Below are 60,948 nucleotides of genomic sequence, written 5' to 3'. Positions count from 1 at the left end.
CATCTTCTGTCTCATTCGTGATATTGGTAACTTGTGTTTGCTTTTTTTTTTTTTTCTTGATCAGTCTTGCTAGAGTGTACCTATTATTTTTAAGAACCAATTTTTGGCTTTGTTGATTCTGTTTTCCATTTCATTGATATTTGGTCTTTATTATTTCCTCCTTTTCTTGTTTTGGATTAAATGTTTTTATTTTTCTATATTCTTATAATGGAAATTCAGATTGTTGACTTTAAACCTTCTAGTAGAGGCATTTAAAGCTATAATTTTTCTTCTGAGCACTGCTTTAGCTGCATCCCATAAATTTTGAGATATTGTGTTTTCACTGTCATTCAGCTGAAAATATTTTATAATTTCCCTTGTGTTTTTTTTTTCTTAGATAGAACCATGCGTTATTTGCAAGTATGTTGTTTAACTTCCAAGATAATTTTAATATGGAGATTTTTGTATAATTGTTGCTGTTGATTTTTTAACAATTAGAGGTTTTTAAAAAATATAATTTACTTATTTACTTAGGCTGCGCCAGGTCTTAGTTGCAGCATGCAGGATCTTTACTTGCAGCATGCACACTCCTTAGATGCAGCATGCAGACTTCTTAGATGCGGCATGTGAACTCTTAGTTGTGGCACGCATGCGGGATCTAGTTCCCCGACCAGGGATCGAACCCGGGCCCCCTGCTTTGGGGGCGCAGTCTTACCCACTGGACCACCAGGGAAGTCCCTGAGTTCTAATTTAATTTTGGCATGGTCTGAGAACATTTTCTGTGATTTAAATCTTTTCCAACTTGTGGTCCAGCATACGGTCTAGCTTGATGAACACCCCACGTGCACTTGAAAAGAACGGATATTCTGCTATTGTTGGGCATAGTGTTCTGTAATGTCAGGTCACATTGGTTGATAGTGTCGAATCTTCTATAGCCTTGATAATTTTTTGTTTGCTTGTTCTATCAGTTCCTGAGAGCAGTGTGTTAAAATCTCCAACGAGAGTGGATTTGTCTGTTTTCTCCTCCAGTTGTACCATGTTTGCATCACATATCTTGAATCTCTATTACTAAATGCGTATACACATAGGATCATTATGTCATCTTGATGTACTGACCTTCTCATCCTCGTGCACATCCCTGTTTGTTTCTTGTAAATATACCTTCAGTTGAAGTCTGTCTTGCCTGATATTAACAGCTCTACCAGCCTTATGCTTATCATTTGCAGGGTATACGTTTTTCATCCATTTGCTCTTATTCCATTAGCATTTTTATATTTAAAGTGCAGCTCTTGCAGATGACATGTAGTTGGCCTGTCCCCTGTGTGTGTTGGTCTCTTCTCTTATTCTAAGGATGCTTGTCTTTGGGTTCAGGACCATCTCATCATGAGATCTTAGTTATATCTGCAAAGATCGTTTTGCCAAATAAGGTCACAATCAAAGGTTCCAGGGGCTAGGACATGGACATATCTTTCTTCTTCTTTTATTTTTTTTATTTTATAAATGTATTTATTTTTGGCTGCGTTGAGTCTTCATTGCTGCACGCAGGCTTTTCTCTAGTTGCGGTGAGCGGGGGGGGGGCTGCTCTTCTTTGCGGTACGTGGGCTTCTCATTGCAGTGGCTTCTCTTGTGGAGCACGGGCTCTAGGCGCACGGGCTTCAGTCGTTGTGGCACGCGGGCTTCAGTCATTGTGGCACGCGGGCTCAGTAGTTGTGGCTCGAGGGCTCTAGAGCGCAGGCTCGGTAGTTGTGGTGCACGGGCTTAGTTGCTCCGCGGCATGTGGGACCTTCCCGGACCAGGGCTCGAACCCGTGTCCCCTGCATTGGCAGGCGGATTCTTAACCACTGTGCCACCAGGGAAGTCCCTGCAAGAAATATGATACAAACATTTGCAGACAGCAGCACAGCAGGGCAACTCTGCCTGGTTTTCCAACTGTGCCCTCCCTAGTCACGTGGATAAAATACCTCTTCATCTTCCTAAGGAATCCCCTAGAAATGGACCAAAGTCATGCACTTGTAATTCAGGTGTTACAATCACATCCAATACCAAGGTTGTCTTTGAGAACAACCAGTGCATTCGCATCTTCTGAGAACAAATCATAAAAATATTCCCTGTGACCAGGGAGTGGGTTGAGCTTTTGATTGGCATCGTTGAGCCATGCCAGCCCCCAAACGAAGCCTTCTTGTCTATTGTCTGAAATACGGCTGGAGAGCTGAAGTTATATTAAAGTAAACGAGCTTCTAGTTCAAGATAAAAACTTTTTTTGGTACCAATTTAATTCCGGTTTCTAAAGCTGAGGTAGGGAAGGCATCATTGTCTGTTTAGTGAATTCTGGCTCATTTTGGGCCTTCCCACGACAAATCATTCATCGTGGAATCTCTCCAAAGCACAGAGGAAACACCGAAGGCATAAAAGTGCCCTTTCGTTTCCACAGACTCCACTGGCAAGATTCTTTTTACATAAATACAGAGCCATACACTTGCACCAGCCAATTTATTCCCCTTTTAACTTCATTGTTCACCTCTTTTTCCTCTTTTATATAAAGGATCATTTCCTAAAAGCCTCTGATTTTTCTGTACTTATTTCAGTTGCAATCACTGTCAAATAAGATCTTGGAAATTATCTCCAAGAATAAAGGAAATGAAAAGTCTGCATTAAAGTAACTTGACAGGTGCTTAGAATGAATAAGAACAAATCCAAAATGATCCTGTATTAATTTTTTTCAGTGTTAATATTTTTCTTATTGAAGTATAGTTGATTTACAATGTTGTGTTAGTTACTGCTGTATAGCAGCAAAGTGATTCAGTTATACATACATACACACTTTTTAAAAATAATTCTTTTCCATATGGTTTATCATAGGATACTGAATACAGTTCCCTGTGCTATACCGTAGGACCTTGTTGTACATCCATTCTATATGTAATAGTTTGTATCTGCTAATCCCAAACTCCCACTCCATCCCTCCCTCAACCGTCTGCCCCTTGGCAGCCACAAGTCTGTTCTCTGTGTCCGTGAGTCTGTTTCTGTTTCTGTTTCATAGATAGATTCATTTGTGTCACATTTTAGATTCCACATATAAGTGATATCCTATAGTATTTGTCTTTCTCTTTCTGACTTACTTCACTTAGTATAATAATCTCTAGTTGCATCCATGTGGCTGCAAATGGCATTATTTCATTCTTTTGTGGCTGAGTGATATTCCATTGTGTGTGTATGTATATATATATGTACCACATCTTCTTTATTCATTCATCTGTCGATGGACATTTAGGTTGTTTCCATGTCTTGGCTATTGTGAATAGTGCTGCTGTGAACATTGGGGTGCATGTATCTTTTTGAATTAGAGTTTTGTCTGGATATATGCCCAGGAGTGGGATTGCTGGGTCATACGGTGCTTCTATTTTTAGTTTTGTAAGGACCCTCCATACTGTTCTCCATAGTGGCTGCATCAATTGACATTCCCACCAACAGTGTGTGTGTGTGGGGGGGGGGGCTCCCTTTTCTCCACACCCTCTCCAGCATTTGTTATCTGTCGACTTTTGAATGTTGGCCATTCTGACCGGCATGAGGTGGTACCTCATTGTTGTTTGGATTTGCATTTCTCTAATAATTAGTGATGTTGAGCAGTCCTGTATTATTTTAAAGCGCCGCCACCAGTTAATGTTGGATAAAGTAAGGAAACTGGACAGCAGTGTTTTAGTAAAAAAGAGAATTTATTACTAACGAGGTGAAAATACCTGGTTACATGTGGGTTGGAATGCAATAATTTATGTGGATTTCTGACAGACTTTTACTCTAACTTTTCATGTGTTTACAGAAGCAGAATTCCACCTTCTGCCATTTGCTGCTGGCCTAGTCTTCCTTCTAGAAGTCAGACAGGGAACACCCCCCCCCCCAGAAGGACAGACTCGGGGTGGGGGGAGCGGATTAGGCCGCCTCGCTGCTCTCCGCAGCACAGTCTCAGAACGTTCCAAAATGCCAGTCAGTGATCAGACCCTCCAGAACGCTTGGGTTCTGCAGAGCCAGCCGGAGGCCCGGCCAAAGCTCTCACCTGGGAGGCACTGCAGATGCCTCTGAAGCCTGGCTGTGTGCTGGGGGCCTGACAGAGACCCTCCCAGACCTCTCAGGGTGAGCGAGGTCCGGCATGATGTCTGTCCAGGTCCCCAGAGCCCAGGGGGAGGGTCTGGCAGCCAGCCCCCTGTGGCAGAGCGCATCGTGGGCCCATAGGGGACAGGCCTCGGGCCTTCACGCAGTGCAGTCGTGCCAAAACCTCCCTCACCGACAATTAGGGGACGAGAGCTCAACGGTAATGGTAAAAATGTACAAAAGGTCCCTTTTGCAAATACTTATAGCTAGTAAGATAAGAGCATAGCTAGTATCCTCAGTTAAATAATAAGGCACCATCTACATATACATACACGCTGTGCACCTAGGATGCAGATGCAGCGGAAACGGACACGAGTATCTGGTAAGGGTTTGTCTGTGCTATTTTAGATGGAACGCCGACCTTTGGTCAAAAAAAGTCTCTAGGTTTTTCATTATAAAAAACGTTGCATTAGTTAAAAGGAAAAAACCCAGCGCTTGCGTCAGCTGGCCCAGCCCTGTCCAGACAGCCTCAACCCAGTGTCGTCCCCCTCCCTGGGCAGGCGCGGGTCACCTGCTCTGTCGGGGGACAGCAAGGGCAGGCGCAAACCTGTTCAACCACAACGTGGTCATTTAAAATACACCCCTTCTCGTGCGCTTTGCTGGGAACAAGAGGTCAGTGTCTGGCTGTCGGGCTCCTGTAAATCTGGTGCTTAGTATTTGGTGAGTGAGTGAAGTGGAGGAAAAGCAAGACCCGAGGTCTGCAGGTTACGGGTGCTCCGGCTAAACTGCTCCCGGATGGCCTGGTGCTGGCCCAGGTCGTGGTTCTGGAGCCGTCTAGACAGCACAGGGTGACTTCTCAGCAGAGGCTGCCTGACAGGCACCCCAGCCTGAAACGGTCCAGTTTAATCAGCTAAGTCCAGGAGAGAAAGTGCGACACTATCGGTCTCGTAACTGAGGCCAGAGAGCCAAACAGGCCCCCGCAGCGGGGGCCCCCCGGTGCCCCCCGCCCCAGGCTCAGGCCCGCCTTCTCTGGGGAAGCGCCAGGAGCCGGCAGAAGGCGCATCCCTCGCTCACAGGGCACATGCGCCCCTGGTTACTCGACCTTCCAGATGGCGATCTTCCCCTCCTCGCGGCCGGACCCGCTCAGCACGTATCTGTCCTCCGCGGAGCACAGGGTCTTCACCGTGTCCGTATGGGCCACCAGCTCCTTCTCCACCGTCTTCCTCTCGGCATCGATCACGTAGATTTTCCCCTTGGATCTCCCCTGCGACAGCCCTGTGCCGCCCACCCAGATCTGCTGAGGAGAAACGGGCACCACACAAGCCGCCCACTCAGAGGTGTGCGGTGCTCTCGCGGGCACCCCCAGACCCACGTCCTTCCCGGCCAGGCCTTGATCAGCAGCCCCGGGGCCGCCTTACCTGCTTCTTCACCCTGATCATGCAGTTGATCTTGGAGCAGTCCTGCAGGTGGATCCTCTGCGGCGGCTGGGCGAGGTCCTGCAGGCTCCAGACGTAGATGTCGTCGTACCCGGCACAGGCCGCCCAGAGCTGCTCCTGCTAAAGTGGAACGGGTCACGACGCGGGCGGTGGCAGCCCAGTGGCACGGGGGCGCCGGCCCAACCTGACGCACTGGGTTACCTCGGGCACGAGCTGGAAACCCAGGAAGGAGGTGCTTATCTCTTTAAAGTTCTCTCCGATCTTCAGTTCCTGATGAAGAAATCCAGCCGTGGTCACGACCACGATACTGTTACCGGTACCTGCAGGACGGAAGAGCCAGCATGAGGGGCAGGCAGAGCGAACTCGGAGCACAGGGGTGAAAGCACTGTGAGGGCTGCAGCGTGACCTGCAGTGTGACCTGCAGCGTGACCTGCAGTGTGACCGGCGGGGCCACGGCTCCTGTACCACGTCTGACCATGGTGTCGGCATCTGTAACTGTAGCTGCCCCGTGGCACCTTCGCCTTTTCTCGTGGGGACACTCAGACCATTAGCCCCATTTTTACCGACGAGGAAACGGCTGGAGTCCAGCGCCCTCTCCTGAGGCTTTCGGAACCCTTCCTGCCATGGTAATTTGGCATTTCCTATCACTTGAGGCCACGGCGTCTGCTACCCCCGGCGGTGAGGATTAGAACTCTAGGTGACGGTGCCCCGCCATGGGACACGTCTCTCTGTTTAAGCTCCTCTCTGTCTCTTTCTATTACTCACTCCAGCAAACCAAGAGTTTCCACATCATGAGAGCTACAGGTCATCAAGATTAGTACAGCAGGGAGGAAGTGAGATCAAGGCTACAGGGGAGACAGAGTCAGGTTCAAGGAAAGGTGAAGAGCTGCAGGGCTGTCCTCTCCTGGCTTTTATTGCCTGTGTCCTCCACCTCCCGCCCTGTGCTGAGGCCACCAGGATAGGAGGACGCAGCCCTGCCCTCAGGCAGTGCCATCTGCCTCCAGAGGGAGGGGGTACGAGTCCCCAAGGTGGGCTCCGGCTTCCTGTCATGGTGGGTGGACTCCAGGTCCACAGAGAAATGACCCCTCTGTCCTTGGCTGCCCTCAGGACTCGGAAGCTCAGCTGGGTTCTCAGTCACAGGTGGCGAGAGCCCGCCCATACCTCTCTTTCCTGCTTGAGACCTAATAAGCAAACCCCAGCATCCCTCCTTTTATCCCGAGATGCCGTTATCCACTTGGACTAATTAACAGGGCCCCTAGGATGCCGCTGCCTGTTAGCAAGACCTGGGTGGCAGGAAGTCCTGCCAAGAGGCGCTAATGCCCCCGAGGGTGTGCCGACCAGCACGCTCGCCGCCCCCAGGCAACACTGCACAGGGCGGAGTTCACAGCGACCCTGCTTGTGCGAGCACGTAGGGGCCCTGCTGCACACGGAGCGAGGGATGGGGGCGACAGATCACTGTCCTCGAGGTGGGCCAGGTACCCAAAGGGAAGGCGCCCCTGCCGTGGGCGGTGGAAGGGAGGAGAACCTGGGGAGAGCTTTGTCCACGAGATCTGGGGAAGCGGTCCTCTGGGGTAACTGTCACCAACCCTCAGACTCACGGATGCTCCAAGGCCCACTTTCTGCCTCTCGCATCTCCCAGCCGTCAGCGTGCTCTACTGTGGGAGGGATGGTATTTCCATCTCACTTTTCAGATGAAGAAACAGAGACTCCAAGAGTGCAGGGGACCAGCCCAAAGTGACCAGTCATCGGTGACAACGCCTGGATTTGAACCTGAATGCACACGGAGGCTGCAGCCTGAACCACAGGTGTGCCAGCAACATCACAGAGCAGACCTCCGACCACAGGGAGCAGGAACGGGGTCCGCTCCCTCCCAGAAATGTCAGGCCTGGGGCAGGGGCAGTGCTGCAGTAAAGGCAGCTTCCATCCAGACGTAGGGAAGGCACGCAGGGTCTGAAATACTGGGACGGAAGTAGAAAGGGAAGCCGGGGACCCTCAGGCTCAACTCGCCAAGGGCCTGGGGAGGAGTCAGAGGCATCGCCTGTCCCCCACCACACACACCCTCAGGCCACACCTCAGTGCCCACGGACCACAGCTGATGAGTGACCAAGGCTTTAGCTGTTATCCTTGTTTAGATAAAGACTTGGAACAACACTTCACAGCAAACACTCTCTTTTACCCAAAGAAGCCCTGCTTTCCTCTTGTCCTTTTCTCACTGTTGTTAAATAGGAAAACAACTTACTGTATTTGTTAAGTTGAAAAATAAGAGGGATTCCATCCTGAAAACAAGGTTATCCGTCCTCATTCTAATCTGTTATGTCTCTCACTATATTTAACAGGCAACTTTTGGTCCAAAATGCATCCATGGATGGACACACACACATCTGACAGTCACTGGAGATCAACCAAAGCTGAGGGATATGGTCTTTGAAAGAAAAGAAAGAAACTCAGTGAGCTGCACAGTTACCTGGGTTTCCTCTGAGGGGACTTCCCGGCTCTCTGTGGGGCACTGAGGGATAAAAATTCTAGCAGTACGTAGCAGGCCATCTTGGTTGAGGGTATAGTTTGGGGCTGCCGCTGCCAGTGTGGCTGGAAATAGAGGGGGGATATCCCCCAAATGAGGGATCCCCAAAATGCATGTATAAATTCTCCTCATATCCTTAAGGGGCTGACTCCTAAACTGTGTATAAACGGCAGAACTGCAACATTCAAGACCTGAAAAGAGATTTCACAGCTCCCTAGGGCTACAGAGATAAGAGTTCAAAGTTCTAGCTCATTCCTGTAGGAAAGGCTTGGTATATACCTTGGGCATTCCTCGAAACCCTAAAAGGGCCATGCTGTAAGAACAAAGACCACATACCAGGACTAAGGTCAAAACTGAAATATACTCACCCTAGAAAAGCCTAAAACCAAGCCTCTCCCCAGGATCAAGATGATCTGCCAGTAATTTAATGACCTTCTAGAACAAGACTTAAGGATATAGTCCAGAGTCTCCTCAGCATGTCATTAACAATATCCAGGATGTGGTGAAAATTACTACACATGTGAAGCTTGAAGATGTGACTAAAAAACAACAGGAAACATAGTAAACAGAAGCAGACCCACAGATGATCCAGTATCCAGCAGACAAGAACTTTAGACCAACAATTACAAATATGTTTTAAAACTTAGAGAAAGATATGGAGAGGATGAGTGAAGAATATAGGATTTAGGAGAGAAAATCAAAGTTCTTTATAAAATAAATGGAAGTTCTAGAACTAAAATGAAAATTTGCTGGATAGGTTTAACTGCAGACAGGACACAGAAGAAGAAAGGTTCAGGTCTTAGCCAGACTAAAGCACACAAGAAAAAGAAGGAAAAAATTATAGCAGTGCCTGAGACCTGTGGGACATTATCAGATGGTCTAACTAATATATAATTATATATAAATTATAATATATATATATTACTAATATATAATCAGAATCCCAGAAGACACAGAGAGAGAGAATGGGCAAGAGAAATATTGGAAGAGGTAATGGTTAAGTTTTCCCCAAGTTCAAGAGAGTAAACTGCAAGCAAGATAAACACAAAGCCCTTCACACCCAAGCACACTGTAGTCCAACTCATGCAAACCAGAGACAGAATCTTAAAAGCAGCTACAGAAACCACATTATATTCAGCAGAACAGTGGGAATGACGGCAGACCTCCCATCAGGAACAAGCTAAGCTGCAAGACAATGGAATGATATTTCTAATGTGCCAGGAAAAAAATAAAAACTATCAGCCTAGAATCTGTTTACAACAGACTCATAAGAAATACTACAGGAAATTCTTAAGGCTAAGGGGCAATGATGCAAGATGGAAACCTGGATTTTAAGAAGGAGTGAAACTCAACCAGAAATGGTAAATATATGGGCAAAAATAACCATTGAGCACTTAGGCAAAATTTTTTAAAATATGAGGTTTATCACAATCATAGAAATTAAATACTGCATTTAACAATAGGAAAGGGAGAAAAAGAGGTAAATGGAATTAATTTTACTGCTGTGCTCTGTGCCCATTATACATGAAGTGGTGTGTAACAGTTATTTAAAGTAGATTGTGAGAAGGTAAGGTTGCACACTGAAATCCTTAAAACAACCACTAAAAAGTGGAACAAAAAACACAGAGCTAGGGACTTGCCAGGCAGTCCAGTGGTTAAAACTCCACACTTCCACTGCAGGGGGCGTGGGTTCGATCCCCGGTTGGGGAACCAAGATCCCACATGCTGCGTGGCACGGCCCCCTCCCCCCCAAAAAACCAAACATAGAGCTAAAAAGACAATAAAGAAGATGAACTTGAATTTAAGAGCAGTCTAAAAGGAGGCAGGAAAGGAAGAACAAAAGAGAAAAGTACAGATGTGAAAAATGGGGGAAAAAAATAAGTAGGGTACACTCAACCATGTGATTAATCGCCTTGAAAGTGAGTAGACTGATTGGCACAGGATATGAATAGACATTTCTCTGAAGAAGACACAGAGATGGCAAGTAGTCCATGAAAAGATGCTCTACGTCATGAGCCATCGGGGAAATGCAACCAGAGCCACAATGAGATGCCACTTCACGCCCACTAGGATGATTACGATAAAAAAAATAGATAATAACAAGTTCTGCTAAGGATGGAGAGGAATTGGAAGCCTCATATACTGCTGGTGGGGATATAAAACGGTGTGGCAGCTTTGGAAAAGAATGACAGGAGAGCCGATAACCAAGCTGTAGCATTCATGCAATAAAAAGAATGAGCTATTGCTACTCAAACACTGTGGATGAATCCTAAAAACATCATGTTGCCTGAACTGAGCCAGATGAAAAGCACACATGTGGTACAGCCCATTTATAGAAAGCTCAGGAAGAAGCAAAACAAATCCATAACAGAATTCAGAAGTTGTTTCCCTCGAGTGGGGGCCACCTGGAAAGGGGCACAGAGGGACCAGTAGCAGTGATGGAAATGTTCTGTGTCTTGATTGTCGGGTGGTTATGTGGTGTATACTTTCGTCAAGACACAACAAACTGAACAGTACGGTACAGGCACAAAAAGAGAAATGTAGATCAATGGAACAGGATAGAGACGCCAGAGATAAACCCACGCACCTATGGTCACCTAATCTATGACAGGGGAGGCAAGAATATACAATGGAGGAAAGCCAGTCTCTTCAATAAGTGGTGCTGGGAAAACTGGACAGCTAAATGTAAATCAATGAAATTAGAACATTTTCTAACCCCATACACAAAAATAAACTCAAAATGGATTAAGGACCTAAATGTAAGGCCAGACACTTTTTATAAAACTTGCAGAGAAAAACACAGGCAGAACACTCTTTGACATAAACTGCAGCAAGATCTTTTTTGACCCACCTCCTAGAGTAATGGAAATAAAAACAAAAATAAACAAATGGGATCTAATGAAACTTAAAAGCTTTAGCACAGCAAAGGAAACCATAAACAAAAAAGACAACCCTCAGAATGGGAGAAAATATTTGCAAACGAAGCAACCGACAAGGGATTAATTTCCAAAATATACAAACAACTCATGCAGCTCAGTATCAAAAAAACAAATAACCCAATCAAAAAAATGGGCAGAAGATCTAAATAGACATTCCTCCAAAGAAGACATACAGATGGCCAAAAAACACATGAAAGACGCTCAGCATCACTCATTATTAGAGAAATGCAAATCAAAACTAAAATGAAGTATCACCTCACACCACTAAGAGTGACCATCATCAAAAAATCTACAGGGCTTCCCTGGTGGCACAGTGGTTAAGAATCTGCCTGCCAATGCAGGGGACACGGGTTCGAGCCCTGGCCTGGGAAGATCCCACATGCCGCGGAGCAACTAAGCCCATGCGCCACAACTACTGAGCCTGTGCTCTAGAGCCCATGAGCCACAACTACTGATCCCTCATGCCACAACTACTGAAGCCTGCGCACCTAGAGCCCGTGCTCCACAATGAGAAGCCACCACCATGAGAAGCAGCCTGTGCACCACGACAAAGAGTAGCCCCCGCTCACCGCAACTAGAGAAAAGCCCGCGTGCATCAACGAAGACCCAACGCAGCCAAAAATAAATAAGTAAATTAATTAATTAAAAAAAAATCTACAAACAATAAATGCTGGAGAGGGTGTGGAGAAAAGGGAACCCTCCTATACTGTTGGTGGGAATGTAAATTGATACAACCACTATGGAGAACAGTATGGAGGTTCCTTAAAAAACTAAAAATAGAACTGCCATATGACCCAGCAGTACCACTCCTGGGCATATACCCAGAGAAAACCGTAATTTGAGACAAGATACATGCACCCAGTGTTCATTGCAGCACTATTTACAATAGCCAGGACATGGAAGCAACCTAAATGTCCATCAACAGAGGAATGGATAAAGAAGATGTGGTACATATATACAATGGAGTATTACTCAGCCATAAAAAAGAACAAAATAATGCCATTTGCAGCAATATGGATAGACCTAGAGATTGTCATACTGAGTAAGTCCGAAAGAGAAAGACAAATACCATATGGTATCACTTACATGTGGAATCTACAAGAAAAGGTACAAATGAACTTATTTACAAAACAGAAGTAGAGTCACAGATGTAGAAAACAAACTTATGGTTACCAGGGGATAAGGGGGGGAGGGATAAATTGGGAGATGGGATTGACATATACACACTACTATTTATAAAATAGATAACTAATAAGAACCTACTGTATAGCACAGGGAACTCTACTCAATACTCTGTAATGGCCTATATGGGAAAAGAATCTAAAAAAAAAAAAAGTGGATATATATATATATATAACTGATTCACTTTGCTGTAACCTGAAATTAACACAACACTGTAAATCAACTATACTCCAATAAAAATTTTAAAAAAACACAACAAACTGTACATACATTTTGTGCATCTCATCATACGTAAAACATGCTTCAATTTAAAAAAAGTGTTCATGGCCATCACCCGTGTTACCTGGCATATACCAGGGAAGACTTCAAAGTGCAGGCAACCTCTGTGCGGTGATGCTCAGAAAATGCAGAACCCACGCCACCAGGCACAGTGTCTGTACCTCCTCGTCACACCCCGAAGTGCCCCCCCTCAGACCCATAGACGTCCCCGCCCGAGGTCTGTGCTGGGAGGGGCAGAGGGGAGCACACAGCATGGCTGGGGACACGTGACCCGCACGCAAACGACTGGGCCACAGAGGGCTGCCGGGAGGAGTGGCAACGGCCCCCTGGGGTACAGCGAGAGCAGAGACGAGGAGCAGGAGGGGAGGCCGCACAGGTAGTAGGGGCACCGGGGATGTAACAAACTCAGGAGGGATGTGGGGAGCCGGGTGCATCAAGAAGGAACCAGGGTTTCACAGTCAAAGTTGGAAACGCGTGTGGCAGAGGAAAGGGGCGTTGGCTCCCCTGCCATTGCCTTTTCCTAGCTTAGCCAGGAGCCAAGGGCAGGGACCAAGCACTTACAGCACCAGAGGCGGCCGCCGTGCAGTCTGATGGCCGAGAGCCCATCGCCCGGCAGCTGGAATCTGCTGGTCACCCGCAGGGAGCTCGCGTTCCAGGCCAGGACTGTCCCGTCCGTGCTGCACGAGTACACAGTGCTGCGGGGAGAACACGCGTGCAGGCGCTTAACTGTGGCCCTGAGAACACCGTGTGCCTTTTCAAGTTCCCACCAGGTAAAGCATCCACAACACGGCCAGTGAGAGACGCCAGCGCCGTCAGGGTGGCGGGTTTCTGAACGCCCCCCGCCCACCCTGGCACCTCCAACACGGCTACTGGCTCCGCCAGGAATTGTGAACAGAACCGTAAAGGACTGTTAACTAAAATCCACCCCTCCCGCCAGGGGCCGGGAATGGCACATGCCCTCCAAGCTCAAGTCCAAGGATCAGCACGGCGTCGGTGACTGGCGGCTGCGGGGAGGTGGGCTCAGCTAGCGCCGTGCACGCCCTTCCACCACCTGATGGCGTGTCATCTTCACGTGAGGGCCTAAGTCCACCCGACTGAGGACAGGCGGCACCCCTGAAACTCGGGGCACAAGGGGATGGGGGTGGCACAGAGGGAAGCGGCAGAAAAGCTTAGGAGCCGTGGCCACCTGCGCCCAGGGCTGGGGCTGCCCGTTCAGGGTGGGTGACCTCAGCATACCTCACACACCCACTGAGCCCCGCTTCCTCACAGAGGGAAACGGGGACCCCGCCTGGTTCTCACGTCTCCCCTGCGCACCTGCTGTGTCCAGGCCCTGTCCCAAGCACGGGACACGGCAGAGAGCAGGACAGACATGGGGCTGCCCTTGGGGGGCTGGCATTCTTAACGTGGTAAAGCCGGTGAAGGATGAGGTAAATACATCTTACAGGTTGAACTGTGTCCCCCAAAAAAGATATGTTGACATCCTAGCCCCCCAACACCTCAAAATGCCACCTTATTTGGCAGTAGGGCCTTTACAGAAGTAGTTAAATGCCATTAATAGTGTGGACCCCCATCCAACATTGACCGGTGTCCTCATAAGAAGGGCACATTTGGACACGGGCACACAGGGGACTCCATGAGAAGACACGGGGTTAGGGTGATGGGTCTACAGGCCCAGATGGCAGGCGAACACCAGAGCCAAAGAACAGGCAAGGAAGGCTGGGTGCCAGCTGCTACAAGCACCCCACGCATGCTGGACTCGGTCTCCAGCAGAGGCCGCTTCTCTGCACCCATGATGACCACACCACACAGGAATGTCCCCGACTCACCTTCCAGACCCGCTCTGCTCCCCCTGCCCAGCCCAGGCCCTGCAGGCCATGGCCCACGGCCATGGGAACCCTTCCCTATGGGACCCCTGACCCGCGCAAGAGCCAGATGGCCCCTCCTCCCAGGGGAGCCCGGCCAGACCTGGGTGCCTGCGTTCTGTCCTGCACGACCAGACCCGTGACGCTGGAGCGGTGGTCCGTGAGCTGCTTGTTGCAGGACATGCTGTGGACGTTGATGATGTAGATGACCGAGTCCTCCGAGCCGACCCACACCTGGCTTTGCTCTGCCATCACCATGCAGTTCTGAGGGGGCCGAGGAGAGAGCAGGGGAGCAGTCAGTTCCCCATGTTCCCGGCAGTCGGTTCTGTCCTGTACGCTCACAGCCAGCGCTGAGCCGCCGCTCAGGGACCGACAGGCTTAGGGTCCTGCCGGCCTCTGGTCACGCTCTTGTCATTCGATCAACACATCATCTTGCTGTGTGTTCCTGTTTAAGGATGCCTCTGACCCTTGAACGACACAGGTTTGAACTGCATGGGTCCACATTTTCTCTGTAAAGCACATTCCAGCCTCTGGCACCTCAGCTCTATACTAGGGCACCATGTTAAACAGCAAAATCACGATAAAAAGCACAAAAATGTGAAGAACATGGCATTAAATAGGCCGTGAAAAGGACACCTGTCTACAGTTTGAGCTGAACCAAGAAGGCAGAGTCGCCTTGCTTGACCTCGGCTGGGAACATGCACACAGCTCCCATTTCTCCCTCCTCTGTAGACGTGCATGTCTGTGGAGAACCATGAAAGCGCCGTTAAGTATCTGCTCTGGAGCTACAAATAAATTTTAGCGGGTAGGTAAGTTTGCAAATATGAAATCTGCAAATAATGAGGACAGACTGTATAGTAGCAACAAACAAAATGCCAGTGCTCTTGCAGCTAAGAGAGCGCTCTCGGGGATTCCGGCTTAGCAAGGTCAATGCCAGTGATTATCTTTAGACTTTCTGAAATTAGAAATTAAGGACTAAAACACTGAAGAGTTATAAAAGCCACATAAACGTGTGAAACACAAATGCGTCTGCCTGTACATCTCAACCAACCCGATCACATCCCTAAAAAAGTGTTCCCTAAACGTTTCCTGAGCGGTGTCCGACTTTATCCATGATACGGGCAACATTTTACTGGTAACCGAACAAGGGTCTCAGATTGTCAGATCCAAGCAGATTTCAAAGAGCACAGTTACATCACCGTGGAGGGGCTGAGGCTAGATCTAATCCTGTATAATCAGTACCGCTGGTGCTTACTGTTTGTTACTTATCTTCGTCAGAAGAAAGAGCTCATAAAAATTGATAGCTTTAATTTTACCAACAAACATTCTTATAAGTTAGAAAAAGGTGCTACCTTGCTAATTTCAGAATTAATCATTTAAAAAAGCCCTTTCTTTTGAGGCATCTACCTGAGAATTGTTGTAACATTTTAGTAAAATGTCTTTCTTTAGTGGCCCAAAGATATCTTAGATAAACCACTTGGAACTTCAAATTTCAGAGGAGGCAGCATTTTCTAGAGATAATTGCCCCAGTTTCTGTCTTGTTGAAACAGTACAAAATATCCCTGTGAAACCAGTGGGAAGATATTTTCACATAATTGGATAACTTTCTGCTTTAATTAAATGTTACCTGGCCTAACTGGGGAGCAGTAGAGATTGATACAAAATGCAGCCATATGATTTTATTTTCACAAGGATTTTAAAAGTTATTCTATTATTAAACAGTCTTTGAAATGCTTGTAACTAAGAATCAACAGGAGAAAAATTAAATTTTAGAATAAGAGTGAAGTCCTTAATTTCTCCTCCTTGCTTTTCATTTCATCTAAAGCGTTATTAGACTTTTGTAATATTTTACTTTAATCTGTCTTGGATCCCGTTCCTTTATCATCTGAGGCTCATTATTTGAATGGGGGGGAAAATGGTTTAGCAACTTCTTTAGAATGATCCCGCACCCTCTTGGCAACATACATTTGAATTCACAGTATTTCTGTTTCACCCCAGTTTTGAAAGCATAGATTGTCACATTATCTTTAGATGGTGGAATGTGGCCATCAAAGTTGATGATACTAAGTAATGAGGAACACTTAGGTACGTAAACTTCACTACACCGTGCCTTTTGCATTAAACGTGAAAAAAGAAGTTTTGTGTTAAAGGAGTTGGCCTGAGGATTTTCCTAGCAAGAACCCCTTGGGACAATGGCTTCTTTTGTGCCCTCAGAGGGTCTTGAACAGGATGAAGCCCACCAAGGAGTAGGTGTGACAGCATTTTGAACAGTAGGGTGGTATCGCCAAAGATACCTGGAGTGCCGAGTTAAAAGGCAGCCCCACCGGAAAGAAACCACTGATCACCCCTCATCTGGAAACACAAATTCACACGATCCGTTCCAGGCGTGGAGGCCCTGGGGCACATGGCTGACATCACGTAGTACGGAAATAAGAAATGATTTTCAAAGGGCCGTGCAAGGCCTCGAGAAGTCTCCAAAAACCAGGGGGCTGATCCTGGTGGCACTGAGGGCTACAGACCTAAAACTTGACCTCGGGTTTGTAGGGGTGGGGTGAGGTTGTGTTTGCATGAATATAACTTTTTTTTTTTTTTTTTTTAATTTATTTTTGGCTGTGTTGGGTCTTCGCTGTGGTGCACGGGCTTCTCATTGCAGTGGCTTCTCTTGTTGAGGAGCATGGGCTCTAAGCGTGCGTGGGCTTCAGTAGTTGTGGCACGCAGGCTCAGTAGTTGTGGCTTGCGGGCTCTAGAGCGCAGGCTCAGTAGTTGTGGCGCACGGGCTTAGTTGCTCCGTGGCATGTGGGATCTTCCAGGACCAGGGCTTGAACCCGTGTCCCCTGCATTGGCAGGCGGATTCTTAACCCCTGGGCCACCAGGGAAGTCCCTTAACTTTCTTTTAATTAAATAAAGTTGACTAGGCTATCAGTCTAAAAGCTCAAAGAATTGAGGTTTCCCAACCACGAGATAACTATAATATCATGCAGATTTGACTTAAACGGTTCTTAGTTTTCAAACCCAAATGTGTTAAAATGATTCTAGTGTCTGCTTTCAGTGACTGACAATGTAAATGTGAGACTACCACACTGCCCTTTCCATGACTGAAATCCTGTTTTAGATTTCAGAGCGGGGGGTGGTTAAAGCCGTTATCTGCTCACTTAAAGAAGAACATTTAAGTGAAGGATGGAACAAGCTTACATTTTAAAACTCGAGATAAAAATCAAAGCCCTCCAACTTGCAGGATTCAGTGACGCCGTGGGATTCGTGTATCCCGCTGCCTATACAGGTGGGCGTGTTCAGTTTCCAAAATCACAAGTTAACCTGGAAGCTGACTGAGTACTGTGCGCGTTCGTTTACTCACCAGTTTAGAAGTGCCCACTTTAAAGCAGTGCTGGTGAACTGTCCAAGAGGAAGCATCAAATACGACCACCTTGCCTTCGTTCAGAGCGCACCATAATTTGGGGTGAGCATCCTCAACTTTTTCTGCTGGGTCAAGATGCCCTGAAGAGGAAAGCAACCCGAAACGGTGAAACCCTCTGCGGCACCAGCACGCGGTTCGTACACAACTCAGGTCCTGCCCGGCCCCTGCTCAGCCCCAGGCGCCACCCCGGGTGCCCAGGATCCAAAGGTGAGCACGGCCCAAGCTTCCGTGCCCCTCGGAGCTTCGAGTCTCGGGGACAAGCTGGCTCCAGCTAGAGAAACACGCAGACAGACGGAGCCCGGGGGTGGCTTCCCTGAGCCAGGATCTGGAGGAGGCCTGAGAATTCACTCGGGGGCAGCGTTTCAGGCAGAGGGAAGTGGGCGCAGGGACAGAGGAAGGAGGGAGCCTGTGGACACGTCCCCGAGGGCAGCTGGGCTCCCGCTGCCTCACGTCACCGCCAGCACGAGGCCTGGTCAGCGCTTTCCGTCTTGGCCATCCTGACGGCGTGAAGACTTTGGTTTTTCAGTTGTGGTTTATTTGCGTTTCCCTGATGCCGATGAGGCTGCTGGCTTTAGCTGGCCATCTGGATCTCCTCCGTGGTGGAGTGTTTATGTCTCCTGCCCATTTCTGAATCGGGCTGTCTCATTCTCCTTGACTTGTAGCCGTTCTTTAAATATCCCCAACTCGAGCCCCTTGTCGGTTCTCTCATCTTGTGAATATCCCTTTCCCAGTCTGCAACCACCACTTTCACTCGTTTGGAAGTTTCTTTTAAAAATCCTTAACTCACCAGTCTGTTCCTTTATGGCTAGTATTTTTTATATGCTATTTGTGAATTTTTTCCTTACCGTAAGGTCATGAATATCTTCTTCTATGTTATCGTCTCCAAGTTTCATTTGTTTATGTTTCTGCCTTTCACGTTTAGACTGTGAAGTGATGGCCGCGTGTGATCTGAGGTGTGGTTGAGCTTCATCTTCTCCACACGGATGCACAACATCCCAACGCCTTCTGTGATGGAGACCGTCTTTCCCCTCCCCTGCTCTGTAGCACCACCTCCGTCATAAGTGCAAGAAGTGTGAATCTGCCAGTCTTTCTGGGGTGTTCATGCCATTGGTCTCCTGGCCCCCTTGGGGGAGATCTGCCCACTGAGACACAGTCTTCAGTCCCCCAGAGACTGGGATGATCTGAAGCGGGGCTTGGTGCCCGGGGCCTGGCTCCCTTGACTCCCGGAATTCTTGGAGGGGTTGCCGCTTCTTGACGGGTGCGTCCTGACCCCTGGCTCGTCCCCCTCATCCCACATGGCTGGCCAAAGCTCTCTCGGCCACTGTTTCCAGTACCGGCAGACACCGCATGGGAAAAGGGGCCCCCCTGTTCTCCTTTGTTTTTTTATACTCTGTCCGGCCCTTCTAGATGTTCTCAGAGGGACGGGAACTAGCCCATGATGACGGGAAACCCAGGGTCTAGTCAGGCTTAATTTAAGGGAAACTAGTGTAGATCTAAGGACAGCTCTCTATTCAGATGCCATGATGAAAAGCGTCTTGGTCTGTGCTGTCACAGCCGAGTGACATCAACAGAGAGCCTCGACTGGATAAATGAAGTCTCCAGAGGGATGGGCTCGGCCGCTCTCTACTCTCTTTCATCTGAGATCTGTTGCTTTACTGGGTCTTCTGGACGTTCAGGGAAGAGAGAAACTCTCCTGCCGGGAGGCTGCTTTGCCACAGAAACTCAATTTGCCCATCGGAAACCGTGTGGAATGTAAACTCCTGGCTGTGGATTGCTGGACTGCCCCGCGAGGTCACGAACCTCGGAGGGTGAAGGACGGGGGTGCACGGACGCCGCCGCCGCTGCTGCCAACTCCTGATACGGACGGGCCGAACACGGGGCGACCGGACTCGAAGGCTCTCTTCTGCCCGGAACTGAGCTCCTTTGTTCCCAACACTATAACCTTGGAGCAACGCTCTGCTGCAACTCTCTGCAAGTCAGAATTAAGTAAAAGCATTTGGACAGTTGTACGCCTGTGACACAGGGTGGTCTTTGTTTACCCCCAGGCCCGGGCAGCGACCCTGTCTTCTTGCTGTCATCAGTCTGACGCAGCTCGTAGGGGCCTTGAAAGTCTGTGGGACCGTCCGACCACTCCAAGCAGGAAGAGCCGTGTTGTCAGATGTGCACATCAGCATAGGAGGTGCAGCCATCCCATCCCGGTGACAACGGGCTTGATCCGACCAAAGACAGAAGCACAGGGCCTTTATCCACCGGACATGAGGATGGCGAGGCCGGACGGGGACTCAGCCCCTCACGGCCCCGCACCAGCCTCCGAGTCCACAGAGAGGCCGCACCTCATTGCTCAGGGTTCCGCCCTCCAACAGTAGAAAACCACCTGGTCCCCGTCCACCCTCATCCTGCCACTGCCCTTCCACTTCAGCGCTGACCCTGACCACAAGTCTTAAGCTCTCAGGTTGTTCCAAACACAGCAGCGACATAAACAACAAGGTCCTACTGTACAGCACAGGGAGCTATATTCAATGTCCCGTGATAAACCATCATGGAAAAGAATATGAAAAAGAACGTATATATGTGTATAACTGCATCACTTTGCTGTACAGCAGACATTAACACAACACTGTAAATCAACTATACGTCAATAAAATTAAAAAAAAACAAAAAACCAGCAGCGACAAAGCAGGGAATGGTCTTCACCGGGGGTGTAGAGCAGGACATCGATGGCGCGTGGGAAGGTCTCTCCTGCGGAAGGGTTGATCTTGTGCTTCAGGGTTTCTGAGGTCGTCTTCGGAACTGCCATGGGCACTGAAATGCAGACACAAGGGGGATTAGTTCCCAGACTCGAGGAGACCCACGTTATCCAACAGCCTTGCACATTCTGCTTTCCTTAGGATATTAGCTCTGGGGTAAAACTTCATAATTTGTGAAGATGACGCTCTCTTTAAACTGGACATTAAGGTAAAGCCAAGCGTATCCGACCAGAGGGCATTTGCCAATGTCTCACATTGCTTTTTGTTTAGACACAGCTCTCGAGCTAAATGATCTGAACTCTGTCCACACTCAACCGTTACGTATGGTCTAGCCAAGAGAAGACTTTATACGTTTCTCCATAAATCTAACCCACGAGTGGTTTCTCACCCTTGTCACATAATGTGGCTGCCGTGGGTGCGTCCTGTGTGCTGTAGGACATTTAGCAGTATCCCTGGCCTCACCCAGTCAATGCCAGTAGCAACCTCCCCACTGCCACACACACACACACACACACACACACACACACACACACAAACCACAAATATCTCCAGTCACTGCCAAATGCCCCACCCCAGGGATGGGGTGCAGATTTCAGAAAGTTTCATTTTTAGACCTTCCATCACGAATGGACCATAAGCTATTAAGCCCAGGATCATGTATGGTTGCCTCATTACGCTTTACACAAGGGAAAACAGTTCTTGATTGGGAACAAGGGATCAGGGACACTGAACTTGGACCATCCCCCCTTTGCTGTATGGAATTAAGAGTGTCATTTGTTGGGTGCTGCCATGGTAACTTGTGTATGTTATTTCCAGAGGAGTGAGAAGGCTTTTCTGTAAACTCTTGACAAAGATTAGGCATGAGCTTGGAGTGGTTTAAACAGCTGAAGTGTAGTGTGTATTTGATTTTGTTCCTAATTAAGGGGGGGAAAAAAACCCAGCAATCGATGTCTGGTTCCAGGACTGTTGACAAGAGCGCCTCCAAATCACTCCAGCAACTGGAGCATCCTGTCTGCTCCCAGAGAGGGGGTTCCTCGGACCAGGAAGCTCCAGGGATCACACAGTTAGTGACAGACACAGCAAAGAGGAAAATGCACCAAGGGGAATCAACACATAACTGAGGCTTGTTTTCCCTAATTCTGGGATGACAGTTTAAACAACAGTGTCTTCCTGGCTGTATATACCCAAGAGGAATAAAACACATGTCCAAACAAAAACTTGTATGTGAATGTTCACAGCAGCACTATTCACGACAGCTAGGAAGTAGAAAAACTCAAATGGTCAATGGAGGATTGGATAAACTGTGCTGTATCCACAGAACAGAATACATGCAGCCACAAAAGGAATGAAGTAGTGACACCTGCCACTCGGGTGAACCCTGGAGCGTGATGCTACATGAAGGAAGCTAGACACACAGGACACATACCATATGAGTTCACTTAGAGGAAGTGCACAGGCTAGGCCAAAATGTGGCAAATCCACAGAGACAGAAAGGAGGTTAGTGGTTGCTTAGCAGGTGAGGGGTGGCTGCTATATGTATGGGGCTTATTACTGGGGTGATGAAAATGTTCCAAAACCCACTATGCTGACGACTGTACAACTCTGAATACACTCATACCCGTAAGGTGTGCACTGTAAAAAGGAATGGTATGTGAACTATATCTCAATAAAACTGTTACTTTTTTAAAAGTGCATACAGATAGAACTAGATGTCATCTTAAAAACATCCTACAACTTGTTCATCTGTGTTTCATGAATTAATTTCATGTTGTGGGTTTAATCTAGCACATGTGACTTCCGGCACATAGTAATGTTAATAGCGATAAGTAATCCTCTATTCTCTGCTTCTTTATGCAAAGCACAGGACAGTTGGTTTCAGGAGATCATTTAAAAGTTGAAACAAAATAGAAGTAGCTAAAATGATGCATAAAGCTATTCTTACCTATTTGCTATTTCCTAGACTTGAAAAATCTTCTAAAAATAAAAAATTGAGCTTACCACCAACCTCTGTATGGCTTCCAGAATGTGAGAGCCAGATTTAAAGCTACAGGCGGAGATCAGAGAATTGCTATGGGGGCAAACTGACCGAATCAAGAGAAAAAAGAGAGATGGCCATCGGGGGCCTCCACGTGCTCGTGCAGTGAGGTCCAGCAGCCAAGGGCAACCGGGCCCAGAGGTCCCTGCAGCTCTGCAGTGGGCGTGTGTCCGACTGCAGACCTCCAGCGACCACGATGGCAATTCCGTGAGTCACTCAACAGCCTTCCGCAAATTTCTGCTCTGCTTGAACTAGCCAGCAGCAATTCTGTTGCTGGCAGCTAAGATTCAGGACCAATACCATCTGGTGTAAAGTGGGCTCTAATAACCCAGACACTGAAACGATGAGGTGCCTCGATGTGTCCTTAGGAGCAGAGAGCTCCAAGGTATTATTAAGTGAGAAAAGGAAAGATGCAGAACAACGTGTGATATTCAAAAATGAAAAGTACAGAAGAAAAAAATTTGAGACATTTGGGATTGGTTCTAATTGATAAGACAAAAGTCAACCAGATAAAAATCACTTAAGACATAACTCAAGACACCATGGCTGCATTGAACACATGCTGATCTTACTTTCATTCTTCATCTTATCAAAGTAAGATAACTTGGAGGCCGCGTAGATGGCGCCAGGCGACTGCAGTGCACCGACGACGGCGTCCATCAGCAGGACGTGGGTCAGTGCCTGCTGGACGTACTGGGGGTCCTGTAGGAGGGACAGTCATCTCAGCACAGCTTCACTGAAATCATTTCACTCTAAGACTTTGTCACATCACATAAAACAACACTTTCAAAGATGTGTGTTTTTCAAAGCCACGTGAAGAGTTTAGATTTGGATTTGATGTCATGTAATCATGTCCTCTTAGTTGAGACAAACACTGGCTGTTTATACCAGGGGTCGCCAAACTTCTGTAAAGGGCCAGGTGCTGAACATTTTAGGGTCTGTGGGCCATGCAATCTCTGCCACGACGACTCAGCTCTGCCGTCAAGGGCAAAGGCAGCCGCAGACACTGTAAAGGAGAGGGCGGGATGTGAGCCCGTACGACTTTCCTTAGACGTCTGCCAGCCCACGGGCTTTGATGAGCCAGTGTGTGCTAAATAAACCAGTGGGTATAAAACCAAACAGTGAGCCCCAAAGTCATAGAATATTGGAACCTTAGGACCTGGTCCCCGCTTCCTGCTCCAAACAGAAACGCTCCTTCTGTTTCCATGACCTTGGGCTCCTCCAGTGACAGAACGTCCATCACAAACGGCAGCTCTCCCACCACTGAACATACGTTCTTCCTGACGCTTTCCACTGGGTGCCGCCCTCACCTGCATCTCCCTGAGGATCCGTGGGCACACCTCTCTAGAACCTTCTGAACTGCTCCCTCATGGGAGTTCCCTATTCGTACTCTTCGCCCACTTTGTTGTGGGTTTTCCTGTCTCATCTTGCCATTTAGACAAGACAAATATCTCCCCCGCACCGTGTGTCCTCATGTCTTACCTCCGTCCATGGTACCCTTCATGACTAGGAAGTCTTAATTTGGTGTGATCAAAGCCATCAGTTTGGCCCAAAGTAAATGAAGGTACAGAAGTCCCTAGGATATAAATGTAACCCTATGGAAGGAATCTAACACCTCCCCCCAACCAAAACGCTAATCCTCTGAAGGGGAAATATGAAGAGCTGCTTAGAGCAGGGTGTGGCCGGACCACCCAGCTCAGACCTGCCGGAGTCCAGCCCCCGACGCTCCCCTCCCTGGGATGTCACCCGGGGCAGGGGGCAGTGCAGAGCGGTCACTCCCACAGTCCACCCACACCACCCTGCCGGCCCTTGCGTTTGCCCCCAGGGCATCCCCCAAGACCCCAGGGCTTTGCACTGGGTCGCGTGCACCACAGCATCCTTAATGCCTTCTGATGAGACCTCATCTAATTCAATGGATCCCGCGCCCAGGCCCAGGCCCAGGCCCCAGTCCCACCTGGCTTTATGCTGAGCATTATTATAGAGACATGAGCCTTGGGTGAGAATAAAAAGGCAGCCCGGGCCCCAGACCTTGTGGTCGTCGGCCAGCTTCTTCCCAGCCCACATCTCCTTCACCATCAGGTGCCACAGGTCACACTCTGTTTTAAGATTAGCTTCAAAGACTTCTTTCTTGGACACCATTTTGATTTTTAAAGTGGGAATTCTCAGGAGCAGAAAAGCTACTGTGGTGCTTCTGACTTCCTGCAGAGGGAAAAAGAGGCAAGTAAATGAAATGACACCCTCAGGGACCCTGGAGTCAATAAGAAATACATTTAGGGGTGGCGGTCTGCACACACTGAGGGGACCCACTGGGCACTGGCTGACATCCCCACGTGAAGGCAGAGTCCTTGGGGCTGGCCTGGGGCTGGGGCTGCCCGGGGGGAGGTCCAGCAGGACCCAACAAGGCCCTGAAGTACCCGGAGCCTGGTGCCGGGGGTGGGGTGAATAGGGGCTCCTCCAGATGATCTGTTCTCAGAAACGGGTGACAGGGAGTCAGGGTCACGGCGGTGTCTGGAGCTCAGCAAGCCTTCCTGGTGGGTCTAAGTGTGACCTGTCAGCCACACGTCGACAGAGACACACCGGTGGACTCGTCCACAGCGTTTAAAGGTGCTTCATTCTTTCACCTCCTTAAATCTCTGTCTCTGGACTTCTGGGAGGAAGCCCATCAAAGCAGGCTTGGGGGGAAAACTGAAGGAACCAGTGAGAAGGTGCGTCCACTGGCCCAGCCTTAAGCATGGGCCACAGGGGAGTTCTCATGCCTCTTCTGTCTCTGGGAATATGCAGTAACTGGATTAACACATCTAACACGCCGCTTATAAATTTAGGAAATAAACCTGGGAAAATAAAGGTAAGCCATGAGTCACGATCTCAATCCAGATTCCCTTAGTGGGGGAGATGACATTTCAAGTTGTTATAAAATGAACAGCGTGGGCCAGCCAGGAACCTGAGCAGGAAGCGTGAGATGGAACAGCTCACAGGGGCTGGCCCACGGCCGTTTCTCAGTAAAGCAACTTCTGTGCTTCTCCTACATTGTCGAATCAGGTCAGCGAAAGGACAAGCCTGCGTTGCTTCTTGCTCTTCCCCCAAATACAAGTCAGCTGAATAGAGAATCAGCTGTCGGTGCACTTACTGCTCTGAACACATCACCCACTTCATCTATTCAGTCCTCACATCACTCCTATTCGGAGGGTGCATCCTTATTCCCACTTTACAGGTGAGCAAACTGAGGCACAAACCATGAGTGGCTTGTGACGGGCCCACGGCTGGCAGAGCCCGGTGGGCTGCTGCACCTCCCAAGCCCAGGTGGCTTCCAGAGCTGCCCTCACCTCTATGTTTCTGAAGGTGGAAATCTCCACGTAGCCCGGCCTCCCCTCAGTGAGGAGGAACAGGCGCTTCTGGGTCATGGCGATCTTGCCCACACCGCGATTTGTTTTGACGGAGCTTGACAGCTTATACACACACTCATTTTTGTCCAGCTGTTCCATCACCGAAAAAGGCAGGTTGACCTCTTGGGCCTCTGCTTCTGCCTCCTTCCAGCAGCTGTAGAAATCTTTGAATGTTTCTGGGTCAATCTGTTTCTGGTGTCCTTAGTTTTATAAAGAAAAAAAAAAAAGACTCTTACAGCCACGTACACAGGTGCCTCAAGAATGATTGCTTTACAATCAGGAAGCAGCACATTACCCGCAGGAGATAGCAGGTGGCGCCAGCACCTAAGTCTACCTGGATGGAAACCACCTGGAAAGCGTCCCCTCCTTCCCCAGCTTCCCCAGGTGCCCAGGTGGGCACTTGATCTGGGCTGAGCCCATTGCCCTCTCCAGCCCCTACCTAACCAGGTAGTCACAGTCACTCCTAGGGCACCAGGTAGGGACACTGGGACAAAGTCCTGTGTCACCTCTAGAGCTGGTGGCAGCCATCTTGGGGACAGTCCCAGGGTGAAGCTAATGCTGAAGAGACCAGATCCTTGGTGACATTCCCACACCACTGGATCAAGCCTTACCTGAAGCCAGATTTATCTCAGTACTCTTTGGGTATGTGCGCAAATAAATTATTATTTGTAACCGTGATGATCTTAGTTGATGCAGCAACCTTCCCAAATGTCCAATATTCAGGGGCTCTGGAGTCAGAGAGAGACCCAAGTCCGAAGCCCAGCTTCACTACTGTTTAGCAGTGTGACCACAGGCCAGCTGTGGAACGAACCTGCTTCCCTGTCTGTAACATGGAGCTGGAACCACCCCCAACTCCCACTCAGCTGCTAAGAAGTCCGGCCCATTCTAATATCGATGTTTCCCTGTGTCTGGCTCCTGCATCCTCCATTCTGCATCCTCCATTCTGTATCCTGGATCTGTCTGCCCTCCGTCCTCAGAGGCCCCTTCATATCCTGCACAGGAAGAAGCTCCTAAGTGGCCTCCCGCCTTCTAAGCTGCCCCCGCTGGCGGCCTGCTTCACTCCACGCCTAGAATGAGGTTCCTCGTATTCACCAGGCCCAGATTCCTCCAGGATTGGGGCCCTCCTCCCCTTCGCACTCCTGCATCCCAGCACAATGACAAGCATGTTGTTACGTGCCTCTGCACACGCTGGTCTGGAGTGCTCGGACCAGAAAACTCCTACCCATCCTTCAAGACCCAGATAAAATGGCCCATGGGCAGCCTTCCTGGACAAGGGGCCCACTAAGCTGATGCGCTCTTCCCTCACGGCATCTAACAATGCTTGCTGTGCTCTACCCTCTATACAGGCCCAACTGCCCTGGGCAGCTTGGTCCTAGATCAGGAGACTGAGGACTGGAGAGGAAAGCCCTGCCGGCGGGTGGGCAGGTGCCAGGCACACGGCCCCACCGACGCTGTGCCTTCGTGGGTCTGCCTTTCCCACTGGGGGCCTGCTCAGGACGCAGGAACCTCCCCGTCCCAGCCTGGCTGGAGGCCAGATCTAAGTGGTCAAGAAAGGTTGTGAAAGCTCGGCTCTGGTTCCCTAACACCTGCCAGGTAACGGTTTCCTGGGGAATTCGATGTCACGGCCACAACTGAGTCTGGCCTCATCCCCACACAGTGCAGGGGCAGGAGTATTCAGGCAAAAATCTCCCAGGTGGCAGGATTCTGAGCTGATTCTCCTCTGGCTCACCTGTGTTTTTCTAATTGCTTTACAACAGTGGTCTACTACTTACAAATTTGTTTAACGTCCTTGGATCCAAACAGAATCACACCACGGTGGGGTATCTCTATATACTTGGGTCGTTTTTAGAAAGTAAGTTACTGGGGGACTTCCCTGGCGGTCCAGTGGTTAGACTTTGCCTTCCAGGGCGGGGGGTGTGGGTTCAGTCCCTGGTCGTGGAGCTAAGATCCCACATGCCCTGCGGCCAAAAAACCAAAACAAAATAGAAGCAATATTGTAACAAATTCACTGAAGACTTTAAACATGGTCCACATCAAAAAAATCTTAAAAAAAAAGAAAGTCACTGAAAAAAATGAAGCACAAGGGCCGGTGGGCGGGTGCCCAGGCAGTCGGGCCCGGGGGTCCCTGTGCTGGGCAGGGAGGCACCAAGAGGGCAGGCGGGTGGTGCCCCTGACCCCATGAAACGGTTCTCATCCCGCTTCCATTTTGGAAAGGCTACTTACTCCATGTAGCTGGCTCTGACTGGGGCACCTCCATCTACACCTCCTGGTGGTTCTGAATGATTATGTTTTTAATCAGAAGCACTTGGCTATTTTAAGTGGACGACAAGGAAGAGGATGTTTAGTCTACGCAGCCAAGGAAAAGCCCAAGAATCAGGAGAGCGAGAGAGGGGAGTTGGGGAGAACCACAAAGCCATTACTTAATGAAAGTTGGAGCCAAAGATGCTGGGACGTGGAGCCTGGAGCCAAGAGACCCGTCCCTTCTGTCATTAGGACAAATGCTCCCACCATCTGGGTCCCTGCAGAGTGCCGGGGCCAAGCGGAGCGAAGCGCAGGTCCCCAGAACCGGAAACGGCTTCCTCTTGTGGGCAGACGGGAGGTGGGCTCGCGGGCTTTGAGAGCCGGGGTGAAGGGCACCAGAGAGGCCAGGGACCCCCACGCAGGCCTGTGGACGCCACCCCTGCCAGGGCCGCAACACAGCTGGATGGTGCACATCCACGGCACTCACACAGCAATAGCCACCGTGCACACGAGGGGCCACCACGCACATCCACAGCCACGAGGACAGAACACGCATTCTTCATTCGTCTCCAATTCTGCACAAAAATGCCAACTGTTCATCTCTGCCCCTCACCCGCACTCCAACACAACCCCTCCAGCTCATCTTACGGGGGAGGCAGCGTCACCGGATCCCCGAGCTCCCGTGGGCCACGCTGAAGGCCACACACAGCTGACTCCCCGCCCTGGGGCCAGGTCGTGAGGGCCCTGAACCTCGAATACCAGACTCCAACTGTGTTCTTATGCTACATCCGTTTATTCTATGATGGTGACCTTCGGCTTTGACCTAATCCTCTTTTTATTAGCACATACGCGTCCGTCAGGCAGAAACGTACATTGGATGCTGCACGACAACGGTGCACGTATCCCAGAATCAAGGCCAACGATGACCTGCTTGCAATGCGAATGGAGCCAAAGTGACAACAGGGCCATCAATGGCACTGTCACCGTGGTCATCTGAGGATGCCCTCCCGGGTGTCCTTTCACGTCCCTGTAAGTCTGGGGCTGCTGGACGGCACCCACGTGTCCAGCTGCAAGCCACACTGTCCGGCTCCCGTGGGACACGCTTCTGGCCAAGGAGAGGTGAGAGCTGGGGGGGACAGGCCCTCTTCTCCCAGGAAAAGAGTGCTGCCCAGGCCATCGGCCCCCCAGGCTGCGCAACAACGGGCTGGGCTGGGGGGAGAGGAAGGAGCCAGCTGCACGTCCAGACACCTCGTCACACGAGAACAGCACCCCCGGGGGGATTACGCCGCAGTACTTCAGGCCCTGCAGCTGGCCTGGTGCTCATATCCTTGTGTCCTCGCGAGGGCCCCGCGCAGGAAGGGGGGGGCAGGGCCTCCTCTAAGAGCGCTGAGCCCTGCGGCGCCTGCGCCCCACCTCCTGGCGGCCTGGGTGCTGCTGGTTGGCCCCGCGAGAACCTCTGCCCCCGGCGGACTCAGTGCATCCCCCGCTGCCCTGCCCACGCAAGTCTCCTGGGCAGCACCAGTCGCCCACAGATGCCCAGGGAGACGAGCCTGGCCGGCCAAGACGGGCCACTTCTCCGCGGCCGACATAAGGTGACACCATGCAGAGGGCCCCGTGGGCGCTGGGCCGGCTGCACCCCCATCAGACTGACGGAGGGACCGTGAACAAGCGGCCCCATCCCTCCACCGGGGGGAAGGCGGCGCGCGTGGGTACAGAGAGGCCGGGCAACTCGACGGGAGCCGCGTAACGAGGAAGGACGTCCCGCACCTGTTACCAGCAAAGCACGGCCTTTCCAGAGGGCACAGGGGCTCCCGCACAGGACACGGAAGGAGATCCGACCCGACGGAAAAGCGGGCCAGGCTGTGCCACGCAGCTCCAAGGAGAGAGGCCCGGACGCCCCGAGCACAGGCGCCAACGCTCAGAGCGAGGCCACTTCGCTCACCAAACCGCAGAACACTTCAGACGACCGCACCCCACGCTGCCCAGGAGGTGGGGCTGGGCAGCTCCCCGTGCTACAGCCCCACCTTGAGGGACCTGCTGTGGGGATGGCAGCTCCCACCCGACGGGGCTGCTTGCACCATCCTAGAGAAAGCCATCCACGCCCTGGGGGCAGGCTGCGAGCCTCACTCGTCAGCATCGGCACAGGCGGACACGACCAAGGGTACAGGCCAACATGCTGCGCGGCCCTCACGTGCACAACACCGTCGGCAGCAAAGGAACGGCGAGACGCCTGTGAGCACCACGGATACGCTTTGGAAATGCAGACTGACACACACGTACCGCGTGAGTCAGGTATAGTTTACAAACGCACAAATCCTATGTTCTGCTTGTGGGTGCGTCCACGTGCCATAAATGCATAAGAACTTGGTCAGAAGGGAAAGGTCAAGTTTGGGACAGTGTCCCTCTGAGGAGGGAGGGGCGGAAAGGGTTCTGGACCAACCAGACGACTGCAGTAAACGTGGGAAACAAAAGCAGCGGAGGTGGAGGTGCCTGAAGCATTCCGGCTGGAGCCATGCGTCCCCATGTGGGAGGAAGGGGTCAGCACACAGCGAGCAACCCCCCAGGACGGGAGAGATGCCATCAAGCATCACCAGACCCTCCATCCCCACCCCCTTCCCAGAGCCTCGGCCAGCCCCTGCGTCCCACTCGCCCAGGGAGCAGGTAAGGCCCTCGCCCGCCCTGCAAGGCTCTTCCCGGCTGGGCCGACCTGCCCTCGAGGGTCTGCACCGCCCACCCCGCGGGCATCCTCCTACCTACGGTTAATGCCTCAAAGAGCCGGTGTATGATGCCGGCGTCCTTCACGATGCCTGACTCCTGCACCCTCTTCACGAAGTCGTCTAGCTGCATGTGCTTCTTGGGCAGCTCGAAGTTCTTGACACGGTCGTCGGCCTTGGGGGCATCCTCAGGCTTGTCCATGACCTCACTGATAAGCCGGCGCAGCTCGGGCGTCCGCTCGGCCTGCGCGCGCTCAGGCGCCGACAGGGACTCCACCGTCCTCTGGACGAGGTCGGCGGGAAAGATGCGCACGTCCGTCTTGTACAGGCTCTGGAAGTCCAGGAGGGCGCCCAGCAGCTGGCCCTGCATCAGCTGCACGAGCCCTCGCAGGTAGAAGTACCTCGCCAGCAGCACCGAGTTCTCGGGGGCCAGCGAGTCCATGGCCTTGCTCAGCTGGGCCACGCAATCCACGTGGAATGCCTGCACACACTGGCCCACCAGCGGAAAGTGGATTTCCGGGATCTTGAAGGTGTATGTCAACTTGGAGGGCACGTCCAGAACTGAGGAGTGAAGGGGAGATGAACGGTTAGCACAGACCTTAGAAACAGACACGCGTTCCCTCCCCATCACTCTGCCCGGGGCCGTTTCTGTGCCTTGGGTGCAGCGTGGAGCAGGACGCCCTGTGCCTCTTCCAGAAAGCTCCACGTACCCTACGCTGAACGGGGCCCCTCACTGCTCCCATGGCACAAATAACGTTATTTGTTAAAACTGCTGATGCTAAGTTGAAACACGTGGCGGTGAGTCTTTGTTGAAGGACTAAGTTAATAACCTAGGCCGAGACGTACCTCCCAGGCAGGGTAAGGCCTCTCAAATAGCTGTTTCATTTACCTTAACAGCAGCTCTGCGCCATGGGTACTGTTACCACGCCCATCTCCCAGGGTGGGGACTGAGGCCTCCCCGGGTCCCCGGTACACAGCTACTGTGTACCCCAGGGTCACACAGCCAGGAGGCAGCTGTGCAGGGGACTCAGACCCACCAGGAGCCCCCAGAAGGTCAGTAAGGTCTTTTCATTTGAACACATGGCCCCTCCTGGCGTCGCCGGCATGATACCCACTCAGCCTCCAGCTCTCCCGCGAATGCGCCAGGAGGTACCAGCTGGTACTGGTGCCTTAGCCCGAGGCAGCAGCCACTGGGGGCCCATGCGGCTCACAGCGCTGGCCTCACTGCAGTTTCTCCCATGGGCACTGGCTTCCTCTGTGCCCCCAGCCCCTAGGAAGGGCCTGGCAACCACTGGGGGCCTAAGAGTTGTTGCATCCCCTTAGACAGTCATATATGTAAACACGTATCTCCTCTGTACACATACACATATGTGCATGTACACACACACGTATGAAAACAGTGGGACGGGGCGATGGAAAATACAGATGAGAAATCGCTTTCTATAACGAACATAGTCTGCAAAATGAATATTCTAAAAATATTTCAAATGATTAAACTGCTAGAAAAACAACAGCAAAAAACCCCCCATTCCCTTCTACTGAAACGAGCTTTGGTTTCTTTCAATGACTGGCAGCATTAGAATCAAGTGAGTGAGAAAAGCCACAGCACAGGCGCGGCTGGACCACCTGTGCGGCTGCTTCCACAATCCTCGGTATGTATCTTCCGCAGCGACGAGTTCCGGGGCGGCAGCTCGGGCACCATGATGTCCTGCAGGTTGGGCATGCTGACCACCATGCGCCTGTGAGCCCCGTGTGGGGCTGAGGACTTCCGGCTGGCCATCTTCTCAATTGTGGGTCTTCTTGGACTCAGGAGCATCCCGTCTATCCTGGGTGGAAAAACCCAACACCTTGTAGACACAGCAACGGTTGAAGCACAGGCTCAACTGGGCATTTTCCCCAACGTGGTGACCAGAATCCAGCATTCCCACACCGAGTGGGAAACGGCGGGCACACTCCTGGCTCTCCCACGTGTAGTGAAGGCTGTATACAGTCCACACCCCAGGAGAAGCCACAACACACAGAACAAACGAGGGCGTCGTCGACAGCCGATACACGTTTGAGGGGTTCGGAAAAGCGTCATGGAAGAGGTGGGAAACGGTGACGATGTGGGGAGAGAAAGAGAAGGAAAATGGGGAGAAAACAGCACAAGCAAAGACCCAGAGCTGCCACTGCAGGTACGTTCAGTGTTCCCCCTAAGAAACAGAAATGCACGGGGAGGAGCCTGACGTGTTACCCGACTCATTATGAATTTCTGAATGTGAGACTTCTCTGATGGGATTTATCATTTATCCTTCCAAATAAACTGTGCTGCTTGAGCACTTGGACACCCAAGGAGTCGTGCATCCTTCAGGACGTAACATGCAAACCTGTCCTCTTCGGACTGCGTGTGGAGGTCCATCTGGGCAAAGGCGTCCATCCTTCTGCTGAGCCGAGCCTTGAGGAAAGCATGAAACATGTAGGTATCCAAGACCTGGAACAGACGCCGAGGGGCGGGTTATTGCGCCTGCTCCACGGTCCTTTCCTCCCTGAGCTGCCAGGGCACCTGCAGCCACTGTGCGAGTGGCCCTTCCCGACCCACCGAGGCCTCTCGCCAGCACCTTTGGACAAAAGTGCCCAGACACAGGTAGCTTTCTTAATTTATCATAATCTAAGATTCCCCCTCCATCCCTCACCAGCCAATCTCAAAGAATCAGCCACCCTTTGCATTTGAAAAACCACAGAAAGTTCAAAAGCCCAAACCACCTTGCCCCCCGGGACAGCAGCAGCCGCAGTCCCTGTGTTTCGTCATGGATTCTGGTGTCTCCTGGGGACGGCAGCCTCCCTAACGCTCCGCACCTCACAGCCAGCGCACCCCGTCTCCAGACTCACAGGCAACAATCTCCGAGTCAGCTCCCAGGGAGTGTGGATGCTGCCCGGCCCTGGGAAGGGGGCGCTGATGGGAAGGGCATGGAACTGTGCGGCATGATGGAAAGGTTCCCGATCCAGACTGAGGAAGGGGCGACCAGGTACACGCCTTGGTCAAAACTCTGCACACGCTATCCTTAAAATAGGTGCATTCTGTTCTATGTAAATCCCACTCTAAAAAGCCAATTAAAAAAAATCAGAGCTGGCCAAAGGATCAGAAGAAACCACGCTAAAACAAACTTTTAGAAAAGCTAAAACACTGAATAAAATATTAACAGATACTGGAAACACTTGACTTGAAAAATAGTTTAGATACAGAAAAGGGTGAAGGATCAACTATACACACGCACACAAACCCCACACACCTCTTACCTGTTTATAAAACTGCTGGTCCCCTGGAGCTCTTGTTTTGAGAAACTCTTCACTATTGAACACCCTATGTTCATAATTTAAGTGATTCTTCACTTCCCTGATGAAGAAAGATAGTCTAAGTGTTGAAATATTTTTAAATACATGAAAAACACATTGCTGTTAGCAAAAAAACAGTAACAGGAAATACACACTTTGAAAAGCCCTGTCTGCAGGAACAGTATTCTGAGCGCTGAGGGACATGGTTTGGATGTATTTTGTGGTCGGGCTTTCTCGTCACTTCAAGCACAGCTTTCCTCCAACTGGAATGAAGCTCAGGGCTGGGGGGTGTCTGTCTTCTTCGAGCCCCCTAGCTCCTTATGCAAACGAAGACGCAATCATCCATAATTGTTCATACAAATAAAACTGAGTTCAGGGTGGTTACACAGGAAGGGCACCCCAGACTCTGAGCACTGACGCAGCTCGGCCGCCAGCCTGACCCTCACTGGCCACTTCCCCATCCTACACCGTGGGGACTTGGGCACATGACCCCCTGATCTTCCGTGATAGCCTACCAATAGAATCAGTAATCCTACAGGGCATATTCAGGATGTAGCACATTCGATGTTTTCCTTCTCTTGTGAGGGGAAAAATTACTTCATCTGATATCGTATTTTCTTTTTAATGAACTAAACTCATCAAGCTTGCAGAGTATTAAAAAAAAAAAACCCTTCATGAAAGATTTCATATTAAAAGAACAAAAGGAAAACTACATTTCTACAACCACACAAATTATACTGCTCTGAGCAAAGAGCTAACACAACCCATCTATAACACGACATCCCATTTTTCCCTAATAAACCATTTGCTTTACATAAATATAGACAGCAAAAGAATACAACCATTAAAATGTTGATTTTGAAAGAATCACACTGAGTGTCATCAAGTCGGCCAGCTCTGGTCTAAACCCCTCCCAGGCAGGGTCTGTCCAGATCAGAAGGGGACCTGGTGTCACCACCTTCCCTGCTGCACGACCCAGGGGGAAGGAGCAGGAGGGGAGAGGGTGGGAGAGAGGGAGAGAGAGAGAGAGAGAGAGAGAGAGAGAGAGAGAGAGAGAGAGAGAGAGAGAGAGAGAGGAGAGGCTGCAAGACAAAGCAGAGAAGAGAGAGTTGGAAGAAAGAAAAGGCCTGAAGGCTTTGCCACCAATAACTTCTTCACAAAGGTATAATATAAATGTAGGCATATATTTATCATTATGTTCCTTAAATGACTGCACATTTAGGCCAGAAATAGCCACTCGACGCCTGCACTATATCACACTGAAGTAAACACACTGTACTGTCTATGTAACTGATTCAGCTCAAGGGCTAGTTCCCAACAGCACACAATAATAGATGCTGATGGTGACAGTGATGGGAAGAAAGAAGAAAAGTTTCTAACGGGGGCCAGTCCTGGGTGCTCCAGCCTGGGCTCTCCTTTGGGCGGGCTTCATTCCCGAAATGATCCGTCTGTCCCCCTACCCGGGTCTGACCATCCAAGGTGGTCATTCGCAAGAGAGACGAGGGTGTGGCAAGGCCCCAGGCAGGGTAAACACACTCCCAGGGGTCCTCCTGGAGGCAGGGGCCTCTCTCTCGTCAATCCCGGATTTCAGTCCCTGAGCTTTGGGGCCGTGGCCATTGTGGAACCGGGAGCTGGCTGGGGACCAGGTTACAGACACTGGAGATGTTTTAAATACCTGAAGATGCAGACGAGCAGCTGCAGGGTGATCTGCTGGATCTGGCAGTTGAGCCGCTGCTGCCAGGCCCGCCTGCAGGCTCGCCCCTCGTTCAGGTCCGTGCTGGCGCAGAGGTGAGCGAGGTCGAGCTCGCGGTGCATCTGAAGGCTCTGGACCCTGGAAAGGAGCACAGGGACACTGACCACAGCCCAGGCCGTGTCACGTGACTGACTGCTGCTGACTGGCCGGAGAGAACCCTCCAGGAAGAGGTAAGTTACGCTCTCAGGTCGCTCAGACTCCCTATCGATAACTGGCGGGGGGGAGGGAGCGTGTCATTACAAATACATCCCTGTCGGGAGTTTATTCGCCTCCCAGCACAAACGGCTCATTAGTGCAGAACTCACAAAGCCCTCGTCTTTGGACCACGCACGTCTTTACACAAGCTGAGTGGTGTCCTGTCCTCCGTTGCAGACACCTGCCCTTCCACGACGGCCAAAGGGTTTCCAGTGGGTCTGGGAGGGACGGCGCAGCTTCCCTGCCCGGGCAGGCTTGGGTGCACGAGGCACGGCCACTTACTTGTCCGGAGGGTCTCGGGGACGGGGGCTCACGGCGGTTTTCATCACACAGGATCCTGGCCTCCCCAACAGTGCCCAAGGCTGCACTTTTACATGAGACTTTGGACACCAAAGAGCAAGTCTGAGGCTTTAAATATGCAAAGTAAACCCTCCCAACAGTATCCAAAGGTCAAGGTGGGGCAGAGGGGACGCAGCGGACGCACACGCTGATCATGACGAGGAAGGCAGCGCGGCAGTGGGCGGCCAGGCACAGGGGCGTCTCAGGGGAGAAGACTGTGGATGGCTGCCCCTTGTCCCTCCCGGCAAATACCGAGTGCGGGCACTCGTCACCCCAGACCCCGTGGGGAGACCCACTGCCGCGGCCCAGATCACGGTCCCGGAGCCCTTCACAGACGAGCCACCGACCATGCACGGGTTAGTTCACGTTTATGAACAGCCCCCCACAGTGAGCCTGAGACTCCACGTCCCACTCTCTGGGGGCCTGGCCAAGCGAGAATCCAACCCCCAGGTACGTTCCAGAATTCTAACAATAACATGAGGGCAGAGGTGAGATCCCATCTTACTGGGGACGCGCCACCCAAGCACACTCTTGAGAAGCTGTGCCCAACGCTGGCAAACACCAGTCCTGCAAAGTCACCCTCTGCAAGTCCGGGGACTGTGGACTTCGCTTATCAGAAAGTGCCTGGATGACGAGGAATGTGGGCTTCACCTTCGGAGTTCACGCAGGGAGACGCTCCCACCCGGACCCCTGGCTGGGCCCCGAGCACCGCCCACCAGCCACACAGGACTCCACATCCCAAGCCTGGACTCTGCTTGGGGAGTTTTATAGATTTTTTGAAGATGGAAGGAACAATAATGAAGATGGCACTCCCATGTACTTTGTACAAACCATCCAGATAGAAGAAATAATTGATACCAAGGTGTTATAGGCTGAATTGTGTCCCCCCAAATTCCTAGGTTGGAGTCCTAACCCCCAGCACCTCAGAGTGTGACTATGTTTGGAGATGGGGCCTTTAAGGAGGTAATTAAGTTAAAATGAGGTCACAAGGGGGGACCTAATCCAATATGACTGGTGTCCTTATAAGAGGAGATTAGAACACGGACACCCACAGAGGGACGACCACATGAGGACACAGGGAGAAGACAGTCATCTACACACCAAAAACAGAGGCCTCAGGAGGAACCAACTCTGCCAACACCTTGATCTCGGACTTCCAGCCTCCAGGACTGGGAGACAATAAATGTCTGTTGCTTAGGTGGTGTTTGTTACAGCAGCGCTCGCTGACTAATACACAGGTAAGAGACAGAAATGAGAACAGCCAAGTCAGGGAGCCAACACAGAGCCACCGGCTCCTTCCCCTCCTCTCAGGCCTCAGCTCTTCCCGCTCTGACCTCCAGCAGACAAAGTAAAGGGGAACAGTCGGCACTGATAAAAGACGGGCTGCGTCACCAGCTCCTCCAGAGCAGCAAAGTCCAGCTACCTGACGACAGCCGGGAGCACCTGCCGCACTAGCCCCCCGCCCTCCACGGGTCCCACCACGAGCTTCATGCCAGGCCTGCCTGTAGCCCACACACGAGCTGGAGGACTAAAAGCAGGGTCTCTCCCACCACCATGTGATTAGATTCCAAAGGGGGAAACGTCCTCCGCAGGTCCACCTGAGGGAGCCCTGGCTCTGCCCCAACCCACCTGCCCCAGACGCACCTGCGTCCCAGCGTAAATAGTAATCACACCTCCTTTCACCCTCCCCCTGAAAGAAGTACACGGGACAGTCCCCACCAGGCCTCTCCCATCACCACAGAGGCCGCAGGGCCTGCAGAGCCTACAATTATTATCTGCCCTTTTTGGAAAAATTTTGTCTTGCCTGATCTCAGCCAATGAAGTGTAGTCGTAGAGACGGAAAAACCACAAAGAGCCACAAAACAGGTATGAAACAATAAGAGCACTAAGAGAGCGCTGGGTAGGGGGGTCGGGGGGTGAAAGGGGAAGACAGCCTCCTGCCCAGGGAAGGACAGTGGGTCATGGCCGTCAGGGGCCCCCGACTGACAGTGCCATGGGGCAGAGGCCACATCGGTTTGCTCATTATATACGTACTCTGCCCAATGCATTGGGTACATATCTGGTGAGTGGATAAATGAATGAATGAAGGCATGAATGAAGGACAGAGAAGGAACTTCAGAGATCACAGGCGCAGAAGAGGGTCGAGAGGTGTCCCGGGGGTGTGACCGTCCCCTGGCCTGGGGGCCATCGTTAGTACTTAGACAAGATTGGAATGAAGACAAATAACATTTATTTTTAAATATTCACAAATAATTTCCAAACTACTAAATATTACATAAACCATCTGTTAATATAAGATTGGAAGAGATACTTGAAATTGGCAAGTATGAACCTGAACAAGATTTTTCCAAATACCCACTATTTCCCCCCTTACCTCTGAATAAAAGTCTGTGCTGCCAGGAGAGGGATGTCAGGAACGTCCACGTCCTCGTCGTCAGAGTAGGTGATGCTCCCAGCGTCAATGTTTATCAGAATTAAACCATCGGCTTCCTATAAAGTAAGTTTGTAAAGATCGAAGTAAGAATCTGAATTTGTATACATCTTTGAAAACACAAAGATACACTTCGCATTCACCAAGAGCGTGTCATCGATAATTAAATTATCATATCTAACATGCACACAAAGCCTTATATTATCTACCAGAAAAATGCAGTGTATACCATGAGGTAGGTTAACAAGCTCATTTGATTAAAAATGCCTCTTTGAGTCAAGATTCCAACACACGAGGTCAGGCCTTCACCCACCCTTGTGCAAACACTCCATGTACCACTTCAGGGAGCCTGGAGAGAACATTCCAGAGCCCCAGTGGGAGCGCTCCGACATTTAACACTCAGGGTGCCCGCTGAGCTGCCCAGCCAGCTCCGCCCCCCCAAGGACCAGAGCACAGGCGGGTCCTGGGCTCAGGGATCCCACACACTTAAGAGTTCTTGAGATGTGTGGATGGCTTACTTGTTAAGTCTTATCTGTGACAAAACACACAAATAATGAGTCACACTCCTGAGTTCTACACTTCAACTGTCCCCGGAACATGACGCCAGAATCCTCCCCAGCTTTCATGCTGGGCCGGCCTCTCAGAGCGCGTTTCATGGCACGTGAAATATGCACAAACACGTCTCCCAGAGCAGGGTGCTAAACCAGCAGGGGACAGGCCGCACTCGTGAGCACGGACGCTGAGCTTTTACAAGGACCCCTTCCGAGCTCCCAGCACATCGAGAAGACATCCAAACCCCAAAACACTTCCAGTCAAGACCTGCTGCTTTGCCCTAAAAACCTCCCAGAATAGGTAAACCGCTAAAACGACTTCCTTTGCGACTGCGGACTGGAATCAAGTAAATAATGTCTGCAAGTTTCCCTCCTGAAGGGGCTGAAACAAGACAGTTTTTCCCCTAATGACTAAAAAGAGAAACACAATTTTGAGCTACAAAGTACGCCTATTTTTTCCTCATTTGCGAGGGTGATGTTTTTCCATTCCTTCCATGAGGTCTGAATGGCCTTTTCCCAAAGTGTGTTTGTCCCCTGGTGAGTCATAGGTTCTGCCAACAACAGACATCCCGGCTCCGCCCCAGGAGGGGCGCTGGGCTTGACCAGGATTTGCTCTAAAACACCAGGAAAAAACTGGATGATGACTGAGGACAGAGAGGGGTGCACGGCATCCCTTCCACCCTTCTCTCAGCTTTTGCATACACTTAGAAATTTTCAAAATAAAAAGTTAAACACAACATTGTAAATCAACTATACTCTAATAAAAATTTAAAAATAATAAAATAAGAAGTTAAATGAGAACCTACCCTGTGCCAACTACCAATAAGCACAAGGAAAAGTGCTGCACATCGCTAGTCATTGGGGAAACGCATATCAAAACTACCCAGCAGGAGGATTAGAATCAAAAAGACAGAAGACAAGCGGAAATCGGAAATCGGAGCTCTCCCTCTGCTGGCAGGAAGGTGTCTGGGGCAGCAGCGGGGAACAGCAGTCTGGACATTTCTCAAATGGTTAAACACAGCGCTGGCACCTGACCCGGAAATTCCTCTCCTAGGTACGTATCAAGGTAAATGAACGCATGTCCACACAAAAACTTGTACATGAGTGTTCACAGCTGCATTATTCACAACGGTCAAAACGTCGAAACAGCCCCAAATGTTCTCAACTCCTGAATGGATAAACAACCGTGGCCTCTTCATTCAAGGGAATCCTACTCGGCGATAAAAATAACGCGCTGCTACACGGATGAACCTCAAAAAACATGCCGCTAAGTGAAAGAAGCCAGTCATAAAAGACCACGCATTGAATGATTCCATTTACGTAAAATCCACGTATACGCAACAGGCAACTCCACAGAGATAGAAAGTAGATGGTGGTCGCCAGGGTCTGGGGGGGTTGGGGGATGACTGCTAACACATGCAGGGTTTCTTTGTGGGCTGACCAAAGAGTCTAAAGTAAGTTGTCACAGCTCTACCAAGTTCCTAAAGCCACTGAGTTGTACAGTTAAGTCCGGGAAACTCTGTGGTATGCAAATTGTATCTGAAAAAAAGCTGTTTTAAGAAAACCCAACCTGCTCTTCCTGCTGGCGATGTCACGGTTTATCACAAACCTGTGGCGTGAGCTCCCCTTTGAAATGCACCCCATCAGCACAGCAGTAAAAACAGCTGCTGCATTTTAAGCACTTACTGTATGCCAGCCTGCTCTATTGGCCCCTTGACGCTGCCATGATGATGTGGCCAGCTAACTCCCTGTCCTTTCACGACCAGGACACTGAAGGCCTACCACCCCAACACAGGTCAGCCCCCAAGCTGAATCCAGTAAACGGCCACTGGATTCAGCAAGGCCCACGGACCCCTTGGACACCGAGTAATACCCTGCATTCACCTGCATTCTTCTAGGAAGTAGGGCCACGAGGCCCTACTGAACAGAGGCTTAATCAAAAAAGTGAAAATGGAAAATATGGAGTGATAACAATGGTGGCTCCCATCCACGAAGCCCAGTCACCTGCCAGGCAGGACAGGGGACATTCCTCAGCCAGAGCCCTGCCTGGGAGGCCGAGGCCATGCCCACTTCACAGATGAGGAGACCGAGGCTTAGCAAAGGCCAGTAAGTCACTCAGGGTCGCAGAACTAGTAAGCAGCAGAGGTGAGACTTGAAATCAGTTCCCTCGACTCCAACGCCTGCCCTCACCTCCCTGAAAACCCCTGGAAGCCACCAGAGCTGCCGTGAATTTAAGTGGCCTGAGAAGTGGCATCAGGGTGTGGCCTTGAGGACAAGGAGGTAGCACTAGCGCCCTGTGATGGAGAGACCGCGGGCCTCTGCGCCCGCCCACACCGCAGGGCACCTCCCAGCAGCTTCCCACGCGTCCTCGCAAAGCGCCCACGTGAGTCAACGCTCTCAATCGAGCGGCGGGTGCCTAACCTTGCTGACTTCTTCAAAGTGGTCCAGGTGGCAGCCCATGAGAAAGGACGTGGGCGCCATGACGAAGTCCAGCATGTGTCGCGACAGGATGGGGACGAAGGTGTGCTGCCACTGCAGGGGGTGCAGGTAGGCCATGAAGCACTCAGCCACGAGCGTCAGCAGAGCCCAGCTGGATGAGAAGAACACGACGTGCTGCTCCGTCAGAAGGCAGGTTAGGATCTGGGGAGGCAACAACACCGCGAGCAAGCCTGAAACACTGTGAGGGCGCCACCCGACGAGGCCGGGCGCGGGGCAGCTTCCACCCTGCTGTCCCCGCTCCACTTGCCAGGACCAAAGCCACCCCGACCCCAGAAAAGTGCTGCCTGCAAACAGCGTGCTCTGTGGTGACTGTCGGCTTTAAGCGAAAAGATAAGTGTTCTGAGTAGTTGTGATGCCCCATTAAGCCAGTTAGCATGAGATGTTCACAGGTGTGGAAGGACGCATACCTGTAGCACCTTCTCAGGTCTGAAGCGCAGTAAGGGCAGGTGAAGGTCCAGGTCGATGAGGGGGCTTTCGGGGTCTGCTCTCGAGGGAAATACGATCTGTAGTGGTTTCATGTTCAGTATCTGCAATGACCAATTTCCATCGTTAGCTCAGGGAGCTGCTCCCAGAGGAGGCTGAAGGCACTGAAATTCACCATTTTGGCTCAGAAAGCGTCTGAGTTAGAAAACACTTCTGAAGACTCATGCTGTCACCTTCAATGTCACAGAGAAACAAAACAGTCTAGAGATGATAAACAGAACTGCCAGGAACGTTTCATAATGAATTCAGGGCTTAATGTCTTTTTCAGCCAAACTCCCTTAAACTCTTTAATTAATTAGGAAACAGTTCATTGACAAAACAAAAATAAACGGCCTCCAGATATCCATCCCAAGGAGCACAAACTCTAAATCAAGCATGTTCAAACTAATCTTAACCAGTATGCATTATTCTCGGTTACTACTTATTACGTATTCGCTTATATTTTCAATTTAACAGTCAAAGCTCCTTAAAGACATGGAATTCACAAAAAAATTTTAACGACACTTTATTTTTCTAAATGAGGGTATTTAAAAATGACACTTCAAATACAAATCCCACGTTCACAGGATGCCTATTATGTGTTAAAGGTCGAGGCAGACGTGAAGGAGGGAGGTGCGGTCCCTCCAAGAAGGTGGAGCTGGGAACAGCAGGGTTAAGCCTCCCCTGGCCTCAGACACACAGGAGGCACTCTGCAAGGGCTCTTCCACCAGCAGATGGAGGGGTCTGAGCACAAGCAGAGCTTCAGGGAAACAGAACAGAAAGAAGCGATCGAATCTGATGACAGAGAGGCTTCCTCTAGGAAAGGCATGAAAGGAGGAGAAAGGGAGGGCAGCAGAGTATTGGGTCAAGAAAAAGGGCCACAGGACAAAATGCTCACTATTCACCCTTTCTTCCAGTCACCTTAGTCACTATTCTATTTTCACGTTAAAAAACAACACAAAACAAAAAACAAGAAAAGAGACTGTCATTTCTGACAGTTGGGACATTTGCAAGTGCCTCCGACCAATACTTGGGGCCTCTTCACTTTCTTGTTCCCAGTTTGGCTACAGAAGTAAGACATTAAAAATAAGGTGGATTCACTTATGTGACCGATGCGTTTGTTTTAAAGCAAAACAAAACAAAGTAAAGCAGAGTTGAGTATTCCAAGTTGTGGTGAATTATTAACAATTATAAAGTTTATAATGAAAAACTCTCCTCAGTATTTCAAAAAGGAAATGTGTGAATGGATAAAGAAGATGTAGTACATATACACAGTGGAATATTACTCAGCCATAAAAAAGAACGAAATAATGCCATTTGCAGCAACATGGGTGGACCTAGAGATTGTCGTGCTGAGTGAAGTAGGTCAGACAGAGAAAGACAAATATCATATGATATCGCTTATATGTGGAATCTAAAAAAAGTGCAAATGAACTTTGTAAAAACAGAAACAGAGTCACAGATTTAAGAAACAAACTTATGGTTACCAGGGGAAAGCTGGGGTGGGGGAGGGATAAACTGGGAGATTGGGATGGACATATACACACTACTATATATAAAACAGATGGCTAATAAGGACGTACCACACAGCACAGGGAACTCTACTCAATACTCTGTAATGACCTATGCGGGAAAAGGATCTAAAGAATGGGTATATGTATATGTATAACTGATTCACTTTGCTGTACACCTGAAACTAATACAACATTGTGAATCAACTATACTCTAATAAAAATTTTTAAAAAATAAAAATAAAAAATGACCAAATCAAAAAAAAGGAGATATGTCAGCCAGACACCCCATTAAAGATAAGAACCAGGACTTCCCTGGTGGTGCAGTGGTTAAGAATCCGCCTGCCAACGTAGGGGACATGGGTTCGAGCCCTGGTCCAGGAAGATCCCACATGGCACGGAGCAACTAAGCCCATGCGCCACAACTACTGAGCCTGTGTTCTAGAGCCCACGTGCCACAACTACTGAGCCCGCGTGTTGCAACTACTGAAGCCCACGCACCTAGAGCCCGTGCTCCGCAACAGGAGAGGCCACCGCACCACAATGAAGAGTAGCCCCTGCTCGCCGCAACTAGAGAAAGTCCGCGCGTAGCAAGGAAGACCCAACGCAGCCAAGAAAAAAAGATAAGAACCAACCACATACGTGAGTCACTCTACCAGCAACATTGCTACTGCGACGTTTCAGGTGCTGTGCTAGCAACTTCACAGCACTCAATACTCACGCTCTCTGAGGTGGGTTCTGTTATTCTACCCACTTTACAGATGAAGAAACTGAGGAGGGAGAGAGATTTTAGGTAAATACTTTCTAAATTTCAACTTGATTGGAGCCCCAGAAAAACAATAGGCTCCGCACACAAAGCAACGTAGAAAGTGACATGGGAATAGTAAGAAGAAAAACGTGTTTCACTGGACACACCCAATTATGCCCATCATTTGAAAAGCAAGTAACATCTGAACTTCTAGAGGGCAGAGATAGAAGCAAAGCAGGCCCGGGGACGCGGGGTGCCCCTAGAGCCTTTGCTCCCCTCAGGCCAGTGGTCCAGGTGGTCAGAGAAAGGGCTGGGTCCTCGCCTCCTCACTCCCCACACTGTGGGGCCTCCCACCTCCTCCCGTCAGTACAGGTGAGAGCTGACCCCACCCAGAATTAACAGGAAACGGCAGCTCGGGGCCCATGCACACTATTCAAGACACAAGGTGCACAGCTCACGACTACTACCTACGACAACCTCTAACCTGACGTTGGTTTGCGGTGGGTTCTGGAAAACACTGCTGAATCAGCTCCTGCGTCAGATGAAATTGGCCTAAACTGACCTCTTGGATTTCTTCACAACAATAAACAGCCACTATTCTACAACACTCCCTAAAACAAATGATGACCCTTATACCAACTTGGACCCAAGAGCTAATTAGACTTGTTAGTGGAGGATCCCAATGACAAGGCTGATCCAAACTCAGCCCACTGGGACAAACCATGAGCACCAACATGCAGACCCTGACTGAATGAGCACTGCTGGCCGACGCTGAAACATTCTCTCATTCATTCACTGAACAGCGCTCCATGGGACAGCAGCTAAGCGCTGGACACGGTCGTAAGTCCTGGAAATGCAGTTCTGAACATGGCCTCTGTCCTCAGGCAGCTCAGAGTCTGATGGAGAAAATGGACATTAAACAAAAAACACGCACACACAAGCCCTAACTGCAGGCATGCTGAACTCTGCAGGAGAGCGGGCTGCTGTGAGAGAGATGGTGTGGGAGATGCTGCTCTGGAGAACTGATGTCTGAGCCAGGCCTGAGAAAGGAGCAGGAGCTGGAGGGGGAAAATGGAGAGAGGGGTACTTCCGGGAACAGCACATGCAAGGGCCCTGTGGCAGCATCTGCAAGGGACCCACAGAAGTCCAGTGTAGCTGGAGAACAGTGAACAAGGGGGTGAGTGGAGCTGGACAGGGCTGAATGGTGACGCAGGGGCCAGGGATGCAGGTCTGGGTGAAGGCGACGAGTGAGAAACAAGTGAGGGGTTTTAAGCACAAAAGGAAAGTCCAGTTTATAGATGTTAATGATCTCTCCAGCCACAGTGCAAAAGCATGAACTGAATATAAGGTCAAGAATGGAAATGGACAGACCAGTGGTTCCCTAAGTCGTGTAGGTAGGAGAAGCTGGTGGCCCAGAACAGGGGTGGCAGTGGAAGTGTGTAAACTGGAAACAGCTACTGGAGACAGACTGATAGGGTGGACGTGGGACAAAAAGGCATCGAGAACATCCCCAGTAAACTTTCCCACTGGGGGTGGTAGAAATGGAGGAACCAAATGTTAATTAATCCAAGATTCCAAAACTTGTGGATTACAGAAAACTCGTGTAAGTACTGTTTATACATTGCTTCTGTTCAAAGGTAGAATACAAGGAATCACAGTAAACCGTAAACCTGTTCCTAACTCAGGGAATTTGGTTCACTGCTACAGCAGGTCCTCAATGAGCACGTGTTGAGTTTCTAGAGTAAGAATGTAAACTTTGATGATTTCACTGCACAAAAATACCAGTTATCCACAAAATAAAGATGAGTGCCTGGCACGGAAATCCAACAAATGTTCCCCACAAAGGTTTCTGGGAGTGGGACCAAGGTAGACAGACATCCTGCCCTGCCTCGGGCCGGGAATGCAATTGGCAGGGTGTCCCCCCCCACCGAGCAGACTGCTGGGTTTAGGGTAATAGTAAATATATACACTTTAAGTTCATAATCACAAATATCCTAATAAATTATTTTTTCAACTGTCCATAATAATCAAAATATAGGAAAACAAGATTTATATGTATAATCTTCCCAGAGGGGATGAATACAGTGAAACTGACTTGACATTTACTGTACATTTCAAGATGTTTATTTAATAGATGTCTGTTTTTTAAAAAGGAAGCATCCCACAGTTAAATGAGTTTGGAAATCGCTGTGTCAAACAGGTTTCATCACACAGCTTAGCTGTCTGACATGTTACTCGACGAAAGGGGAATGAGGTCTTTCTCAAACTTTCCTTAACCCTGAAACCTCCCATCAAAAACAGCCAATAACATTTGAGAACAGTTTTTCACAGAACTCAGTTTAGGAAACGCTTCTCTGTCAAGTAAATAACAGAATGGCGCTGTGAATAACAACCACAACAAAAAAAACAAACCAAAAAAACCAAACCAGTTACTTTTTACTAACCACACTGGACAGGAGAAAACATTAACAAGTTAAATAGAATACCCGATATTCCAGACAAAAAAAAGGGAAATTTGTAATTTAAGTAAATTTTATGTGTTTTCTGAATAGCAAGTAATGAATTAACATGTTAACCACTAAAGGGGCCTATTACTAGCTCAACATCTATTTATCATGAGCCACTCAGCAAAACTCAGGCCTAAATATTTGACTTTAGACTGAAATTTTATTTTTAAATTTTTAGAAAATAAATTTTCTAATTTATTTCTAGTTTTCTGACCTTTGGAAACAGTGTATAAAATGCTTCTGTAAGGAACTTGAGAAGCATAATTTAAACAAAGCTAGAACTTAAGAAAATCATTTAAAACATTTAAACCATCTTCATCGATGTGGTACATATATACAATGGAATACTACTCAGCCATAAAAAAGAACAAAATAATGCCATTTGCAGCAACATGGATGGACCTAGAGATTATCATACTAAGTGAAGTAAGTCAGAAAGAGAAAGACAAATACCATATGATATCGCTTACATGTGGAATCTAAACTATGGCACAAATGAACCTATCTATGAAACTGAAACAGAATCACGGACACAGAGGACAGACTGGTGGTTGCCAAGGGGGAAGGGGTTGGGGGAGGGATGGGTTGGGAGTTTGGGGTTAGCAGATACAAACTGTTATATATAGAATGGATAAACAACGAGGTCCTACTGTATAGCACAGAGAACTATATTCGATATCCTATGATAAACCATAATGGAAAAAAATATTTTTAAAAATGTATATATATGTATAACTGAATCACTTTGCTGTACAGCAGTAATTAACACAACAGTGTAAATCAACCATACATCAATTAAAAACAAACGAATAAACCATCTTCATCATATTACTTTTATAATTTGCAAAGAAAAAACAAGACAATTCCAGATTTAATTACCAAATGGAGTGGTCCAGGAGGCGGGCTAGGTATTAAAGATAGTTTTGCAGCAAAATCTTTTATATGATTGTCAACTTCGAAATCTTTACAGATCTTCAGATGAGTCAATAAACTGAAATTGAAAGAAAAATCAAATCACAAAATAAATCCGAGAATCCAATGGTCATCCTCTGCATTGCTAATCAAGGCTGAAATCTCTGTGTCAAGAGTTCTGGGAGTTTACACCAACAGGGGAAGGATCTGGGTGTGAGACCGCAGAAGCCTGGCTGCCCAGGGCAGGGGGCATCTGGAAGGGGCATAGGCAAGATTTTCAGGGAGTGTGTGCAGCTCACCAGGAGAGGCAGTCCTTGAGGGCGTTGTAATAGGGAAACCTGGAAACCACACACACGGCAAAGGGCACGAAGCAGCCGGCCGCGCTCCGGCCCAGCCCTGACGCCTCCCAGCGCATCTTGCCGTTGTAGAAGCAGTACTCGTCCTGGAGAGAAAGCAACAGCGCGTCACCTGCCGACCCCGGCAAATCCCAGTCTCCACTGTCAATGGTGCCCGCCTCTCCAGACAGAAAGGACACTGGACAGGGGCGGGACAGCTGTCCTCAGCACGCCTGGCCACTCCCGCCCGTTTCACTGCCACGTGCGAGCGAGCACCGGCCTCTCCACCAACACCGACGGGGCCCCGCGGGGAGCTCGCCCTGTCTGAGTGAGGTGCTGGGGTTACAGAGACGGGAAGACTGGTCCCCGCCCTGGAGAAGCTCGCCGCCTTCAGTGAGAAGGAACCACGGTTAGAACACAATGAGACACAAGAAGGGGCTCTGCTTAAAAAGTGAAAAGGCAATATTCAAGAGGGCCTGGGAGCCAGGTGGGCATCACGGGCCAGAGGAGAGAGCAGGAGGGGCCTCGGCCCGTGATGGGGGGATCTCAGGCAGAAAAGAACACAGCAGTGGGGTTCCAGAAGGCACAGCTCTCTGCACAGCTTACAAGGGGCACAATATGGGGGGCCCACCATATATGCGGGAAAAAACATGATTCGAAAAGATACACGCACCCCAATGTTCTTAGCCGCACTATTTACAGTAGTCAGGACATGGAAGCAACCTAAGCGTCCACTGACAGGTGAATGGATAAAGAAGATGTGGTGGTACATATATACAATGGAGTATTACTCAGCCATAAAAAGAATAAAATAATGCCATTTGCAGCAACATGGATGGACCTAGAGATGATCATACTAAGCGAAGTAAGTCAGACACACAAAGACAAATACCATATGATATCCCTTATATGTGGAATCTAAAAAGATGAGACAAATGAACTTCTTTACAAAACAGAAACAGCATCACAGACATAGAAAACAAACTTATGGTTACCAAATAGGAAAGCGGGGAAGGGATAAATTAGGAGTTTGGGATTAAAACATACACACTACTATATATAAAACTGATAACCAACAAGGACCTACTGTATAGCACAGACATTCAACACCTCGTAAAAACCTATAAAAGAATCTGAAAAAGGAATATATATGTATATATATGTATAACTGAATCACTTTGCTGTACACTGAAACCTACACAACACTGTAAATCAACTATATGTCAATAAAAATTTTAAAACTACTTTAAAAAAATATGTTGGGTGCCCGGGTCCTCTGGGGCTGGAAGTAGGCAGCCAGTCACCCTGTACCTTCTGGTCCATCATGTCCCCTACAAACTCCCCAAGGCCAGCTGGTTCACACACAGGGCCCTGCCCAGAAAACACTCTCCAAACGCGTGATGACTGAGTCATCCTCTCAAAACCTCAGCCCAGGCACCTGTCACACGTGAAAGGTGAAAACAACCCAAAGGTCCACCAGCTGAGGAACAGAGAAGCAGACCGTGGTTTATACACACTGTGGAATATCACTCAGCTACTAAAAGGAGGGAAGCGCTGACATGTGCTCCAACATGGATGAACTCTGAAAACATCACACTAAGTGAGAGAAACCAGATACAAAAGGACACGTATAGTATGATTCCACTTATATGAAATGTTCAGAATAGGCAAAGCCACAGAAGCAGAAGGCAGATGAAGGGTGGCCAGGGGCCCAGGGGCAGCAGGGACTGGGGAGGCATCGCTGATGAGACAACTCTGCCTTTTGGGGTGACGAACATGTTTTGGAACTAGACAGTGGTGACGGTGGTACGACATTGTGAATGTACTTAATGCCACTGAATCGTACATTTTTTAACGGCTAAAATGGTGACTGTCATATTATGTGTATTTCACTGCAAAAGGAAAAACCCCACAGCCTAGACCCAGTTTCAGAGGGAAGTTGGGGGAATCACGTACGTGCAGGGGTCGGTAGTACTGGGCAACCACGCCGTAGGTTCTATTGCCGCAGACATCAGTCAGCACCAGAAAGTGGACGCAGTCCTCCTTGGGCTCAGAGGCCACACACACGCCCCCTGTAGGCAGAAAAAAGAAAGAAGGAACCTCATTCTGGCCACGTGGCATCCACCGTGAGGCCTGGGCTATCCATAAGCGACAGGACACGTCCCTCTCTGTCCGCTGTGGCACTCTGACGGCCAGATGTGCTAATTTTTCAGGCCGTGCACCACCTGCCTCGATCCCTCCCCCTCAGCAGCAATTTCTTTGCTGGCACTCTGTGCTCTGAAGACTTTGTGAAGGATCATGGGAACAGGCCCCCAGACAGACCCTTCAGGGCGCACCTGGGGTGGTAGCTATTTCCTGAGCCCAGTGGGGAAGGGGGTGTCCCAGCCTATCCAGGAGAGCAGGAAATTGCATCAATTTCTCTGTGGAGCCTCCGGACAGGTCCTTCTGTCAAGCCCTCAGCCTGAGTTTTCTACACCAGGCACTTGAACATCTCTCAATGAGAGAAATGAAGCCAGAACATAAGCCCACTCGTCAGCAGGAACTGGCCAGTCTGGGAAAAGGCCGGCCCATGCGCACCTGGGAAGCAGAGCTGCGGCAGGGCGAGCAGGTCCACGCCGTTGGGGATGCCCACGTCCTCGGGGTCCTGGCCCCTGGGGCCGCCGGGGTGGCCCTTCGAGGGCTCCGCCTTGGGCCTCTCTCTCTTCTTCCGGAAGGAGCGCCTCTTGGTCTTCCCCAGCGTCACACAGCTCACGCCGGCCGGCTGACTGTCCTCCTTAGTGACAAACGGAGGCACGAAGACCGAAAGGACCTCCGGATCCAGAGAAGACAGGCTCTTGACTCCCTTTTTCTGGGCGACCTAAAGCAGGTGGAAATAAGAGTCACCGCAGCGGTGCCAGCCCTGCTCTGTCCGACCCTCCCGTCGTGTAGCATCTGCTGTCTTCTGGCCTCTCCACCCCCCAAACCCCCGGTGAGTTCTGCATCACGTGCCTGGCTTTTCCCACCAGCAGCTCGAGATGGTAAGGAATTGCTTTTAGGAAATCTCAGGCCCTACACTCAGCGAGTGACAGACCCCCTCAGAGCCTGGTCCTTCAGCTGCTAACGGGGACGCCATGACTGGCCCCTTGGCTCCAAGGCTTGGTTCAGGGCCGGCACCGCGATGGAGACCTGGGTTCAGATCCCAGCGCTGTGGGAACCACGGCAGCAAATTACTTGGTCCCTCTGAGCTTCCCTTTCGAGAGGCGAGTGCAGGGACTCACAGGTCAAGTGCTCAGCCCCCGTGGGCCCCCAGGAGGCCCCCCGCCCCGTCCCCCCGGAGGCTGGTGGGGACGGTGAGCCCCAAGAAGGGCTCTGCATCTTGTCAAACCCACATGGGCATGTTTGCCAACACGTGCCCGCCTCGCCAACTGGGCCACCGTGCACATTAGTTCTGTCACCTCCGGCCTGGGAGGACACAAGGAGGAGTGAGGAAGGCCCTGATGGACACAGAGGAGAGCCACCTCCTCCCGCCAGACCGTCCCAGGATCCGTAAAAGGGGCTTCTTAGCCTCAGTTCTTTTAAACTTCAACTTGGTCCAGATTTGTTTAACCTTTTATCTTTTCCTTCTTCCCCAAATAACATAGGTCATCTTCTCTCTCTTTTTCTTTCTAGTGAGTTAGGACTAAACAAACACTGGTGCCAGCTTGACTTCAGATCTTCCAAGGAAGGTACTGATATTATGAACTGCACTCTGTCCACGAGAAGGAAGGGCTGCCAATCCAGCTAAAGACAGAAAAGAGTAAAGCAGGATTCTCTGGGTGTAAAAGATACAGAAGGTAAGAGGTGGCCGTCATGGTGGGGAGTGGGTAACATAGGGTCTTTGAGGACCCCAGAAATGGCATCAGGAAGAACACCACTGTCACCAGAGAAATGTGGCCTTGACTGGCAGAAAAGTAATAGCCAGCATCAACATTTTGGTAAGAATCAGTGGTACCAACAGGGGACTATTACACTTAAAAGCATATCTACAATGACAGCATTTTCAGTCAGTAAATACACTCTAAACTCAATACGCTATTTTTATGCGATGTAATGTGAATTCAGATAACAGTTTCTTTACATTTGGGAAAAAAAGTTAATGCCAGTAGGAACCAACACCAAACATGGGAAATCCCTACTGCTGTATAATTTAAAAACCTTTTGTGCATCATGCACGAAAGAAATCCTTTTCTTTACTTGTATGAAACCTCTTCTAAAACCTTCCTATCAAAATCCAGCAGTTCGGACCTAATTCTCTATGGAAACATGCTCGTCTATTTCCTCCGCACGTGAGACGTTATATCCACAGAGACTGGGCGATACCTCACCTCACCTCACCTCACTGCGGGACAGCTCTTGGTATAAATTACAGTCAGAGGAGCAAACGAGTTCCCTCACTGATCGACCCCTTTTCCTGAAACTTCCCAAGGCCGCCTCCTTTCTGCAATTTCACCTCTGCAGCCCGCTCCTTGGCAGCCCCCTGCAGACAGACCCCCAGGGCCAATCCTTGGCCCCAGTCCCGCCTCATGCAACAGCCTGCAGGGCAGTCTCTACAATCCTGTGGTTCCAGGTATGCACACAGGGACAGGTCCCAGGGTTCTGCCCCCAGGGGTGGGGTCTCTGTGCCATCCCAGCTGTACCCAACTGCCTCCCAATATACGCGGTGAGTCCCTTAAACTTAGTTTCAAAAATTAAGCCCATACTTATTCCAAAGACTTGATCATCCACCTCTCTGCTCCTCTGTGGATAGGATGACACCACTCGGGCATTTAGAGCGGGACCGGCGCTATGGCCCCTCACTCCCCATCAGGAAACCCACATCTCGACAGTGGGCCGCAGAAAGGTCTCTGAAAAAAGCCCAGCTGCTGCCCCATCTGCACCACGTTTGCAAACCCTTGGCTCAGAGTAGGTACAGATTCACCATGAACTAATCTTCCTGGTTGCTGCCGAGAGAAGAACAACAGCCCCGCCTCCTCCCACCTGGCCCGACGTCCACTCTCCCAAAGGGGGGGGGGTCCCCCATCTAAAGAGCACACATGACTCTTCCCTCACCTGCCCCAACAGTTGTGGCTCCAGCTGCCCGGCGCCAGCCTGTTACCCCAGCAAACCAGCCCTGCAGACCCATCTCTGTCCCTCAGCCAGACCTAAAAAGTGTGTTTGTTTCTACACATTACCATCCTCACACATATTCCCGTGCAGGTATCACACGGTGCATGTGTCAGGTGACAGGCCGACCACCTGCACTGGTTGTGCACCTGGCAGCAGGCCAGCCTGCTTCCAAAGCCAGGGCGCCCAAGCCACTCACGACTGAAGCCCTCAGTCATCCCAACACATGCGCCTTTGTCACGATGCTGTGCTTCTCCCTGCCCTTCACTCTGCCTGACACGTGCCCTGCCCCCTCCTCACCCCACCTCCTCACCAGCGACCCCCCCCAACACTCATTGGAGGGGGCGTTTCCTCACCCTGCAGCCAGGGACACACACCTCCTCCAGCCATCATGCCCGGATCATCATCTCCTAGAACTTCACCATCCAGAGTCCACCTCCCCATCACCTCCTAGAGCATCGCTGCCCGGCACGGTGGTCCTACATCACCTCCAGAATGGCGGGCCGGGGTGAGGCAGGGATTGTGCGGCCCTCCTCTCTGCAGCCCCACAGGCAGCACAGAGGATGGCTCTGAGTGGATGCCGTTCCTCCATTCCCACCCTGGCACTCGTGATCTCTTGGAGGTATGCTCAGTCTGCATGGAAAATTGGTCATTACGGTAAAGCCAGTGAACTCCGTAATTCCCACTAGCTACCTTTAGTCACTGAAAGTGATGTGGCCACAATCCAGCCAACTTGGCATTTAGCAGTTCGTTACACATCTGTCTTTTTTTTTTTTTTTCTCCGAAATGGAAATCCCTGTTGTCTTTTCTGATTGGATAAGCAATACAGTCTCATTTTAAAAAATTATAACAACAATATAGAAATAATAAAGGAAATAATGATAGAAAGAGAATGCCTTCCCCATAATCCCATGACTCAAAGGTAATCTAAACAGCATGGGATACATGCTTCCCATTTTTAAAATGTATACATAAATATAACTTTTTCATAAACACAATTATATTTAAATGATTTCATAAGCTTTTTTCCCCATTTAACCATACAGTGTGCTGACTCTCCTGTTGACACTTTAGCATGTCCCACTGTGTACAATTCAGCACCACCCCTGCCCAATCCCCTTCTGATGGACAGCTGGGTTGCTCCCAAGTCTTCATCACGCTAAACAACAGGCAGCAATGAGGTCTCACCCAAATATACTTGCACACGTCTGACTCTGTAATTAGAATAAACTCCTAGGTATTTTATTCTTTTCATTGTGATGGTAAATGGGATTGTTTCCTTAATTTCTCTTTCTGGTCTTTCATTGTTAGTGTATACGAATGCAAGAGACTTCTGGGCATTAGTTTTGTATCCTGTGATTTTACCAAATTCATCGATTAGCTCTAGTAGTTTTCTGGTGGCAACTTTAGGAATAAACCTACCTAAGGAGGCAAAAGACCTGTACTCAGAAAACTATAAAACACTGATGAAAGAAATCAAAGATGACACAAACAGATGGAGAAATATATACCATGTTCTTGGACTGGAAGAATCAATCTTGTGAAAACGACTATACTACCCAAAGCAATCTACAGATTCAATGCAATACCTATCAAATTACCAATGGCATTCTTCACAGAATTAGAACAAAAAATGTTACAATTTGTATGGAAACACAAAAACCCCGAATAGCCAAAGCAATCTTAAGAAAGAAAAACAGAGCTGGATGAATCAGGCTCCCCATCTTCAAACAATACTACAAAGCTACAGTAATCAAGACAGTATGGTACTAGCACAAAAACATAAATAGATCAATGGTACAGGATAGAAAGCCCAGAGATAAACCCACAGACCTATGGTCACTTAATCTATGACAAAGGAGGCAAGAACATACAATGGAGAAAAGACAGCCTCTTCAATAAGTAGTGCCGGAAAAGCTGGACAGTTACATGTAAAAGAATGAAATTAGAACACTCCCTAACACCATACACAAAAATAAACTCGAAATGGATTAAAGACCTAAATGTAAGACCAGACACTATACAACTTAGAGGAAAACATAGGAAAAACACTCTTTGACATAAACCACAGCAAGATCTTTCTTGACCCACCTCCTAATGAAAATAAAAACAAAAATAAACAAATGGGACCTAATGAAACTTAAAAGCTTTTGCACAGCAAAGGAAACCATAAACAGGACAAAAAGACAACCCTCAGAATGGGAGAAAATATTTGCAAATGAAGCAACAGACAAAAGATTAATCTCCAAAATATACAAACAGCTCATGGAGCTCAGTATCAAAAAAACAAACAACCCAATCAAAAAATGGGCAGAAGACCTAAATAGAAATCTCACCAAAGAAGACATACAAATGGCCAAGAAGCATATGAAAAGATGCTCAACATCACTAATTATTGGAGAAATGCAAATCAAAACTACAATGAGGTATCACCTCACACCGTCAGAATGGCCATCATCAAAAAATCTACAAACAAGAAATGCTGGAGAGGGTGTGGAGAAAAGGGAACCCTCTTGCATTGTTGGTGAGAATGTAAATTGATACAGCCACTGTGGAGAACAGTATGGAGGTTCCTTAAAAAACTAAAAATAGAACTACCATATGACCCAGCAATCCCACTACGGGGCATATACCCTGAGAAAACCGTAATTCAAAAGGACACATGTACCCCAATGTTCATTGCAGCACTATTTACAATAGCCAGGACATGGAAACAAGCTAAACGTCCAATGACAGATGAATGGATAAAAAAGATGTGGTATATATACATATATATATATATGTATATATACACACACACAATGGAATATTACTCAGCCATAAAAAGGAACGAAACTGGGTCACTTGTAGAGAAGTGGATGGACCTAGAGTCTGTCATACAGAGTGAAGTAAGTCAGAAACAGAAAAAAACAAATATCGTATATTAATGCATATATATGGAATCTAGAAAAATGGTACAGATGGATGAACCTATTTCCAGGGCAGGAATAGAGACGCAGATGTAGAGAACAGACATGTGGACACGGGGGGAAGGGGAGGGTGGGACGAATTGGGAGATTAAGATTGACATATATACACTACCATGTGTAAAACAGTTAGCTAGTGGGAACCTGCTATAAAGCACAGAGAGCTCAGCTCTGTGTTCTGTGATGACCTAGATGGGTGGGATGGGGGGGGGGGGGAGGTGGGAGGGAGGGGATATACGTATGCATATAGCTGATTCACTTCATTGTACAGCAGAAACTAACACAACAGTGTAAGGCAATTATACTCCAATAAAAATAAAATGAAATAAAATAAAATAAAATAAAAAGAATAAACTCCTGAAAGCGCAATCCTGGGCCCCAGAGAGTTCATATGTTACTTTCTGATACATGTTGCAACTGCCCCTCACCCCGCCCCTCCACCGCCCCCCCACCCCCCCAAAGATGATGTCCATTTCCACAGACTCCACCCAGGGTAGTTTCCTGCTCTTCCCTCCCAGACACTGACTTACTAAAAAGTAAAAAACTACAACACTCTAATTCATGTGAGGCATTGTTAGATGACATAATGGCATTGATCTTCACTATAGGATTGGCTGTCATTTGTGAAATAAAACAGAAATAGATTTTTTTTAAATGCTCTAGAAGAGTCCAACACAGTTGCCAGTAGCCACATGTGATTATTCAAATTAATATTAAATGAAATATAAAATCCAGTTCCTCAGTGGCACTAGCCACACTTCAAACACCCAGTAGCCACATGTGGCCAGCTGCTACCATACTGGATGGTGGCGGTGAAGAACACTGGTCGTCATCATCTGCAAAGTTTCTGTTGGACAGTGCTGCCCTAGAAATGGAAAGCCAGGATGCTCTCCACTAAAAAACATAAAAATGTGCCTTCACCCACAAGATTTATGCCAGTGACCTACACTATGAAAGGTGCTCTGAGCACTCTTCCACCACCCTGTGATGGATTTGTGATGGATCCCTTCGCATCTATGTGTTTAGTCTCCATAGCAACCAAGGAGTAGAAGGAAACGTAACTGACCACAGTAATTCACTGGGGATTGAACTGTATTTTCGAATTCTTTGTCACTAACCTCAATAAAACAAACACCACCCCATCTAAGGAATAAATAAAACATAAAGTTAGGACACTACACTATCCTAACATCAAGCTGGATATTTCTCATACCTCTGGGCTTCTGTTTTCATGTGTCACCAAATAGGAATCCCTGAATCAGAGAGAAACGGTGACTTTTAAAAGTAAAATTAAAAGTTATTTAAAAGCCTTGGATATCCAAAATAGAACTGCTATAAAAATAAAACTGAATAAATGATATCCTATGTTTGATTAATTGTAACATTAATGTAGGTCTTACAATGAGGATGTTACTCCATTTCACAACACTCCTTTTCCTGCTCCTTCAACTATTTTTCCCTCCACCCTCTGCCAAACCCGTAACAGAAGCAGAGTACAGAATAAAGAGGATGATGGCTAAAATGCAGAGTGGCCGACTGCCCACTCGACTTGCGAAATGTCGTAGTCTGTTTAGTTCAGGAAAGTACCACTGTAAATATTCCGTTGATTCATCCTCTTCTCATCACGGCAATGAACAGACATGTTGTGATCACCCAAGAAACAAGATGCCCAACTGTGGAGAAGACCCAAACTGAAACCAGGTCATTTCCTATCAGAAGAAAAAGGAGGTAATGCCATTTGGCACTGAGAGGCAGGGAGACAACTCAACTCAATCCACAGGGTCAGAGGAGGCAGAGGCCAAAGGGGGACCCAGACATGATGGAGGTTCGCGGAGTGAGAGGGGGAGGGAAATGCAGAAATCATCGAAATTGGCCTTATACTAAAGCCAAGGCGTAGAGACCACCAAGACATTACCAGACACATTCATCCGGGTTAATTTTTGCAACATTTAGCTCCTCTTGGTGATGCCCATTCAATCCTGCAGCCCTAAATACTCAAAATGGCTTTCTCTGCCTTCCCTTGCTGTCGTCTGGAACCAGACAAAAGGACCTGTCCAGATAATGAGGCAGTAGAGTCGGGAACTCTCTGAACACACAGAGCACCACCACTAACCCGAGAAAAATGATAGAGTCCCGGACATCTAGGCCAAGGGAAAGAGAGGGCCACAGACCCACTCCAAAGAAAGCCAGGGTTCCGGAACTAAGAAGAAGTGAGAGCACAGGGAAGAAAAAAGAAGGAGAATGTCCCAAGCTGCGGTCCCGGAGGAAGGGACGCGAGCTTGCCACTTTGGCTGCCAGGGTGCAGAGCGGAGAACGGGGAGGCGGGCTGCAAGTGTTTTACAGTGAAAAACAGCTCGTTTCATCGCATACCGACTAAATGGAGAACGTATAAAGGCGATCCTCAAATCTACCGAAAACATCCTTATGCTGTGCCTAGAACAGCACCGGCACCTAGGAGACCGTGAATCTGTGGAATGAGTGAAATCATTTAATAGCGGGCAAGGATTCGGTGCTGGAGGCCGCGGAACTCCAGGCGGCCCGGCCGCGTCTTCACCTGACCCAGGTGGGCGTCCTGAGGCAGAGAAGCCGAGCGGGACGAAGCGCTTAGGAAGCGGCCCGACGGACGCGAGCTTCTCCAGCACACTTCATCGCGGTGCGACTCCAGCGGGTCCCACCCGAGAGATCCTCCCGGAGGGGAGAGGAGGGGAGGGAGTCCCCAGCCGGCTGCCACTCGCGACTCCACCGCGGCTGCGAGGACAGCTGCTGCTCTCGCCCCGGGAGGCTGGAGGTGGCCGGCCCGGCCGGACCTCGGCGCAGCTTCCCCACCCCGCGGACGCCGGGGGCTCCGTGCGCACCCGGCGGGGTGCGCGGGGCCCGACCCCGTTCCCCGGCCGCCCCGCCCGCGTCGGTGTCCCCGCCGGGCCTTACCTGCTCGGGGCCACGGAGGCTGTCCCGGGGGGCCCCCAGCAGCGCGCACAGCTCCAGCAACCCCGAGGGCAGCGCCAGGTACTGCGGGGCGGCCTCCGCCATGGCTGCTCCGCGGCCGCGGCCGGCTGGGCGTACCCCGCCCGGGCGCCTCGGGCCACCCGGCCCCGACCCCGCGCCCCGGCCGCAACTTCGCCCGCCGCCCAGCCCAGCGCCCGCGCGAGCTGCAGCCGGCCGGTCCGCGGAGAGCGCCGTCCGCGGGGCGGGACGTGAGGGGCGGGGCCTGGCGGGGGCGGGCTCGGGGCCCGGCGCGAGGTCGTCATTTCCGAACCGGGCCGGCGGGCTCCGGCGCGTGCGCGGCGTCTGAGCGCCCAGCTGCCTCCGTCGGCCCAGCCTCTCCCTGCCGGCAGCCCCCTCCTCGGGGAACCGGGGAAGAGGTGGGCGGGGTCCTCAGGTGGCCCAGGTGGGCGCCCAGCCTCCAGGGCCGAGGGTGCGGGAGTCACCTGCTCCCGCAAGCCTCCGGGCCCAACCTTGGAGGGACTAAAGCCGGGGGCGCCCCCTGCCGCCGCCGCCTCCAGGAAGCCCTCCTGCGAGCAGGGCCGTGGCGTTGGCCGGTCGTGGACGGCAGGAAAGGCCGGTGGGCATAATAACTATGCCCGGTTAACCTAAGGCTGGCCAAGTTCTGCTAAGAGGTTGAGTAAAATTCAGCAGGAAACGGGGTGGGGTGGGCGCCGCTAGACTAGAACGCGGGGAGCGCAGGACTGAGGAGGGTCCGAAGATGGACAGGGTCCTTCCCCGGCCAGCTGCAGGCCTGGCCTGATCCCGGCTGGGGCCAAGAGGCTGGTTTCGGTGCCTGGTCACTGGCACAGAACTTGGAGGGGACGCTGGCCCCAGTCCTAGCTCTGCCTCCCAGCCGACCTTGGGCAGTATCTATAAAACCGTGTAGGAAATGATACCAAAGGAACTTTCCTAGTTCTAATAATCTATGATTCTTTTTTTAAAATCTGAAATGCTTAATAATAATGTCGAACAATAACTACAAAGCAAGGTCAAAATGAAAACAGGGCTGGGGGGTGTGGATCTGGAGGCCGAAGGATCCCTTCATCCTTTCCAGCCTGCTGAGGCCCCCACTGACTGCAGCCTGACTCACACGGGATTTGTGTTTCACTGTTAAGTCATCTAACGATCATGAATCACAGCTGGTTCTCACTCAGGTCTGGAGGCTGCCCAGCATCCCTGGCTCTCATCGGTGAGCCATGACCAGTAGTTGCAACCACTGACTTCAAAAGGACAGATTTTGCTTGTAATGGTCTAGCTCTCTCCACGGTGTCCTGGTTGTTGGCAGCCTTGGCAGAGGGCGGGGTGGAGCCTGTCACCTGAGAATCTGCAGTGCCCAGGAGAGAGACTCACAGATGCCACTGGCGGCTTGAGCAGCAAGGCCTTGGGCTTGCAGGGACCTGGGCTGGCATCTGCCCCCCTGTGTGAGCTGTGTGACAGCCAAGCTCCTCAACGCCCTGAGCTTCGGCTTCCTGTTTGTTCAAACACTGCCAGGCGTGGCCAGG

At 49.9% G+C, this 60,948-nt stretch overlaps 1 protein-coding gene across 4 annotated transcripts; it reads right to left on the bottom strand.

Annotated features, from left to right (window-relative positions):
• Positions 1 to 3,673: 3,673 nt before the first annotated feature.
• DENND3 (DENN domain containing 3) lies at positions 3,674 to 59,561 on the bottom strand. 4 transcript variants are annotated; one of them, XM_061171378.1, is made up of 23 exons: positions 59,390 to 59,561; positions 50,952 to 51,231; positions 50,331 to 50,446; positions 48,339 to 48,481; positions 48,007 to 48,118; positions 42,307 to 42,426; positions 41,822 to 42,040; positions 38,793 to 38,908; positions 35,807 to 35,962; positions 34,096 to 34,192; positions 33,186 to 33,289; positions 32,446 to 32,645; positions 30,859 to 31,380; positions 25,805 to 26,064; positions 24,510 to 24,680; positions 23,054 to 23,183; positions 20,394 to 20,501; positions 17,640 to 17,779; positions 14,388 to 14,548; positions 12,984 to 13,117; positions 5,703 to 5,821; positions 5,484 to 5,621; positions 3,674 to 5,362 (listed from the first exon to the last, which is right to left on the bottom strand). In XM_061171378.1, exons 1-23 carry the CDS (start codon positions 59,489 to 59,491, stop codon positions 5,159 to 5,161), a joined length of 3,852 nt encoding a protein of 1,283 aa, XP_061027361.1. In that variant the 5' UTR covers positions 59,492 to 59,561; the 3' UTR covers positions 3,674 to 5,158. The 4 variants fall into 4 exon arrangements, with proteins under 4 accessions (XP_061027361.1, XP_061027363.1, XP_061027364.1 ...); XM_061171380.1 differs by having other exon boundaries at positions 3,674 to 5,359; XM_061171381.1 differs by having other exon boundaries at positions 5,484 to 5,618.
• Between the last annotated feature and the right edge of the window lie 1,387 nt (positions 59,562 to 60,948).

Source organism: Eubalaena glacialis, chromosome 17, assembly GCF_028564815.1.
Source record: "Eubalaena glacialis isolate mEubGla1 chromosome 17, mEubGla1.1.hap2.+ XY, whole genome shotgun sequence".
NCBI lineage: Eukaryota > Metazoa > Chordata > Mammalia > Artiodactyla > Balaenidae > Eubalaena > Eubalaena glacialis.
The sequence above is the reverse complement of the archived record's forward strand: the minus strand, read 5'-3'. Positions and strand labels throughout refer to the sequence as shown.

What these genes read in the sequence shown, in the direction of transcription:
- DENND3 (XM_061171378.1), bottom strand. Translation starts at nt 59,491, where the DNA reads ATGGCGGAGGCCGCCCCGCAGTACCTGGCGCTGCCCTCGGGGTTGCTG. An exon ending in CTCCTGGACCACTCCATTTG is followed by an intron (nt 42,427 to 48,006) that starts GTAATTAAATCT and finishes TGGTCATTGCAG; the next exon opens with ATACTGAACATGAAACCACT. An exon ending in ACTTTGAAGAAGTCAGCAAG is followed by an intron (nt 38,909 to 41,821) that starts GTTAGGCACCCG and finishes CTTACTTTATAG; the next exon opens with GAAGCCGATGGTTTAATTCT.